General features: G+C 44.1%; 2 protein-coding genes across 3 annotated transcripts; one reads left to right on the top strand and one right to left on the bottom strand.

Moving 5' to 3' along the window:
* Positions 1-9,800: 9,800 nt before the first annotated feature.
* On the bottom strand, positions 9,801-34,327 carry LOC134376914 (phospholipase A and acyltransferase 5-like). Of its 2 annotated transcripts, none has more exons than XM_063095492.1 (6): positions 34,177-34,327; positions 33,087-33,177; positions 31,549-31,657; positions 13,666-13,774; positions 11,432-11,694; positions 9,801-9,893 (listed from the first exon to the last, which is right to left on the bottom strand). In XM_063095492.1, the coding sequence occupies exons 1-6, from the start codon at positions 34,325-34,327 to the stop codon at positions 9,801-9,803; spliced, it is 816 nt and encodes a 271-aa protein (XP_062951562.1). The 2 variants fall into 2 exon arrangements, with proteins under 2 accessions (XP_062951562.1, XP_062951561.1); XM_063095491.1 differs by having other exon boundaries at positions 33,087-33,198; positions 34,162-34,327.
* A 12,357-nt stretch (positions 34,328-46,684) lies between these two features.
* On the top strand, positions 46,685-55,849 carry LGALS12 (galectin 12). Its single transcript, XM_063095495.1, is given in 9 exon segments — positions 46,685-46,821; positions 48,554-48,642; positions 48,791-49,004; positions 49,846-49,965; positions 50,510-50,548; positions 51,145-51,171; positions 51,766-51,854; positions 55,032-55,182; positions 55,703-55,849. Coding segments are annotated over 9 exon segments (945 nt in total). The 5' UTR covers positions 46,685-46,752.
* The last annotated feature ends 16,240 nt before the right edge of the window (positions 55,850-72,089 follow it).

Raw genomic sequence — 72,089 nt, forward strand, 5'->3', positions numbered from 1 at the left:
CTCATCAGCACATGGATCATTCTCCAGGATAGATCACATGTTAGGTCACAAATCCAGTCTCAATAAATTCAAAAAAGGTGGAATTAACCCATGTATTTTCTCAGACCACAATGGATTAAAACTAGAAATTAATAACAAACGAAACTCTGGAAACTATACAAACACATGGAAATTAAACAGCATTCTACTTAATGACATATGGGTCCAAGAAGAAATCAAGCAGGAAATCAAAAAATTTATTGGAACTAATGAAAATAATGATACATCATACCAAAACCTGTGGGATACTGCAAAAGCAGTATTAAGGGGGAAATTTATTGCATTAAATGCTCACCTCAGAAGAATGGAAAGATGGCAAGTGAACAACCTAACACTTCACCTTAAAGAACTAGAAAAACAAGAACAATCCAAACCTAAAGTTGGCAGACGGAAAGAACTCATTAAGATCAGAGCAGAACTGAATGAAATTGAAACCAAAAAAACAATTCAAAAGATCAATGAATCAAAAAGTTTGTTGTTTGAAAAGATAAATAAAATTGATAAATCATTAGCATGACTAACTAAAAAAAGAAGAGAAAAGACTCAAATAACAAAAATTAGAAATGAAAAAGGCGATATTACAACTGATTCATCTGAAATACAAGGAATCATTCGAGACTACTATAAACAACTAAACGCCAACAAATTTGAAAATCTGGAGGAAATGGATAAATTTCTGGACACACACAAGCTCCCAAAATTAAACCATGAAGACGTAGAAAATTTGAACAGACCAATAACAATAAAGGAGATTGAAGCTGTTATCAGAAGGCTCCCAACAAAGAAAAGCCCAGGACCAGATGGATTCACAGCAGAATTTTACCAAACATTCAAAGAGGAATTGACACCGATTCTTTACAAACTATTCCAAAAGATCGAAACAGACGCAAATCTCCCAAACTCATTCTATGGAGCAAACGTCATCCTGATACCAAAACCAGGTAAAGATATAACCAAAAAAGAAAACTACAGGCTGATATCCTTGATGAATATAGATGCAAAAATCCTCACTAAAATACTAGCAAACAGAATACAGCAACACATACGTAAAATTATTCACCACGATCAAGTGGGATTCATCCCAGGGATGCAAGGTTGGTTCAACATACGCAAATCAATAAATGTTATACACCATATCAATAAACTCAAACACAAGGACCATATGATCATCTCTATAGTTGCTGAAAAAGCATTTGATAAAGTTCAGCACTCATTCATGACAAAGACCCTCTATAAGTTAGGTATAGAGGGAAAGTATCTCAACATAATTAAAGACATATATGACAAACCCACTGCCAATATCATCCTGAATGGGGAAAAGCTCAAAGCTTTTCTTTAAGAACAGGAACAAGACAAGGATGCCCACTCTCACCACTCCTATTCAACATAGTGTTGGAAGTACTAGCCAGAGCAATCAGAGAAGAGAAGGAAATAAAGGGCATCCAGATTGGAAAAGATGAAGTCAAACTGTCCCTGTTTGCAGATGACATGATCCTATATATCGAACAGCCTAACACCTCTACAAAAAAACTCTTGGAATTGATAAATGACTTCAGCACAGTAGCAGGATACAAAATCAACACGCAAAAACCAGTAGCATTTCTTTTCTCCAATAGTGAACATGCAGAACGAGAAATCAAGACAGCGTGCCCATTTACAATAGCCACCAAAAAAATAAAATACTTAGGAATTGAGTTAACCAAGGAGGTGAAAAATCTCTATAATGAGAACTACAAACCACTGCTGAGAGAAATTAGAGAGGATCCAAGAAGATGAAAAGATATCCCATGCTCTTGGATTGGAAGAATCAACGTAGTGATAATGTCCATACTACCCAAAGTGATATACAAATTCAATGCAATCCCCATCAAAATTCCAAAGACACTTTTCTCAGAAATGGAAAAAACTATCCAGTCATTTATATGGAACAATAAAAGACCACACATAGCCAAAGCAATGCTGAGCAAAAAAAATACAGCTGGAGGCATAACACTACCTGACTTTAAGCTATACTACAAAGCTATAATAACCAAAACAGTATGGTACTGGAATAAAAACAGACACACTGACCAATGGAATAGAATAGAGAATCCAGAAATCAACCCACACACTTATTGCCATCTGATCTTTGACAAAGGCACCAAGCCTATTCACTGAGGAAGGGACTGCCTCTTCAGCAAATTGTGCTGGGATAACTGGATATCCATATGCAGGAGAATGAAACTAGATCCATACTTCTCACCGTATACTAAAACCAACTCAAAATGGATTAAGGATTTAAATATACACCCTGAAACAATAAAACTTCTTAAACAAAACATAGGAGAAACACTTCAGGAAATAGGACTGGACACAGACTTCATGAATACCACCCCAAAAGCACGGGCAACCAAAGGAAAAATAAACAAATGGGATTATATCAAACTAAAGAGCTTCTGCACAGCAAAAGAAACAATTAACAGAGTTAAAAGACAACCAACAGAGTGGGAGAAAATATTTGCAAAATATACATCTGACACAGGATTAATATCCAGAATATATAAGGAACTCAAACAACTTTACAAGAAAAAAACAAGCAACCCAATTAAAAAATGGGCAAAAGAGCTAAGTAGGCATTTTTCTAAGGAAGATATACAAATGGCTAACAGTCGTATGAAAAAATGCTCAACATCACTCAGCATCCGGGAAATGCAAATCAAAACCACACTGAGATACCATCTAACCCCAGTTAGGATGGCTAAAATCCAAAAGACTATGAACGATAAATGCTGGAGAGGTTGCAGAGAAAAAGGAACTCTCATACATTGTTGGTGGGACTGCAAAATGGTGCAGCCTCTACGGAAAATGTTATGGAGGTTCCTCAAACAATTGCAGATAGATCTACCATATGACCCAGCTATCCCACTGTTGGGAATATACCCAGAGAATGGAAATCATCAAATCGAAGGTATACCTGTTCCCCAATGTTCATCGCAGCACTCTTTACAATAGCCAAGAGTTGGAACCGGCCCAAATGTCCAACATCAGATGAGTGGATACGGAAAATGTGGTACATCTACACAATGGAATACTACTCAGCTATAAAAACGAATGAAATACTGCCATTTGCAACAACATGGATGGACCTTGAGAGAATTATATTAAGTGAAACAAGTCAGGCACAGAAAGAGAAATACCACATGTTCTCACTTATTGGTGGGAGCTAAAGATTAATATATAATTCACACACACACACACACTAAAAAAAAAAAAAAAAAAAAAACTGGGCTGGGGAAGAAGATATAACAACCACAATTACTTGAAGTTGATACGACAAGCAAACAGAAAGGACAATGTTGGGGGGGAGGGAGGGTGGTTTTGGTGATGGGGAACAATAATCATCCACAATGTATATCGAAAAAATCAAATTTGAAAAAACAAAAAAAACAAAGTATGTTCTGTACACTGGTGATGGTCTGAAAACTGTTATCAGTCCGTATGTAATAAGCTAAGTGCAGAAACTGAGAGTAAACATTTAGAAAATTGTATAACACTTTGACAAGTAATTTTATGTTGGCTGAACCTAATTTAAAAATTAGGACTTGAAAAAAAAAAGAAAAAGAAAACAGATGGCTTGAAGGGGTTTCAAAGTCTCCGGGAGGGTGCAGCCTAGTGAACCATACATAGTCTGAACTGCATCTTTGGGAAAACACCAAAAGATAGCTGGATAGCCACGGACCATGAAAGGATGAATTATATTGCATCAGATGCAAGCATATGACAGAAGGTAGTGGTAGGCCAGATTCCACCTTCCTCCTGTGTCACTTAGGTACTATTCTTGGGAAAAAGAAAGAGAAGAAAATATTCCGAAACGGCTAAATTTTAACCTGAAACAAGTAAGTTTGCCAATGCTGTCTGCCATTAGGCAGAATTGGGACTCTAAATAGAGGCAAAGTTGTATTTTTTAAGTTACTTTTTTGCACAGCCTAGTTACTTGGCTTTAAAGAAAGTCCTGTCAGCTACATTTACATTGGTGAGTAAAATCCAAACACCCCAAATTAAAATTGTTTTTATATTTGCCTACAAAATTGCATTGATAATATAAGCAGAGGATAGCAATAGTGTGGTTTTTCTCTCATGTGGGTGTCTCCTCCAGAGCCTGAATTTCTCAAGGAGTGCTTTTCTTATCGTGTAATCACCAGAAACATACACAGTGCCCAAAAGTGGTAGGTGTAGTGGATACTGTTGTGTGCTGCCTACATATGTGGTGTGCTGTCCACTGCCTACAGCCTTCAGGACTGAAGGACAAATTCTTCCAGCTGCCAGGAGGGTTGATGGCTGGAAACTCTCAGCTGAGTCTCTCTCTGGGAGGGTCACCTCCTCTTCCTTGGCAGCCTGCATCCACAGACTAATAAATGAAGGGGTGTGAAAGATTGGCCCTCTCACTTCAATTCAGGACGACTCTGCAAGGCCATCTCAGCTCCAGAGTTCCCCACAGTTTGGCTAAAACCTTTTCTGTGACTGCATCACAGTTCAACTTCTCCCTCTGCCTAATCCTGCTTCCTTCACTTCCCCCAGTAAACTTTATGCACACAAACCTCAGCCTCAGAGTCTGTTGCACAGGGAGCCTGACCTGCAACCATAGATCCTCTGTAATGCTGGACTGAACTGAAACCACAAAAACTGTAAACCACAAAATGAATATTTCCTATGAAATAACCTAAGGGCAAAAAATCTGTTAACAAGCGTTACCCATGTGTCTCACTACCTATGAAGCTTCTCCAAGGAATCCCAGCCACGAGTCTAGCCAGAAGGATCAGCTTTTTTGCATCAGAGAAAAGTCTAGGTCCCACCGAAGGAAAAAGAGCAAAGCGTAAAATCGTGAGGTGTAGTGTAATCATGTGCTGTTTCCATCTACCTGACTCTTTCACTTCTTTCTCCACGATAATCACGAGTCCAGAGAACCAACCCATCATGTTATTGTGAAGCTGATGTCATGAAGCCCTCTTCATGGTGTACTGTTTTCTACTACAGGATTTGATAGTCACTTAAATCTGTAAATTCCTCATTTTGCACAAGCTATTTTGTTGAGTTTTCTCTCCTTTGCAACTAAGGGAATTCTAGACAGGTCTACTTGTGGCTCTTGGAATGCCTAAAGAGATGAGACTAGTGAAGTCTCTAACAGGTTTTTCTCCCATTTTCAGAGACTGACAGGTCAATAGTGCCATATATGCCTTTTTTTCCCCACACTTGTCTTATGACCATATATCTGCCAGGCTTCTCATGTTTGGAGTCTGGGTGTATATTCTTGATGAACAAACCTTGACGAGCTTCTCCCACCCCACCCTGAGCTCAGCCTTGCAGAGTAATAGTCTTGAGTGTGAGGCCCCAAAATGTTGTTTTATCAGTGACCTATAGACAGTTATTGGAACACTGATTTCCTATTGCCCTCTGAAGCCCTAGGACTTTGGAGGAGGTGCTGCAGGGCTGCCCTGGACACCCACCCACAGAACATAGCAGGATGGAAGAACAGAACCCTCAGCATCCGCATTTGAGCGAGACTTACAGAAGCTTGCTATATGCCCCCTGAGGTGGTGGCAAAACTTACTCCTGTTATGGTTGTGTCAGACTGGTCTCCCTGAGACACCAAAGCTGCCCTCTTGATGGGTTTCACCATCCAGGCAAGCTCTGCTATAGCCACAAGGTTGGTGGTCTCTGTGCTGCATTAATCCCAAAAAGCTGATCAGTATTGAAGAGGTTTGATGCTCCATAGATCCCTAGTCCCTCCCTGGACTGAGTTCACACCCCACCCCCCATAAAGAGGGCACACCTTGTTGCTTCGGCTCTTGTGAGCAGATACTGCATGTGGGTAATCACAGCTCATTGTCTATACTCTGCAGAGACCTTCCATCCCAGAGGTGCCATAGATGGGTTTAAAAAGTTTATCCTACTCATTAATAATATATTACTACTCGCCTACTAGCAAAGGCCTTATATTAAGATTACATACAATTGATTCTCCCCTGCTAGTGAACCCCATGGATGGCACAGCCCTTTGCCCTGCCCAAATTGTCCCTATAGTGGGACATCTTTGGGCTTTAGCTACCCTCTTCGCCTATTCATCTCTGAGTTCATTATAAATAAGCTCTTTATTTCAATTTCCCTATTCCACCAAGTGGAGACATTACTGCTATAAACATCTATCCAGTTGAAGCACTGGACAGAGCTGGGTGAGTGGGGAAGTCTGTTTAGAGAGCCACGAAGCCTGGAGTAGAAACCATGGAGATGAACTCATAGCCATAGGGTGACAGAAGGTCCTCACAGAGATGTTTCTGAAGCATGTAAAATGGCACCTGGAACAGCACAAACACTCGACAAATGCAACTATTGTCATTACTTTTTCCCAACAACTGCCAGCAGAGCATATCTGCAAGGGCATCCAGTCGAGCAGATGCCCCTCTGGCTGCCTGCGGGAAGCTTTGGGCCCCATTTCACCCAGAGCTGCTCCATTTTTTCCCTCTTTTACACTGGGCAGCTCAATGGTATTATGCCTGAAGAGAGGGCTCTGTAGCTAACGAAAAGTTTGGAAGCCACTGCTCGGGAAAATTGATGGAGAACACAGGTTCCTTTTATTTCTGCCTTAGAACCCACAGCCAACCCTGACCATTTCTCGTGGGTTCAAGTAAAGGTGGGGGTCGCCACTTTTCATCAAGACAAAAAGACAGGAAACCTGTGGCCTCCACTGTTTTTTTCAAAAGCCCTTCTACCGAAGCAGAACTGGAAGTTCCCAAAATTAATCATTTATAACGCATCCTCATCTTGCTGTAAACTCAGTGATGTTTTAACTCTGAAGTTGAACTTTAAGCAATCTTTTTTAAAACAAATGTAAAAATTCATCTTTTCATATTTCACCTAGAGAAATGAATAATCTGAGTCACACAAAAAAATTTTTAAACTAAATGAACAACTACTATAGCCAAGCAAGGAAAAAACAAAAACACTTGCTCTGTACCAAGCAGCAGTGTGGGGTTCGTAAACAGTTGGCTTCTCATTAACAATCCTGCCCAGCTGAAAGTTGGCCTCAAAAGCACTGAGAATATAAACTTTGCTCAAACAGCCTTCTTAGAGTTTGTACAACCATTCATTATTCTGCTAAAGTGACAAAAGAAGTTTCAACAGGAACTCTGTGGGGATCAAAATGGTCTATGATCACCAGAAGGCTGTGTCCAACCCTGACTCCCCTTGTGCTGTGCTTGTCTAGGTGTGATATAAACATCAAGTCCTACAGATTTACTCTCCTCTTTAAAATCTTACTTTTTTGGCCAAGCTCCCATGAAGCTTCTTTCATGACTGCAGAAAGTCCAGTTCTCTCTCAACATGTTCCAGAGGACACCAAAGGATGCTTGTGTGTTAAATCAACACGAAACCTCCCAGGTCTACTTGTTCCCTATGGACACCTCTGGTGGCCCCTGAGCCTCCTTTCTCCACAGCTGCAACCTTCTTGGATAGTACAAACCATGGGCACTGGTTCCTCCCTTTGTTCCCCAAGCAAAGCTAACAACAAACCTTAAAGATTAAAAAAAAAAATAGGCGATTATAAGACAAAAACTTAAAATTGGTAACTGGAGAGCAGCTTACCTCTACACCTGGTGTCTCAAAGGGCTCTCCTCTGGCCCGTTCTCCTGCAGCGTCTGGCCTGTTGCCCCAGTGGTGGGGACTCTTCTCCTTTTTTTGGTTGACATCCCTGACTGACGTGTTCTCCAGTCCCTATCTCCCACTCCTGGCAGGCAAAATCAGACTGCTTTATGGCCGTAATAATCTCTGCAGAAGTGTTTCCTGAAGTCAGTCTTTCTGTCATTAAGCAAATATCTGGATTGCATGTGACACTGCTGGCTCCTGTGCCACTCATACTGGGCCTCCCTACCATTAAGGAACACGGCATGTTCAAGTGGTCTGACTCTCCATGTAACATGCCACTGCCCCACTCACCAGCCTCCCCAAAAGTGAAAAATAAGCACACAAACAAAAGACCAGCATTTAACTAATCTCAGAAACATTTGCATTCGGATTACTTTCCTTTAGGATTTTCTCCTCCTCCCCATCAACACTGGGCATGTGCCTTACATCTGCAAGACTAAAAATGTTAACCCAAGTGGTCCCACTCAAAGCAGAGACTTCAGTTTCTATCCTAGAATGCAGGAGCTGCTATAGATTTTTCGAAAAAAAAAAAAAAACACTTTAAGAAACCTTCCCGTCTTCGTCTCCAAAGTGTGGGCTGTGCATTTAGAGCTCACGGCTTTATGGACAGTCTGGAAGTGGGAAGAACTGCTGTCCAGCAGGTGGTCTTTGCCCCATGCACAATTGTGCCTTGTGTCCTATCAACAGATTCAGAACTTCTCACGGTCAGCCCTGACCACTAGGCTCAGGCAAAGGTGGGGGCTTGGCACTTGTAGACACTCAAAAATGTTGGTTGAGAGAGAACATAAGCTCTAATTGCTCTGGAGAGTCTCTACCCTACTGCGTTCAAACCAGAAAGAAGCCAGAGAAGTGTCTTTTCCAGACATAAGCAAGAAATGGAGGAGTCCTTTGTCTAGAAGTTACTAAACATTCCTTGGTGTCAGGAAGTTATTTGTTACGAATCATCCAGCTTGTTGGATTAAAGATTAATATGGCCCATGATTTCGAAGTCAGGTTAAGATGAACAGATTCACTAAAACATGACTGAGTAGTTGAAAGCTAAAAAGAATATACTTTATAAAATATAAATTCCTGGCACTCAGGTTTTGCTGCAAAAGAAATCTCAATCTAGACCATATAATGAATAAAGAGAGTGAAGCAAGAGCTGTTAGGAACTCAACTGATGTTTTTGGTTTGCGGGGAGAGATGTTCTAGGCATTTCCAGAGCCACAAGACACAAGAGAATCCTTCTCTAGCCTACTTGGGTGATTTCAACTGTCAACTAACACGACAATCTCCAGTCATAACTTCAGATCTTCCAACATGTCAACATTCTTCAAAACACAAAAACCACTTCTTCCTCTCCCTCATTCACACAGTAGAGATCAATTGATTAAACTATTTTAAATATTTTTCTGAAATCAGTGAGAATAGAAACTCCATATTTTCTCATAATTAAAGGTAGAAAGGGAAGATAAATGTTCTTATCAATTAAAGTTTAAATCAAGGATTTTTAAACAATAAAGAGTAAAGTTGCTGTGTAATTTTTAAAAGAAAACACATTTCTTGGGAATTGTGTTCCTAGATTAAGGCACAGTTGGTCCTGAATAGCAAGTCACAGTTTTCCTTACAGTTCTCCCTGAGCTACACTGTGGGTAGGAAAGGGCAGGACTAATATGAATGGGAAGAAGTCAGAGACATTGTCGTTCAATAAAAAGAACTTCTGGAAAAGTTCTTTGTTACTGGAAATTATCAAGCAGAGGCTTGAGGGATGTTTCTGATGGTATCGGAGCATGATAGCCCAGGGTCAGCCTAAGAAATTCCTACAAAGACAGTAAAATTAGACAAGCATGTGAAATGCCTAGCACAGTGCCTGGCGCATAATACACAATACATATTAGTTCTTTCTGACCTGAGATTCCATGGGTCTATGATCACATATATTGGATGTATTTCTGGGGAGGTAATTGAATACATTCTAGATTCTTCCCGAAGTTCACAATTTTCTTAAATGGGGCCATCGAAAGAGAAAGTCGGGGGGAAAGAAAGCATGTTCTTTTTGCTGGTGTCAGTGGCTCTTCCTCTACTTGGAGTCTTCAACACCTTCAGGCAGTCACTGGTTTGGGTTTTATGCTATCAACTACAGCTGAAATAATGGCTCCTGCAGCCTTTGCTCCTTCCCTCAGGGCGTGCTCTACCTGCAAGGCACATCAGTTCAAAGGGCAGTTAGTAACAATCCGACGCTTACACCCTCCTCTATATTTACCCACTTCAGGAACTAGTCTGCTTGGAGGAGGAAGCAGCCTGTGTTATCCCATATTGCCAAAAATCCTAGAGCCGCAAGAGACCTAGAGCAGCTGTCATTGCTGGAGACAGCCCTCCAAGGCAGACGGACTCCCTTTCACCTGGGTGACATCCAGGGCTCCTGGTCCCTTTCCTTCATCAGAGCCATTCAGCCCAGGGTCTGCCTCCAGTGTGGGGCTCAGAGGCAAAGGATCTCAAAATGCCACAGCCACTGAGGCCCTCATTCTGCAAATGGAGAATCTGAGGCCCAGGGAGGGGAACTCACTTGGACAGATCCACACAGTGAATTAGTGTCCAAGCTAAGCTCTGGGCTTGTGTCTCATGATTTCTGGGCCTGCCTTCTTCAGAGGCCTCCTACAGTGTTCTCAGTCCTTGGGGTCTTCTATTCATGCACAAATGCTCATGGGATGGGAGATTCCTCATACCAGACACCACCAAGCCCCCGGCCCTGGAGCAAGGCCTCACGAGAATGGAGTACGGGCTAGTAGAGGAGGCAGAAAGTAAAGGAAGAGGGAGTGGGTGGGGGGCCTATCAGAGCTCACTGAGAGATGGGATAGCAATGGTAGAGATCAACATTGAGATTTGAGCCCTGTCTGTTCAGAAAACACAAGAAACAGAAAAAAAAATAGAAAAATTATGTTCCGTCTTTAACTCTTCATCTCATGTGGTTTTAACAAGAACAGCATTAACTATTAACAAGTGCAAGAGCAGCTGAAACTGTTACAGATATTTAGGCTGTCAAAGCTCTTTCACACATCTTGTACCACATTTAATTTATCACCACCCTACATGGCTGGGGGGCAGGGGGCGGGGGGGGTCACAGAGCCAAATGCAATACAGGCCAGGCTGGTAATGTGAGTGAAGCTTAGGTGAAACACCTACACCCACACACCCCACAGAGCCACAACCAGGCCACATAGGTTCGGCAATCAGGAACACTGGCCAGATGGCCTTGTCAATTGGTTGTTCAAGAGAGGCTGGAAATCCAGATTCCTTTTATATATAATGTCTATATTTTTAAATGTTGGCCAGTAATTCAAATTTTAAAAATACTATACATCCAAGATGTGGCCTGCAGGCTGCTAGCTTGCAACTTTGGTGATAAATTATCTACCTTTGTCTATCTCCATTTTGTATAGAAAGAAATGGTCTCAGAAAAAAAGTGACTTGACCAAGGAGATCACCCAAGTTAATAGCCATGCTGGGATTCCAATCAGGTGGCCTTATTATTATCCCAGAGCCTTTTTCACTCCTCCGTGGGTTTACAGAGCTGGAAATACCTTCTGAACCATAAAGTCCTGTAGAAACAGAAGGCCCTACTAGAACAACAAATAATATGAGAAAACCCTGATCACCACTCTGATCACTAATTAGATGAGAAACCTCAAGAAAGCTCAGCCAGAAGCCCTCATGAGAGCAAATGGGGCCACACCTGCTGGCTCCTGGCCACACCGTATCTGAGGTTGTTGACAAAGTGCTCACAGTTCCCTTTGATCAGGCTGTATTGCACTATCTTGTTGACCATATTTTTCGTACGCTGGATGATCTTGTCCACGGGCAGGGGCAGGTACGTCCCATCGAGATTGTTGTTGACCTTCCAGGAGCAGCCATGCAACACATCCTCCAGGCGACTGTATTTTACAACAGCCCGGTTGCTAAAGATGGAATTGATGCTGCCAACCTCAAGTTCCTCACCTAGAGAGACCGGAGACAAAAGTTAGACAGATGCAAGGGGCAGCAGGGGCAGGGCACTGGCCCCATCTAAGACTTTGGGTGGCGAGCTACTTCACTTGGACCGTCATTTGCACCATCAATAAAAGACACAGCGGGGGGGGGGGGAGTTGGAATAAATGAACCGCAAAGGACCAACTTCCCCTAGAAGCCTATTGCCCAGCAGTGTACTTCCCTCTCTCAACACCACAGCTATCTCCTTCCTATTAAACTCTACAAGGGCCTTGTGTTGCATCCCCAGACTGTGTTGTACTGGCCTGACCAAGTTCCAGGATTTGGGTTTTGTTTCCTAATTAGACTTCAGTAATCCTCACTGATGTTTGATGAGCACCCTTTATGTAAGTGCCAGTTCTTGAGTAAGGGACTATTATGCATACGGTCATGGCGGTTCCACTGTAGGGAGCATGAGGCTAAGCAGACAGGGCTCTGAATGGTGCCTGCTCCCACCAGCTTCCACCAAGAGCCACATGGCCCTTATCTCTACTCAAATATGGGGATTCTCGTTAAGGGTTTCTTTGAAAATAGGATTCCACAGCTTTGAAAAAGGAAACATTTGAAAACTACATTATCATATTCAGTCCTTAAAGGAGACAGAGACCCAGAGAGGCCAGGAACCTGTCCAAGGCCAGGTGGGTGGTCATTTAAAGCCAGGACTGTTTTTCTGCTACAATCATATGGATATGTAAATGTGTGTGCCCTCTCACTTTGTACGTCGTCCAAATGTGAGAAATGTTCTTTTTTTTTTTTTATGTATTTGAAGACAATCTGCTTATTTCACAAAAGCTGGTGGTAGGCAATTCAGGAGTAGATGGCAGAATTCATTTGTAGAGAAAAACGTGATGGAGGAGGAGGCATAATTGTTAACAATCTCTCTGGCCATACGAGAGGGAAGCTCTTGTGCTTATTCTGGAAAGGGGAGGGGGAGGTGAATTTCTACATACTTCGAGTGGGCTCCAGACCAAGAAGTGGAGAAGGGTGTGCGTGGTTGGGACAAAGAAGGGAAGAGATGAGAAAGGGACTCTGCTCTGTGGGGAGGTCCCAGCAGGGTGAAGACTGGGCCAAAGGAGGAAGACAGGACAAAAGGAAGAGGACAGGACACAGGGTTGAGAGCTGTGAACATGTTGTGGCCAAAGGTCTTTGGTACAGTGCCCTTCTGTAATTTAATTGTGAATGGCAACACTTGTGCAAAATTCAAAAGGCATCAAAGAGTATGCAATGGGTCCCCCTCCCTCCCCATCTCCCAGCCCTCCATCCCACCAGGTCCCAAATGCTGAGGCAACCCCTGTGACCAGTGCTTCTAAATATTCAATTTTAAGTCGTTTCTCATTCTGTTGTCATCTTCCTGTGTCATCACCACTGCTTTCCCATCAAATCTCCACTAAACTTTAACCACAAATTTAATCTCAGCCTTGCATTAACGCTGTCTTGAGAATTGAAAAGAGGATTGTGTCTACATTTAGGGTGAAGCAGCCTGGAGCACGTGGGAACAGCAAGGAGACAGAGGGAATGAAGGTGCCAAGGTGATCAGGAAGCCAGAAGCAGCGTTTGGGGACAATAAGAAACAAGTGGTGATCAGAACAGATAAGCATCTGCACCCTTCCCTGGGGATCTTTGGAAATATGAAGAAGGATGCCGAACAGTTGTCAATGCAAAATGGAGGCTCAGGTTAGATTGTATTTTGAAAGAAAGAGTGCTCTAGGATCTCAGGTGGGGTGGGGGACACTCTTTACACTTGTATCACTCTTAGGGCAGGACACTAGTTAGTTACTGGTAAACAGAGATAAATCTCCATCACAAAGTAAATAAATGTACAGAAAAGCTTCAGGTGTTTTATTACTAAAGAAGGGCAGCCGCTGAGGAGCACAGTAACTAACTGCATTTCTGTTTGCTTTGCTGACTTCGGTATCAACATTTCAATAGAGTGCCCACTCTTACTCGGAGGAGCCAGGTGGACCACACAGTCATCTTCCACGTAGATGGCCCAGTGCTCATAGCCAAGGCGAAAAATCTCAATCAGGTCTCCAGGTCTGGGTCTTGATTTGCCCTATAATAGAAAAAAAAAAAAAGATAAACTGCACATGCCCGAGGCCCTGTTTGTTTGGAGATCAGCTACAGCTCATCTCAAGCCTAAATAAAGATCCCCACACTGCGGTTCATCACTCTACAGAAACCCAAGCTGGGGAAAGCTCTCTCCACACAGAGGACCAAAGGACTCCCCCTCTCCTTCTACCACTCACATTATTAAAGCTATCGGGGATGTCTGCCAGTTTTTCAGTGCATTACCTCTCAGCTCCAAATGCACCCTCCAACATATGCCCTGTGATAAGTGACATCTCCTTTAAGCATTTCTCCTTAAAAGTGAGCATGACGTTAAGTTTTTTCAGTAGGGGGCGCTAGAGGGGCACTGCAAGAGCAAGGGGCTCTCCTACGGTTCTGGCTCGGAGCGGGCAGGATAATGGTCAGTAGTGTGGGTGTGAGGACACCTGGTGGAGGTCTGCCCTCAGCCCCATCAAACTCGTGGCATTGGCCTGTCCCACGAGACAGAAACCAGTGCCCAAAGGCCTCCTGCCCCTGCTGGCCCCCTGATTCTCTCTGCGGGTCCTCCATCTGGTCCACTTACAGCCGGGAGCATCCCTCATCCTCTACACACCCACACCCCTGCTACTGATGGCCACTCCGTCCTGCTTGCCAGCCATTGTAGACTGGCCCCAGCGTGGCCAAACCAGTGAACTTCTCCATTATCCAAAGGGTTGAACCACACCTCTCCAATGAGATAAACCCCTTCCAAGCTTGTCCTTCCTTGAGAACTCTCTCCCAGCTCTGGGAGACCCTACAGAGTTCTCTCATATCTCATAGTTCCTGTTTTCTCATAGCTTACTAATTCTTTAAACTCCCCTATGGTGTTTAACCTACTGTGTGGTTTCTAACTCCTGACTGGACTGAGACGCCGATACACTCTCTCTCAAAGAGGGAGATTCATCTAAGAGACTGTGTGTGTGTGTGTGTGTGTGTGTGTGTGTGTGTGTGTGTGTGTGTGTGTGTGTGTGTGTGTGTGTGTGTGTGTGTGTGTGTGTGTGTGTGCGCGCGCGCGCACTTCAGAGAGGTAAAAAGAGAATGAGAATATATTTGAAGGGGTAGGCATGGAGTTGTGAATATGCTGAGCATCCAATTTTTAAAAACATTTACTGAGCACGTATGCTGTACCAGATATTATGGTCCTGGGCACTAGGAATACACCAGAAAAGAATGACGTATTCTTTTCATTGATGCTGTGGAGCCTTCATTCTAGTGGAAGTAGAGAGATATTAAGATATTTCAACTGGCGTGTACATGGGAATGTACACATGCAGATATGTGTGCAGTTAAGTGGATGTGTTGGTGAATATGAGAATGACGTGAACTTACACGAATATCTGTGGGTACATGAGCGTGAGAATGACTGAATGTGCTCATATTGCACACACATGTAGCAAAGCCCTTAAGCTCTCCTGATAATTTGTTACTTGCAAGAACCAGAACTTTCCCACTCTAGTAATGTGCTCAATAACAAAATTTCAATCTAACTTTTGATTTCCAGATTCCTCACCCTCTCACACTATCCCTAAGTTTGTCCAAGAGCGGTACCAGGAAGAGACTCTGCTCATGGATGCCTCCCTGCAAAGGCACGCTAGGAAGTCAGAGCCACATGGCGAGATATGAACCAGCCCACGCACCCACCAGCTTTCCAATAGCATCGCTCCTTATCCCAAGCATGCCACGATTTTCCCAGTGAGTGGAATTTCTTCAGAGCTGTGTCTCTCCTCCCAGTTCCCAGCCCTATTTCCCTGACTGAGGACAGTCATTTGCCAGAGCAAGAATTCATAGAAGTAAAGAGGTGTTTTTTACTTGTTTCTTTTAAGACTTTTCTGAAATATAACTTACATCCCATAAAATTCATGCTTTTTAAGTACACAATTCAATGACTTTTAGCAAATGTACAGTTTGTGCAACCATCACCACAATCCCATTTTAGAATGTATCCATTATCTCCCCAAAATTCCTCATGCCCATTTGCAGTAATTCCCATTTCCCACCCCACCCCCAAGCAACCCTGTACCCACGAGTAGTCACTCCCCTTTTTTCCTCTACCTTCCCCTCCAGCCCCAGGCAACCACTAATCTACTTTCAGGCAACCACTAATCTAATTTTTGTCTCTGTAGAGTTGCCTTTTCTGGACATCTCACACAAATGGGATCAAAAAAATAAGTAAAAATTAAAACTAAAAAATTGAAAATTAAGATTAAAATAAGTGAATAAATAAATGGGATCACACAACATGTGTTCTTTTGTGTCTGGCTTCTTTCACTGGGCATAATGTTTTTGAGATTAATCTGTGTTGTAGCATATGTCAGTACTCCCTCAGATGGATACATCACGTTTTACTTAACCAATTTTGTTCTCCTTTTTCAATATTATTTTGACCATTCTTGGTCCTTTGTCTTTCCATATAAGTTTTAGGACTACCTCATCAATTTATATCAAAAAAATAAAAATAAAAGCCTACTGGTATTTCAAGAGGGATTGCATTAAATTTATAGATCAATTTGATGAAGATTGCCACCATTATAGAGTTTTCCAACCCACAAATGTGCACTGTCTTTTTATTTATTTAAATCTTTATCCCCTTAGGAGTATTTTGTAGTCTTCCTTATTTTGTTAAATCTATTCCTAAGAATTTTTATGCTGTTATGAATGGAATTATTTTCTTGATTTCATTTTCACATGGTTCATAGCTAATACATAAAAAATACATTGATTTTTGTATGTTAATCTGTGTCCTGCAACCTTGCTGAAAATATTTGCTAATTCTAATAGTTTTGTAAGTGTGTGTTTGTAGATTCCTTAGGATTTTCTACATGTATTGAATAGACGTGATGACAGCGACATCCTTGCCTTGCTCCTTGTCTTTCACCATTAAATACATTAGTCACAGGGCTTTCGTAGGTGCCCTTTTTCAGGTTGAGAAAGTTCCCTACAATTGACAGTTCTTTTAGCAGAATGGCAGTTAGATTTTATCAAATTCTTTTTCTGAGGATATTGAGATGATCATATGATTTTTGTCCTTTACTCATTAACATAGTTTATTACATTAATAGATTTGGGAGATGTTACACCAAACGTGTATTCCTGGGATAAATCTCACTTATTCATTGTGTGTAATATTTTTTGTTATGTTGCTAGATTCAGTCTGCTTGTATTTTTCTGAGGATTTTTTACATCTATATCCATAAGAGATATTAGTCTGTACTTTTCTTGAGATACCGTTGTCTGGCTTTGGTATCAGCGTAATACTGGCCTCATAGAATGAGTTGGGAAGCAGTCCTTCCTCTGTTTCTCTGTTTTCAGAAAGAGCTTGTGAAGGATTGTTAACTTTTCTAAATGCACGATAGAGTTCCCAACTGAAACCCCTTGGGTCTAAGCTTTTTTTTTTTTTTTTTTTTTTTTGTAGAAAGACTTCTATTTCCTAATTAAATTTAGGTTGTCTAATTTTTCTTGAGCCAGTTTTGTAATCTGTGTCTTTCTAGGAACTTGCCATTTCATCTAAGTTGTCTAATTTGTTAGCATAAAGTTTTTCCTTTTAATGTCTATAAGATTGATAGTGAGTCCCCTCTTTCATTCCTGATTTTGGCTATCTGAGTTCTCTCTCTTTGGTCATTGTGGCTAACGGTTTGTCAATTTTGTTTATCTTTTCAAAGAACCAATTTTGTACTTCATTGATTTTCTCTATTGATTTCTACTCCAATAATTAATTAATATTTTCTTCTTTCTGCTTGCTTTGGGTTTAGTTGGCTTTTTTCCTAGTTTTTTAAGGTGGGATCTTAGATCACTAATTTGAGAGCTTTCTTCTTTTCTAATATAGGCACTTGCAGCTATAAATTTTCTTCTAAGCACTGCTGTAGCTACATCTCAAAAAATTTGATATGTTCTGTTTTCATTTTCATTCAGCTCAAAATATTTTCTAATTTTACTGCTTCTTTTTGATTCATTGGTTATTTAGAAGTGTGTTGCTTTATTTCCAAATTCTTGCAGAGTTTCAAAACTATCATCGCGTTATAGGTGTTTAATTAACTTCATGTGATCAAAGGAAATATTTTGTATGATTTCAGTCCCTTTAAATTTACTGAGACTTACTTCATGGCCTAGAATATGATCTATGTTGGAGAACATTTACATATGCTTGAGATGAATACACATAGATGCTCCTCAAATTATAATAAGGTTATGTCCTGATAAGCTCATCATTAAGTTGAAGATACCATGAGTTGAAACTGCATTTACTTAATTGCTTACACCTAACTTACCAAACATCATAGCTTAGCCTGCCTACCTTAAACATGCTCAGCACATTTTCATTAGCCTACACTTCAGCAAAATCATCTAGCAACACAGTACACTGTAAAGTATAGGTTGTTTATCCTCATGATCATGTGACTTACTGGGAGCCATAGCTCATTGCCACTGCCCAGCATCATGAGAGAGTACTGTACCATATATGGCTAGCCCAGGAAAGATCAAAATTCAAACTTCAAAGTACAATTTCTACTGATGTATATCACTTTTGCACCATCAAAAGTTGAAAAAAACATAAGTTAAACCATTAAGTCAGGAACTATCTGTATTCTGCTGCTGTTATGTGGTATCTCCTATAAACATCAATTAGGTCAAGTTGGTTAATACTGTCATTCAAATTTCATATGCTCACTGATTTTTTGTCTACTTGTTCTATCCATTATTGAGAATGGAGTATTGAAGTCCCCCAACTATTATTTCTGAATTGCCTATTTCTCCCTTCAATTCTATCCATTTTTCCTTCATGAATTTTAGGGTTATGTTGTTGGGTGTGTATATGTTTACAGTTGTTGTATCTTCCTGTTATTCCTTCCTTTTTAAATTTTCATTTTAAATGTTTTTATCATCTTAAATGTTCCTCTTTTTTTTCTAATAATATTTCTTCTCTTAAAGTCTATTTTGTCTGATTTGAGCTGATTACTCCAGCTATGGTTAGTGATGACATCTTTTTAAATCTTTTTACTTTCAACCTATTTGTGACTTTGGATCTAAAGTGTGTCTCTTGTGGATAGCATATAACTGGATCTTGTATTATCAAGTCAGATACTCTCTGCCTTTTCTGGAGTGTTTAATTCATTCACATTTAATGTTACTATTAATAAGGTTGGATTTATATCTGTCACTTTGCTGCTTATGACTGTCACTTCCTTCTCTATATTGTATATCTTTTTTGTCCCTCTACTCCTCTTTCACCACCTTCTTTTGTATAAAATACATATTTTCTAATGTATCATTTCCATTCCTTTGTTGACTTTATCATATATTTAAATTATCTTCTTACAGATTGCTCTAGGGATTATAATATGCATCTTAATGTATCACTATCTACTTCAGATTAATACTAACTTAATTCCAGTAAAAGTTAATACTAACTTAATTCCAGTAAAATCTAGAAACTTCCCTCCAATTTAGCTCCATTCCCTCTCCCCTCATTTATGCTATTATTGTCAGATATATTACATATATGTATGCTATTAATTCAATACAGTATCACAATATTGCTTTATCAAACTTATGTCTTCTAAATTAGTCAAGAGAGAAAGAAAAATATATATTTATAAAATCCTGTATATTAACTATGTATTTGCCATTTCTGGTTCTCTCCATTTCTCCTTGATTCAAGGTACCAACTGGTGTTATACTCTTCATCCAATATATCTTCGTTTCAGCCACCCTCCTATGTGCTATTATTACCATATTGATTACATCTTTGCATGTTAGAAGACCAAGAATAAAATTTATAATTATTGTTTCATTCAATTGTCTTTTAAATTAGTTAGAATAAAAGATAAAATATATAATAACCTATGCAATTACCTTTACTGGGACTTTGCATTGCTTCTTGTGGATTAGAATTATTATCTTGTGTGACTTCCTTTCAGCCTAAAAAACTTTCTTTGCTAGCAACAAATTCTATCAGTCTTCATTTAGCTGGGACTATCTATATTTCACCTTCAGTTTCGAAAGATAGTTTACTGGATATAGGATTCTTGGTTGACAGTTTGTTTTTTGTTTTCTTTCAGCACTTTTAATACATCATTCCACTTTCTTCTGGCCTCCACTGTTCCTGATGAAAAGTTGGCTTAATTTTATTGTGGTTGCCTTGTGTATGATGAGTCTTCTTCATCTTGCTGCTTTCAAGATTTTCCCTCTGTGTTTGGCTTTCAGTGGTTTGACTATGTTATGTGTAGATGTTCAGTGAGCTTCCTGGCTACATAGGAAAATGAATTTTAGCAAATTTGGGAAGTATTCAGTCATTATTTTTTGTTCTATGTTTTCTGCCTCTTTACCTTCTCTCTTTATGGGACTTACGTTATGCATTTGTTGGTTTGCTTGATGGTGTCTCATGGGCCTCTGAGGCTCTGTTTATTGTTCTTCATTCTTTTTCCTCATGCTTTTTAGGTTGGATAATCTCTACTGATCCATCCTGAAGTTGGCTGATTTTTTTTTCTGTTTGGCAGCTCAATTTTGCTGTTGAGCCCCTCTAGTGAACTCTTTATTTCAGCCATTGTACTTTTCAGCCCCAGGATTTCCATTTGATGCTTTTTTATAATTTCTACCTTCTTATCAATATTTTGTTTGATCAAACATCATCATTCCACTTTGCTTTAATTCTTTCAACTTGATTTCCCTTATTTCTTTAAACATATTCATGATAGCTGGTTAAAAGTATTTGTTTGCTAAACCTAACATCTGGGTCCACAAGGAAACAGTCTCTATTTACTGCTTTTTTTCTTGTGTATGAGTCACTCTTTCCTATTTCTTTGCATCTCTCAAAATTTGTTGTTGAAAACTGGACATTTTACATAATATATTGTAGCAACTCTGGATTCCAATCACACCACACTCACAATCAGGGCTGATGGTTCTTGCTGTTTGTTCGTTTAGTGACCTGCCTGAACTAATTCTGTAATGTCAGCATGCAACCACCGATGTATCTACCTAGTCTTTTTTTGGCTTTTTTTTTTTTTTCTTGTTTTCATTTTCAAGCCTGGCTTCCTGGATCTGCATAGCTTACTGGTCAGCCAGTGATTGGCCAGAGGTTGAGCCACACCCTGAGCCAACCTTTTGCCAGTGGATCTCTGTGTGGGCTGGAGTACTCATTCAAAGTTCCAGATGTTTACAAGTCTGTCCCAGCTTTAACTTTCTGCGTTCACAAGGCAAGAGTGAGAGACTCACTAGGGCCCCTTCAGTCTCTCCTGAATGTGTGCGCCAGCCTTGATTACAACTTCCAGACCACCAAATAATATGTGGCAGCTTTTCAAGACCCTCTTTGGCTGTCTTGTTACCTGGATTTCCATGTTAAATTTCTGGCTGGTCCGCTGGTCTGTTGCTTGTCCTGATCAGTATTGTAGCCTCAGGCTAGATGCAGTTTTGGCTTTCCATGATTGTTTGCAGCTGCGATAACTATTATTTTCAACAGCACTTCTGGGCATAGGATTTTCCACACTCTTCTCCAAATAAAGTCAGTTCCCTCCATTGCCTGTCAGTCCACCCGCATGCGCCACCCATCCAGGAAGACCTTGTCTACCACAGAGCCACAGAGCTGGGGGAAAAGGGTGCTAAAATACTATAGACTTCCATTGTTCTTTCTGAGATTCTGCAATAGATCTTCTTGCATTAATACTTCTCAATTTGCTGTATGCCGTTGGTCAAATTTTGTCTCTAAATGGCTGTCTTTGGCAATTTTGTCCAGCTTTATCTTCACTTTTGGGGGAAAGGATTTGCTGAGATCCACACTTAGCCATTGCAGAAGTCCCACCCACTTGCAGAAATGAGTTTTTATGGGCGCAAAACAGACAAACTACACTACAATATTTTATGGAAGGAATTGAGGCCAAAGGAAATGCAGTGCTTTTTCCAAGGTCTCACACCAAATCTGTGGTAGAGCTAGGACCAGGATTAGGGCTCCGCCCTGCCTGACCAGACCAACTCTTTCTTCTTCTGCCTTAAAGTGGAAATGCTTTGTCCTCTCCTGAAAGTTCAATGTATTATTGTGGTCTTTTCTTTCTTTCTTATGTATGTATGTATGTATGTATGTATGTATGATGTATATATTTATTTCTCTCTATTTCTTCCTTTCTTATGTGTCAATAGAAAAAGGTAAATAAAATTAAAATAAGTGAAAAAATTTTTAAAGGGGGGGAATGCAATGGCAGCTGAGCACCCACTAGAGGGCCCCCCAAACCAGGCTTCTCACCCAGAAAGCAGAATTATATTGTGAGACATAAAACTGGACTTCATTTCCTTTTGCCATAAGCCCAGGGAAAGAGATGTGGATATACCTCTCCCTAAGTCCTGGGACGTGGTAGCACACTGAAGAAGGTGATGTTTTAAATAAAACTGTTTAAAAATTAAAAGTCCATAAGGAAGTCCGAATTTCACATATTTTGAAACTCATCTTAAAAATTAAAGGTTCAATATTTGCATGTACTGATGCAGGTTAAATTATGTTTAACTTACAATTTAGGTATGTACAGATCTTTGATTCATAGATTTTTTTCTAATTATTTTTCCCTTTTGGACATAGGTAAATAAGAGAGGAATATAATTTATTAAATCTAATGTCTTAAAATAGACATATGCACTGAGCTGGGACCATCTCTGCTATCACATACACAGGACACAGCAAAGCCCATAGGCCCACCCTCACTGATATGGTAACCTAAGGACCATTAATATCTAAGTCCTGACACTAAGACAGAAAAAAAAGACCCGCAGACCGAGGATGAGCAATAACTGCAGATGCAGGTGCAGGAGTTAAATCAATCAAACTCAGCTACTTGTGGCATTGATCAGGATGGAGGGGGTGGTGGCGATGGTGACGATATAGGGCAGGTATTGCTGAGTCAGTTCAGAGAGACACCCAGATGAGATGTTATGTTACCTTTGAACCCACTCCTGTCTCCATCTCACTCTATCTGAGCACAAACCCCAATACCTGACAGTCCTAACCAATGACATTCACTCTCCATGCAGAGTATCTAGTGGAGGGCAGGGCTCTCAAAGTCTGCCAAGCCAGCTGGACAGTCACATCTGTTCTTCCCAGGAATATGCAGGACCCCCATAGGCCCACGTCCCCACCAACCAAATAACCAATTACTTCTCACCTAACTGTCATTCTCACCGACAACACAACTATCAAGCAATCAATCAATTATCCTTGGTGTTATTTCCAGGAATAACAGGAAGATAGCACAATTCATTGTGATGCTGTTTATAAGCAACAGAAAATCTAATGAAATTCAAGTTCTGGTCATCAAGTATGTTTAACAAGATTTGTGGTACAAAAAACAGAAGGTAGAGGGATTGGGGAAGGAGCGAGGAGAGAATTCTAGAATTTTAAGGAGTTTTCTTTTGTTCTTTAATACTCTCTCACCTGCAATATTGCCCCTGGATTGGGTACTAGGGCAGATAATTGAATGAGATTCGCAGACTTGACAGTCATCTAGAGTTACCCACTCTCTTGCTAAATTTTCCCCCACTGTAAATTGATTACATTGAGCATCGGTTCTCATCCTTGGTTACACACTGAAATCATCTGCAGAGCTTTAGAAAGTTCGGATTGGTGTTGAGTATGTCTCAGGAGCCAAAGTTTTAATAGCTCCCCAGGTGATTCTAATGTGCAGCCAAGGTTGCAGCTATACTGGAGGCTTTTCCAAGGTCCTTTTTTCTTTCCTTTACTGTCTTCCCAGCATTCCATGAACCACAAGGAACCTATCTATATCGTCGGGAGTAGCCTCCAATCCCAACTGATGCTCCAATATTCAGTTGCAAGTTAAGATTTTTCTGCCCCTTTTCTCCCTTTGGAATAAGCTGTTATTTCAAAACCCTCCATCCCTCTGCTATTTATTCCCTTTGCACCACCTGGCAACCCAGCTCTGGCCCTTCTCACACAAACACGCATCCACTTAGAAAAACTGGTCTTTTGTAAGGCCCCCTGGTTAATAACAATTTCTGAAAGTATTATAAATCTGACGGGTGCAGTGCAGGAAACTAGGTTGAGGGTTTGTTCCTGCCTGTAGCATGTGGCAGAGAAGCAGGAGCCAGATTCCAAAGAAAAGGCATTACTTTGAACTCCTGGAAGAAAAAATGTGAAGCCCCTATACTGTGAAGCCACTGACTCTTGCACCAGTCCCTGACCGGGCATTAGAGCAGATGTGGAAAGCTAGAAGCAGAAGAAAATTGACAAGACACAGCTATTAGGAACTTTGTTTTCAACTTTGACCCTTGAAAAAAATGGAGAAGAGGTATAAAGTGGCAAATGAAGGGAACCATGGGGTCTGGGGTGGGCATTTTCAAGACAGGAAAGACAACAACATGTATAAATTCTGGTGGTGAGACTCCAGCAGAGAGGGAGATGCTAAAGACAGCAGAGAAAGTAGATTAGTCAGCAGCAAAGCATTCTGGGAAAGGGAATGGGAAGGGGCAGAGGTCAAGGGCACTGCTATGGATCAAATGTGCCCCCCAAAAGTTCATGTGTTGGAAACTTGATCCCCACTGTAACAGTGTTAAGAGGGTGAGAAATCGGATCACTAAATTTGAAAGGTGGGGCTTTTTAAAGGTGATTGGATCTTGAAGACAGTGCCCTTGTGAATGGATTTATCAATTTCATGGAGTAACAGGTTATCATGGGTGTGGACTGATGGCTTTACAAGGAGCACATGAGAGAACTCTTCCCACTCTCATCATCTGATACCCTGTGTCACCACAGGACTCTAGAAAGTCCCCACCCAGAGAAAGACCCTCTCCAGATGTGCCCTCTGGACCATGGACTTCCCAGTCTCCAAAACTGTAAGAAATAAATTTCACTTCTTTATCAATTACCCAGTTTCAGATATTCTGTTATAAGCAACAGAAACTAGACTAATACAGGCATGATGAGGAGGAGTTGATCTTCAGACAGACAGGTCAGGGAGGGCCTCTCTCAAGAGAACACATGTGTGTTCCTTGGCCCGGGCTGCCATAGCAAAATACCACAGACTGTGCAGCTTAAACAACACACATTTATTTTCTCACAGTTCTGGAGGCTAGGAAGTCCAAGATCAAGATGCCAGCAAGGTAGGTTTCATCCTGAAGCTTTTTCTCTTGGCTTGTAGGTATCTGCCATCTTGCTGTGTGCTCATGTGACCTCTTCTTTGTGTGCACTTGCAGGAGGGATGGGGTGGGGGAAAGAAAGAGAGAGAGCAAGCTGTTTGGTGTCTCGTCTCATAAGGACACTAATCCTATCAGCTCAGGGCCTCACGCTCATGACCTCATCTAACCTGAACTAGTTCCTTACAAACACAGCCACACTGAGGGGCTGGAAAAACCAGGGAAGAGCAGTCCTGGCAATCCAGAAAGTGCAAAGGCACTGAGGAAGAAAAGACTTTCATTCATCATTTCAGGTAGACAAACAGAAAGGCTAGGATGGCCGGTGCAAGTGAGCATGGGGATGAATTTGTAGATGGCATATGGATACAGGGAATAGAAAGGAAGAAGGAGAGAATGTGGGCTGGGTTGGGGGGGGCCTATGTTGTGGCCAGCAGTCTACAAGGCCTCAGTTTAGGAAAAGAGCTGGCATTGCTCAGGTGCTAGGACCTCAAGACACATTTATTTCATCTGCTCTGTCTTAATTCATCCCCATTATATAAAGCAGTAAGTAATTCTTGGTGTCCTAAAGGGTGAAAGCAGCAGAAATGTGATTGGAGGGATGCATCAAGAGCCTTACAATGGCCGGGGAGAACTGGGGACACAAGAGAAGGGTGAAAACAAAACATGCCTATCAAAGATGTATGCACAGACCTCAATCAGGTTAGGATGAAGGCAGAACCGCTTGAAGAGATATGTCTTGGCAGATTTTTGTCATAACTCTCTCAAACAAGGAAAGGTGAATGAAACCTCATATAGCATTACACAAAGTTTCATATGGGGAGATGCTGATGGTGCTTATCACACTGGAATATAAATTCTCATCTTCTTTTTTCCCCAAATAGTCTGTGAGGACATCAAGGGCAAAGACAAGAATATCCTCCCAGATCTCTGCTGGACAAAAAAAAAAAAAAAAAAAAAAACCTGCAAAGTGATGCTATAAACATCCTTATTTCACTGTTATTAAGTAAAATCCTATTCGTCTCTTATTCCATTTTTGCCAGTAACACTGACTTCTACAGGCCTGCTTTTTGTTTGTAATGGTACCAAATGAAGTTCCAGAGCCTAACCTTACAAATGCAAGTCTTCATAAATTTTTTTAAAGGAGTCATACAATAAAGTGTTGAAGACAATAGCCACCCTGCAGTTACAGAGGCAGCAGTAACTTTCTGCATCATAAAACTTGCTAAAGAATCTGACTTGATAAGGTGTTAAATTGCAAACATTCACAAGAATATTGACCTTGTTATATGGTGCAATATGAAGGCCTTATGAATATTCATAACCGTTACCAACTTATTCTATTCTCTGTTAATATAAATCAGTCCTTGGAAGTATAATTTGAACAAATGGTCTTGAAACATTCTAGAAATTGTTATAATGTATTGAAAATATGCTTCAGGAAGAACCTGAAATTCTTATTGGTGGTTGGGCCTGATAATTCATTGGTCTGATAATAATGTTGTAATAATTCACATCTCTATATTCCTGAAAAATACAGTTGATCTGTAGAATCAATTGGCATTTTCCTCTTCTATCATATAATGAGAAATAAAAATCTTTGACCGTTAGATCAAGAGTCTGGCCTCATTTACATGAACACAATGCAAAAAGTCATCATGAACCCAGCCATAACTCAGATAGTCAAGTTCCCCAGCAGACTCTGAGCACCTAGAATCATAGGTGCTCACCAGAATCTTCTACTAGTGCTAGAAGACACCTTAGAAAATACTGGCGCAATCACTTCATGTTTTCTTATAATTTAAAATCTTTTAAAAGATAACTGACTATATGTACACACCCAAGGGAACTCAAAACATAACACCACACAAAAACTTGTACGTGAATGTTCACAGCAACATTATTCATAATAGTCAAAATGTGGAAACAACCCAAATGTCCATCAGCTGATGAATGGATAAATGAAATGTGGCATATACATATAATGGAATATTATTCACCAGTAAAAAATAAATGAAGTACTAATACATCATATATACTTGCACAACATGGATGAACCTATAAATATTATGCTAAGTAAAAGAAGCCAGTCACAAAAGACCACATACGGTATGATTCCATGTACATGAAATGTCCAGAATAAGTAGACTAGTGGTTGCCAGCAACTGGTGATAGGAAAAAGTGGGGAGTGACAGCTAATTGATACAAAGTTTCTTTTTAGGGTGGTGAAAATGTTCCAAAATTAGTTAGTGATGATGGTTGCACATCTCTGTGAATATACTAAAAATGCTGCATTATATATTTTAAGAGGGTGAATTTTATGTATGTGAATTATATGTCAATAAGTATTTTTTAAAAGATAAGTGTTTAAGCAAAAATAACAATTAATAGTGAGATTTATAACATGTATAAGCAAAATATATAACAACACAATGAGTATGAAGAAATGAAAGTAAACTATTATACTTATACTATATATAAAGTGGTATAATATCACTTGAAGGTGGACTGTGATAAGTTTAAAATGTACAATGTAAAAACTAAAACAAGAATTAAAATTATAAAATAGAGTTATAGCCAGTAAGCCACAAATAAAACTGAATCATAAGAAATACTCAATTATTCTAAAAGAAGTCAGAAGAAAAAGAGGAGACAGTGAATGAAGAACAGATGGGGTAAATAGAAAAAAATGGTGAAAAGACAGACAAATCTAATCATATCAATAGTGGCCACAATTAAAAGAGATTGTTAGACTGGGGGGGGGAGGGAAGCAAAAGCAAACTCTACGCTACCTATGAGAAACACGTTTTAAATGCAAATGCATAAGTAGGTTAAAAGTAAAAGAAAGAAAAATAATATACCATACTAACTAATTGGAAGAAAGATGGAGTGGCTACGTCAACATCAAAGTAGATTTAAAAACAATGAATATTACTAGGGATAAAGAAGGTAATTTATAATGATAAAGGACTCAATTTATCAAAAATAAATAACAATCTTAAATGTTTACATACTTAATAATAGGGCTTCGCAATTCAATAAGAATAAACGATTATAGTCAGAAATTTCAATACTCCTCTCTATAATTGATAGAAAAATATAAACAGAAGACCTGAATAATGCTACGAACTAACTTGCTACCCAATAATAGCAGAACACCTATTCTCAAGAGCTAACAGAACATTTACCATATTTGGGACCATAAAATAAATCTCAATAAATATAAATGGATTCAAGTCACACAAAGTATATTCTCTGACCAAACAGAATGGACATAAATTAATAGCAAAAAGATATCTCAAAAATATTTAAGCATTTGGAAATTAAATAATTCTTTATTCTTAACCCACGGGTCAAAGAAGAAATCAAAAGGGAAAAAAGTAAGTACTCTGAATTGGTTGAAAATGAAAACAAATGTATTAAAATTTGTGGGACGCCACTAAAGCAGTGCTCAGGGGGAAGTTTATAGCAATAGATACCTGCACTAGAAAAAGTAGAAAGGTCTGAGATCAATGACCTTCACCTTCCACCTTAAGACATTAGGAAAAAAAGTAAAAATTAAACCCAAACTAAGCAGAAGAATAGACATAATAAAGATCACAGCAGAAGTCAGAGACACAGAAAACAGAAAAACAACAGAGAAAATCAATGAAATAAAAAGCTGGTTATCTAAGAAAATCAATAAAATTGATAAAACTCTAACCAAATGATAAGGAGAAAAAAAAGAGAAATCATAAATTACCAATATCAGGAATAAGAGAGGTGACTTCACTACAGATTCTACAGATATTAAAGGCATAGTAAGGAAATATTATAAACAACTTTATGCCAATATAGTTGACAAGTTATATTAAATGGGGAAAATTCCTTGAAAGCCCAAACTATCAAACTCACTCGAAAAGAAATAGATAACTTGAGTATTTCTATATGTATCAAGGAAATTGATTTTGTAGTTAATATCCTTCCCACAAAGAAAACATCAGGCCCAGATGGCTTCACTGCTAAATTCTACCAAACATTAAAGGAAGAAATAAAACAATTCTACACAAGAAAATGATAGAGTAGGAATACTTCCAAACACATTCTATGAGGCTAGAATTACCCTAATACCAAAACCAATTACAAGAAAATTAAATTAAATTAAATTTTAAAATTTAAGAAAATTAAATTAAAAGACCAATATCCTCTATAAACATAAATGCAAAAATTCTAAACAAAATTTTGTAAATCAAATTAACAATATTTTGAAAGGAGAATATATCATGGCTACTTGGATTTTTTCCCCAGAATTTCAAGGTTATCATAACAGCCAAACACCAATCAATGCAATTAAAACTAAAAAAGAAAAACCCGATAATCATCTCAATAGATGCAGAAAAAGTATTTGTTAAAATCAAACATCCATTCCTGATTGAAAAAGAAAAATCTCTCAAAGTAGCAAAGGAAAGGAATTTTTTTAATCTGATAAATGGCATCTATAAAAAAAAAAAAAAGCCACAGCTTATATCATACTAAATGGTAACGGTGGAAAGTTTTTCTTTTTAAGGACTTAGACAAAGATGTCTACTCCCTCTACTTCTATTAAGCATTGTAGTAAAAGTTCTAGCTAGTTTAATTTAAGAAAAATAAATAAAAGGCATCCAGATTGGAAAAGAAGAAGTACAACTGTCTTTTTTTGCAGACGACATTATCATCTATGTAAAAAGTCTGATGGAATCTACCAAAAAAGGTTACTTAAGCAAATAAGTTAGTCCAGCAAGATTGAAGGTTTCAAGATAAATATACAAAAATCAATTGGATTTCCATTTACTAGCAACAAATAATCAAAAATTGAAGTGTTTTACATTTTTAAAATTTTAAATATTTTTAAATACCATTTCAACAGTATCCAAAAATATGAAATACTGGCCAAAAGATGTGCAATATCTTTACAATAAAAATTACAAAACATTGCTGAGAAAAATTAAAGATCTAAATAAATACAACACCTTGTTCGTGGGTCAGAAAACAGTAGTTATTGCCAGTTATCTAAAGATACAATGCCATTCCAACCAAAATCCCAGCAGATTTTTTGTAGAACCTAGAATAGCCAAAAACAACTTTGAAAAAGAGGAACAAAGTTGAAGGGCTAAAATTGCTTGACTCTGAGTTGTTATAAAGCTACAGTGTGGTATTGGCCTCACAATAGTTAAATATGATCAACAGAACAAAACAGAGTTCACAAGGAGACCCACAAGTACATTGACAACTGGTTTTCTTTATAAAGGTGGGAAGGCAACTCAGTGGAGAAAGGATAGTCTTTTCAGTAAATGATGCTAGATCAACTGTTGTATCCATATGGAAAAAATAGACTTTGATCCATACACAAAAATTAATTCAAGATGTATCAAAGATGTAAATGTAAAAACTAAAACCATAAAATATATAGAAGAAACAGGAGAAAATTTTTGTAACCTTGGATTAGGCAAAGATCTCTTAGACACAAAGGTAAAATTCATAAAAGAAAAAGCTGATAAATTGGACTTCATCAAAATGTTAGAACCTGTTTTGACAAGACACATACTGAAAGAAAATATTGCTAAGCATATATCTGATAAAGTGTTTGTACAGAGAATTTCTGAAGAACTCTCAAAATATACTTGTACAAAACAGTAGGAAAAAATGGGCAAAACATTCAAACACTTCACCAAAGATATGTATGGATGCCAAATAAACACATGAAAAGATGTTCAACATCATTGGTCATTAGGGAAATGCAAGTTAAAACCACGATGAGATACCTACACACCTATTAGAATAGCTGAAATTTAAAAGACTGACCATATCATTGCTGATGAGGATGTGGAGGAACTGGAACTCTCATACACTGCTGGTGGGAACGTAAAATGATATCACCATTTTAAAAAACAGCAAGAGAAACAGACAACCTACCATATCACCTAGCCATTTCATTCCTAGGCATTTACTCAACAGAAAACATATGTCTGTACAAAGGCTCTTACACAAATGTTCATAGCAGCTTTATTTGTAATAGTCAAAACCTGGAAACAACACAAATGACTATCAACACGTGAATGAGTAAACAAATAGTGGTATATCCATACAATGTAATACTGCTCGGTAATAACAAGGATTCAACTATTGATTACAAACAACAACATGGACGTATCTCAAAATAATTACATGAAACGAGACAGAAAAGAGCACATATGATATGATTTCATTTATGTAAATCTCTAGAAAAGGCAAACTAATCTGTAGTGACAGAGAGCAGGTCAGTTGTTGCCTTGGGACGGGGACAGGATGGGAAGAGGGAGGGATGACAAGGAGACACAAAGAAACTTGCGCATGATAATGTTCACTATCTTGATTGTGGTAATGGTTACACAAGTGTATACAAATGCTAAAACATATCAAATTGTATATTTTAAATTTGTAGAACTTACTATATGTCAATTATACCTCCATAAAGCTGGGTTATTTTTAAAAAAGCATAACTAACATCCCAAACCAATGTGGATGTTTATTAGACATGGTCTAAATAAAGTAAAATACAATATGTAGAGAAGTTGCCAGGAGGTTAACCATATTCACTCTAAGAATTCTTGTTCCACCTACCTCAGCGGCTCGCGTTGTTAACTTGCCTTCACGCTCAGGCTTGGGTGTTGAGTCCATCTCCGCTCTCTTCTGCCTGGGTGTGGTCTCCAAGTTAACTACAGGCTTCTCCCTAAATCATTGTACAATTACATGGTTAACAAATAAAACTATTTCACAATTATTGGAAAATCTGTATTGCAGATCACTTCAGATCTGTGACTTTTCAGATACTTTTCACTTTTGAGGTTGTAGGTGCCACTTCTCCCTAAACCAGTTTCTGTGAAGTCATTCGCTTTCATACCACAAAATTGCAGTTTACTGGTTTCTGACAACTGTTTAAAATGCTAATGAAAGCACTGAATAACTTTCCCAGTTTTTAAAGTTTGCTAATAATCTTTTAAAAATATTTATCAAAGAGACACTTGCACATAGATTTTTTTCAAAACAAGTACATAAGAGCTTACAGTGAAATGCAAGGGGACCTCACCCCTCCCCTTCTCATCCTGGTCCCACTGCTCAGAAGCAAGCCCCTTGAACTCTTGAGCTATTTATTCCAATAATTCCATATTTCTGAGAAATCTTGTTAAGCCACAACACTGTAATTGCAAGTAATGTGAAAGAAATCAGTGTACTGTGTCCTTTGAAACAAAATGCTGCAGCAGAGGACTGAAATGAAAGGCAACAGTGTGCTTTTGAGGTGGTATAGTAAAGGGAAATATTTTGGAGCCAAAAAGACCTGAGTTTGAAACTTACCTTTGACACTTGCTGTCCAACCTTGAGCTAGTTAATTAATCTGTCTGAACCTGTTTGATTATCTATAAAATAGAGATGATCATATTTGTCTCATAGAGTTGTCAAGAAGGTTAAATGAGAGAGCATATACACATCTGTTACACCAATAATGGCTTTTTCTTTACCTTTTCCCATGTTTTAATTCTTTTGCAATAGTGTATGGGGAAGGAGAACCCCTCATTTTAAGTACAGCTCTTCTCCAAAATTTCAGCCCCTCAGAATTTTAAAAAGAGGTAACCATCATGTTATTAATGAAAGTGAATTGAGGGGATCTGCAAAATGTTGCATCATTCATCGGTTAGAGACCAAGCAGCAATATTGTAAGCCTTCTACTAAAGTGATTCAGTTCCCAGGGGTCTGGAGAATGATCCTGTGGCTAGGAACTGCTGCAAGGCCTGCCTACGGCCAGCGCCAGCGGAGGTCCCACGCCCAGTGCACAACAGCCTCCCACTTACTGGTTAGTGGTAAGCTGGTTCACACAGAAACCACCTCCAGATTTCTTCTACAGAACTCCCATTCAACTCAATGTTTCAAAAGGCTTCTCCGGCCGGCCCGTGGCTCACTCGGGAGAGTGTGGTGCTGATAACACCAAGGCCACGGGTTCGGATCCCTGTATAGGGATGGCTGGTTCGCTCACTGGGTGAGCGTGGTGCTGACAACACCAAGTCAGGGGTTAGTATCCCCTTACCGGTCATCTTTATATTTAAAAAAAAAAAAAAAAAAAAGGCTTCTCCCACCCAAAGACCAGTCCTTTCGAAGAATCTTACCCCTGCTGGACACTTCGGCCCTTTTCTATAGTGCTCTGCCGGGGCTCCTTGGGCGGGAGCTGGACCAACGCTTGGGATCCCACCGATTCTTCTAATTCAAGGGGAAAAAATGCTGTTCAAACCACAGTTGCTTTCTGTTGGGGAAGGGGGGTGGGGTGAATCCTGTCAAAGGGGAGTTGGAGCGAGCATCTTGATGGCTAGCAAAGGTGGACGTGGAGCTCTAGTCTGGAACCGTGCCCGACTCCTGGTTCTCTCTCCATGCATTTTGGAGTGGATGACAGAGATTTAAGGACTAGGTGCTGGAGAGGGCTCAGTTCCTCTGCGAAAAAGAAACCGGGATTTCCGGAGACAGCAACGGGAAGAGGATGAAGAAGTGCCCCTGTCCCCGATCCTAAGCGATCTTGTGGAGAAGTGAGGGTTGCCGGTGTCCCCGATCCTAAGCGATCTTGTGGAGAAGTGAGGGTTGCCGGTGTCCCCGATCCTAAGCGATCTTGTGGAGAAGTGAGGGTGGCCCGTGTCCCAGATCCTAAGCGATCTTGTGGAGAAGTGAGGGTTGCCCGTGTCCCCGATCCTAAGCGATCTTGTGGAGAAGTGAGGGTTGCCGGTGTCCCCGATCCTAAGCGATCTTGTGGAGAAGTGAGGCTGCCCGTGTCCCAGATCCTAAGCGATCTTGTGGAGAAGTGAGGGTTGCCGGTGTCCCCGATCCTAAGCGATCTTGTGGAGAAGTGAGGGTTGCCCGTGTCCCCGATCCTAAGCGATCTTGTGGAGAAGTGAGGGTTGCCCGTGTCCCAGATCCTAAGCGATCTCGGGGCTAGGCCGGAGCTGGAGCCAAGTCCTCCGCCGCGGAGCTGCCCCCGCCGCCCACTTCCACCTAAAGTCCAGCAGCGGGGAGTCCCTGGATGCCCATCTCGCTTTCGCTAAACTGACAATAAACGGTCGCTCTGACACTCACGCATCACGGTTAACGTCTAGAGAAGAAGACTTGAAGGTAACTGTCTGCCTTTTCTGGAGGCCCAGCGACCCGCTGGGACCTGGACAACCACCCAGGGGAGCTTCGGGGCCCGGGCGCGGCGGCCTCGCGGGGAGGGGCCCCCCTGCTGTGCAGCAGAACGTCCGGGAGCAGGGTGTCGGTCGTCCTTTGACCCCGAGCTGGCGGCTCTCGAGGCGGGTTTGGGGCGGTACCGGGGCGACCTAGGGAGGCGGAGCTTCCCGCCGGCTGCCGGGATCCGGCTCAGGCCCATCCCGCCGCCACGACCAAGCCGGCCCCCGGGCCTCGCAACGGACAACGCGCCCGGCCAGTCCCCAGAGGGCGCGGCCCCAGGTCCGCGGAGCCGCGGGCGGCGAAGCTACGAACTGCGGGGGGCGGGGCGAGGGCGCGCGGGGCAAACGGCGGGGGCGCGCGGGGCGGGGGCGCGCGGGGGCGAGGGCGCGCGGGGCGGGGGCGCGCGGGGCAAACGGCGGGGGCGCGCGGGGCGGAGGCGCGCGGGGCAAACGGCGGGGGCGCGCGGGGCGCCCAGGAACAGAGGGTGGCGCGAAAGCGCGCGCTTGCAGGCTCTGGAATCTGGGGGGTTTTGAGAGGAAAGGCAGGACAAAGGGGCGTAGGAGCTTATTCGGGGGTGGAAGGTAACGCAAAACAATATGAGCAAAGGCTCAGAGGTGGCATCTGTGTGACTGGGGAGACTGAATGTTTTGGCGCAGGGGAGCGACATGTGGAGGGGGAGGTTGAGACCAGATTAGGAAGCCTTGCGAGGCACACTCAGGAGACAAAATCCTGAGGGATTCAGTTTTTCATTTTAAAATACATATATGTTATATATGTAAGTGTAATATGTACATCTAGAATCGATGCAAAAGAATACGTGGAATACATGAAGCTACGGAACGTGATGAAATGGCTCCCCAGGAACACCCCATCGCACTTAAGGACTGGAACGCGCCTGGTGCAGCTGCTCTGGCCTGTGTGTTCTGCCTTATCCCACCTTTCTGCCCCCGCCCCACCCACGTAACCTCTTTCCTGAGTCTTCGACCTTGCCCTTGCTTTTAAGAAGTTTTTTCAATCGCTTCTTTTCATCTCTGATACATTGTTTTGTTTTGATTATTTTAAACTTTATAAAAATGGTGCTATAGTCTGGATGTTTGCATCCAAAATGTTTGGTTGCCAAAATTCATATGCTGAAATCCTAACCCCACAGAAAGAGAAATACCACATGTTCTCACTTATTGGTGGGAGCTAAAAATAAATAAATAAATTCACACACACCCACACACACACACCCACACACACACACACACACACACACACACACAAAAACAGGGGGGGGGGGAGAAGACATAACAACTACAGTTCCTTGAAGTTGATAGACAAGCAAACAGAAAGGACATTGTTGGGGGGGAGGGGGGAGAGGGAGGAGGGAGGGAGACTTTAGTAAGGGGCAACAATAATCAATCACATTGTATATCGACAAAATAAAAAAAAATTTTTTTTAAAAGAGCTCAATATATTCTACCGTAAAAAAAAAAAAAAAAACAAAGTGATGGCATTAGGAGGCAGAGCCTTTGGGAGGTGATTAGGTCATGGGGTGAAGGCCTCATGAGTGGCATTACTGTCCATATACAGGAGGCCAGGGAGAATCAGCCAGCACCTTCCCCCACGTGAGGATACAACCATTGCCATCTACAAACCAGAAAGTGGGCCCTCACCAGACGCAATTGCAGGTGCTTTGATCTTGGACTTCCCAGACTCCAGAACTATGAGAAATAAATTTCTTTTATTTATAAGCTACCTAGTTTATGATATTTTATTATAGCAGCCTGAACAATCTAAGACAACTGGTATCATGCTGTATGTTCTCTTCTGCAACTTTTTTCTTTCAAAGTTGTTTCTATAATACATACACATTGCTGTGTAGACCTGTAATTCATTTTCACTGTTGTGAAATAGTTCATATGTGAATATACTACAATTTACTGATCCGGTGATAAAACCACTTGGTTGTTTTTTGTTTTGTTGTGTTTTGTTTTCCCGTTTGGGGTAGGACACAACCAAAAAGAACCCAAATTGTGACCTGGTGTATGTATGCAAGAGATTCCATGGGATTTAATACCTAGGGGGGGTATGCAAATGTTCAACTTTACAATGAAACTCTAGAACATTTTCCCAATTGGTGATACAAATTTCACTTCTACCAGCAATGCATAAGAATTCTTACTGACTTGCATTTTCACCAACACTTAGTACTGTCACATTCTTAACTGCTTCAGGTAGGTGAATATGAAATAGTATTTCACTGAAGTTTGAATTGCATTTCCCTGATCACTAATAAAGTTGAGACCTTTGCATATATTTATCAGCCATTTAGATTTTCTCTTTTAAAAAGTGCCTGTTCATGTCTTTTGCCCATTTTTCTCTGGAATTCTTTTCTTATTGATTTGTAGCAGTTCTTTGTACATCCTTGATACTCATCTTTAGTCAATTATACTTGTTTACAAAATTTTCTTCCAGATCATAACTTGTCTTTTCAAGTAATTTTCTTCATGATGTCTTCTGATGAAAAGAAGGTATTAACTTTATTGAAGCAGAATTAATAAATCATTTCTTAATGGCCAGCTGTCTTTTCATGATGTCCTCCCTTGCCCTGAAATTAAAGAATATATATATATTTTACCTTTTTAAATGTTTTTAAAATTTGCCTTTTTCATTTAATCTATTTGGAACTGATTTTTGTGTATGTGGGAGGCAGGAATCCAATTTCATTTTTTCATATGCATAGTTATTTATCTCAGCATCACTTATTGATAGTTTCTCCTTTTCCAGTGATAAACAAGGTCACCTCTGTCCTGTATCAGGCTTTCATGAATGAGCAGTAATATCGTCAACTCTATTCTGTTCCACTGGTAAATGTGTCTGTCTTTGTACTATTATCATGTGATCTAATTACTACATCTTTATGATAAATCTTGATGTATGGATATCTGGAGATTCCTCCCTCCTTATTATTCCTCAGGAGCTTCCTAACTATCTTGGGCTTTTGCTCTTCAATATAAATTTCAGAATTTGCTCATCAAGTTGCTTAAAATACTCTGTTGGCATTTTGATTGGAATTACATTGAATCAATAAATTAGCTTGCAATTTTGACATCTGTCTTAGTCCATTTTCTGCCATACCTGAAACTGGGTAATTGATAAAGAAATGAAATTTATTTCTTACAGTTCTGGAGTCTGGGAAGCCCAAGGCCAAGAGGCCACATCTGGTGAGGGCCTTCTTGCTGGTGGAGACTCTTCTGCAGAGTCCTGAGGTGGCACAGGGTATCACATGGTGAAGGGGGCTGAATGTGCTAAGGTGCTAGCTCAGGTCTCTTTTCCTCTTCTTATAAAGCCACCAATTCTGCTCCCATGATAACCCATTAATCCATCAATCCATTAATCTACAAATGGAATAATTTACGAGGGCAGAGCCATCATGATCCATTCATGACAGCACCACCTCGTAAAGGCACCACCTTTCAATATTGGCACACAGGAGAATAAGTTTCAACATGAGTTTTGGGGGGGACATTTAAACAATAGCATTCTGTCCTTGACCCCCCAAAACTCATGTCCTTTTCACATACAAATACTCATTCTATCTCCATAGCCCCAAAGTCTTAACTCATTCTAGCACCACCTCAATAGCCCAAAGTCTCATCTGTGAAATCAAGACAAGATATCTACTTCCAAGATACGATGGTGGGACAGGTACAAGGTACACATTCCCTTTCCAAAAGGGAGAAATAGGCCAAAAGGAGGGGGTAATAGGCCCTAAGCAGGTGTACAGCCCAGCAGGGCAGACATTAAATCTTAAAGCTGGAGAATAATCTCCCTTGATTCCATGTCTGACATCCTCTGTACACTGGTGTGAGTGCTGGACCCCCTCAGGCAGCCCCGCCTTCATGGCTTTCCTTGGCTCAGCCCACACCTCAGCTTTCCCAGGCTGGCATTTCATGCTGGAAGCTCTACAGTCCTGGGGTCTTGGTGGTGGTCCCACTCCTGCAGCTCCATAGGCATTGCCCTAGTAGGGGCTCTCTGCAGTGGCTCCACCCCTGTGACAAGTTCTGCTTGGACTGGCAAGCTGTTCAATATATACTTTGAAATATAGGTGGAATCTGCCATGCTTTTGTATCTGTTGTATTCTGTGGGCCTACAGAATTAATACCACATGGACACCTTCAAGGTTTATGTCTGTGCCCCCTGGAGCAATAGGTCAAGCTGCACGTGGGGCTGCTTCAGCCACAGCTGGGGCTGCCAAGAAATACTCCACTGGAATGCAGGGAGCAGAGACCTGAGGTGGCCCTCGGCATTGACCCCATGGAGGACACCCTGAGCCTATCGTCAAAAATCATTCTGCCCTTCTGTGCTCTGGGCCTGTGATGGGAGAAGCAGCCTCAAAGATCTTTGAAATACTTTCAGAGTCTTTCTCCATTCTCTTGATGATCCCTTTTCTGTGTATTTACGTCTTTAGCAAAAGGTCACTGGGCCATACCCTTGGCTTCTTCTTCCAAACACAGTTTTTTACTCTTTACATGGCCAGACTGAGAGTTTTACAAACCTTTCTGCTTTGTTTCCCTTTTGATTGTAAATTGTGTCTTTAAGTTATTCTTATCCTTTCACAGCTTAGCATAGGTGGTTAAAAGTAGCTGTGCAGCAGTTGGAATGCTTCGCTGCTTAGATATTTCTTCCACCAAATATTCTAATTTATTGCTCTTAAGTTCTACATTCCATAAAGCATTCAGGCATGGACACAGTACAGACCAGTTGTTTGCCAGTGTGTAACAAGGATGACCTTTATTTCAGTTTTCAATATCTTGTTCCTCAGTTCTATCTAAAACCTCATCAAAATGGCCTTTTTCTGTCCGTATTTCTATCAGCATTCTGGTCATGACCACTTATCCAAACCTTCCCTGGCCTTCTTGTCTTCTAGGCCCTCACCAGAATCTGGGCTTTTTCTAGCCTGCTCCTCCAAATTTTTCCAGCCTGTATCCATTGCCCAGTTTCAAAGCCGCTTCCATATTTTCAGATATTCATCATAAGCAACATTCCCACTTCTCTACCAATTCTCTGTTTCAGTTCATTTTCTGTTGCTCATAACAGAATACCCGAAACTGAGTAATTTATAAATTTTTAAAAAATTATTTCTTACAGTTCTGAGTCTGGGAGATCCAAGGTTGAGGAGCCACATATGGGGAGGGTCTTCTTGCTGGTGGGGAACTCGGCAAATTCCCAAGGTAGTGCAGGGTATCACATGGGGAGGGGGCTGAGTGTGCTAATGTGCTAGCTCAGGTCTCTCTTCCTCTTCTTATAAAGCCACAGTTCCACTCCTATGATAATCCATTAATCCATTAGTTCATGAATGGATTAATTCATTCCTCAGGCCAGAGTCATCATGATCCAATCACCTCTTAAAGGCACCACCTCTCAACACTGCCACACTGAAGATTAAGTTTTAACCTAAGTTTTAGAGGGGGCATTCAAACCATAGCAACATCTTTACAAAACTGAGTCTTCTAACCCACTATGTATTTTATCTCTGTTTTTGTTAAGTCTTCTTTAACATCTTTCAATGAAGTTTTATAAGATTCTTCAAAAAGATCTAATCATAGGTATGTTACATTTTTCCATCTACTCCTTTGGAAGTTTACACTCTGTTCTTTTACTTATTGCCTTTGAAATTTTAACATGTATGCTTAAAGGCTAAAATTAATATTCTAAACACTGGTCTGAAACAATGCAAGAAAACCAGAACACTTTTACTCCCATTTTCTCCTCCTGTGCTATTTTAGTTCCGCTCTTTTTCTAATCCTGAATTCACATCATTATTATAATTATTACCATGATTATATTATGCAGACATACGTTTAGATTTACCTACGTGTTTGCCACCACCATTCCTCATCATTCCTTCTTGCATCACAGACCTTCCCTCTGAAGTCACCTTTTTTCTTCCTAAGATACAGATAGCCCTTGAAGATCCTGTAGTGCAGGTCTGTTGGTGATTAGCTCCTGGCTCTCACAGCACCCAGATGAGGACCTCAGAGCTCCCTGTGGCGTGACGAGGAGGAGCTGAGGTGGAGAAGCACAAGCCACAGGGCTGGCCAGGCAGTGAGATGGGGCTGGAGGGTGGGAGGAGAAAGGAATCCTACTTCTAGAAAGGTCCAAAGGGAGACCCAGGTGCCTCTCCGAGAATGCTGAAATAAAACAACCTTGTCTGCACACTATCTCTACAGAGACCACATAAGCAAAGGCTCCAGCTCTAGGATGAAAACTGCACAGAATTAGAGGGAATCCCCAGACTGCCCTGTGGCTTGCCAGGATCTGTCAACTCTGTTCCTGCCCCCTGGCCCCAACTGCAGAGGAGGTCGTCATTAAAGAGGAGAGAGGAAGACAAGGCGTCCTTTAGGTGAACAGTCCTTCCTGCCTCCCCTCCCAGGGTACTGCAGTGGGAGGGAGGGTGCCCAAGGGAGCAAACTGTGCTCCCCCCACTTTCAGACTCAAGCCATGCATCTCACCTGACGTGAATAGGACTTGAGATCAAAAGGTTTTCATTAGTTGAGTTGTGAGTTTTGTTTTGATTTTTCACTTTTTATTATAGAAATGTTCACCACCATATAAAAGTAGAGAAAACAGAATAATGGATCCCATTTACCTTCACCCAGCTTCTGCAGTTATCAGTATGTGGTCAGTCTTGTTTTATCTACATCCTCTGTTAAAAGAAAAACTTTAGACAAATTAAATTTAACAGAGTTTAATTGAGAAAGGAATGATTTGCAAATTAGGCAGCTTGCCAGAATCAGAATATGTTCAGAGCAACTCCCAGGCTGCCACATGGTCAGCTAAGATTTACAAACATAAAGGGAAAGGGATGTTAGGAAATTGGAGTGAGTTACAGAAACAGGTGGATTGGTTACAGCTGGGTGTTTGTCTTGTTTGAACATGGTTTGAATAGTTGGCTCCTGGTAATTGTCTGAGACTCCGCTGCTTGTTACAAGAATAAGGTTATAGTCTGTTTGCACATCAGGTTAGTTTACAGTTCACTATGTCTAAAAAACTTTAACCAAATTTAATTTAGCAACCCCCTCCCCACCCCCCGCCTTTTGGTCAACATCTCAATTTTGAGAGATTGACCAAAACTTTAGGCACTGACATCACTCTCTGTTACCATTGAAAATGGATTTATTTGTTCTCAAGTCTCACTGGGAAATAGAAGAACAGTAGGTTTTAAAAGGTAGGATCAAGGAAAGAACAACAAAAAGAAAAACCAAAAACCTAATTCGCATCAGGTTACTTTTTCATAAAAATTAGAGCAGAGGGGACTTCCTTCTTATGCTGGAATCTGTTTTCAGTAGAAAAAAAAAAACTGGTCTGTTTTGAGCTATATCTGCTTTCTTAAAGTTACAGTTTGATTATGTGGCACTTAATATGAGTGACTGCATTTGGTTTGGTGTGATCTTTTGGGGACTAGCGCAGGAACTCAGTACAAAACAATGGCCTCCCATAATTTTTGTTTAACACCCCAACCACTTTCTCTACACTCAGATTACTTTGAAGCACATGCCAGATTTCATCTGCAAATATTTCAGTACATATCTCTAAAAGATAAAGAATCTTTTAAAAAGAAAGATGACAATACCATTAGCACCTTTAAAAACATTTTAGCAGTTCCATGTTATCAGATCAACTGAAATTCACATTTCTCTGATTTTTACACTTTTTTTGTTTGTTTGTTTGAACCAAAATCCAAGTAAAGTTCATAAATTGTAACTGGTTGACATGTCTCAAATTTCTTTTAGTTAAAATACAGTCTGGAAACTGCAGCCCACAAAGAATTAAATCCTGCCTAATGCCTGTTTTTGTATGACCCTCAAGCTAAGATTGGTTTTATACGGTTAAAAGGATAAAAAATAAATAAAAGAATAATTCTTTGTCATGTGAAAAGCCTATGAAATTCAACTTTCAGTGTCCATAAATAAAGTCTTATTTGAACATAGCCACACGTTTAATTTACATATCGTCTGTGACAACTTCTACAAGGGCCACGTTGAGTATTTGCCGCAGAGATGAGATGGCCTTCAAAGCCTGAAATATTTACTGTCTGGCTCTTCACACAAGAAAGTTTACCAACCTCTAACCTCTAGGTTTCTCCTCCACCTTGTTTTTCCTTGTAATTTTTTAATTGAAGAGACTGGATCATTTGTCCTGTAAAGTCTCCCATGGTCTGTATTTTGCTGCTGTTTTTCAACACTGTCATTTCCCCCCTATATTCTCTACAAACTGGTAGTTAAATCTAGAGACTCAAATTCAGGTTAGTTTTTTTGTTTTGTTTTTTCTTTTAGGATTTTACTAATGACAATGTGCTCTTCGGTCAGGAGGCCCATATGTCTGCTTCTCTTTCTTTTCATGATGTCAGCAACCTCTGATGACCAGTGCTAACCTGGATTGAGTTCCAGGAACCAGCAGTGACTGGAAGGTTATGGGATCCAACTGAGATATGATGGGGTCTGCAACCTAGCAGGGAAGAGACATTCAACAGATATGATCAAGAGTAGTGGTTAGAAAGAAAATCAAGCTGCTGCAGGCTCTGAGTTGAGATTCCCCAATAACCCTACGATCCATATTGGGGTGTGGGGGGCATTAATAGGACATATATCAAAGTAATGAGAAGTAGTACATTAGCCTAGTGGGGTCATGGGGGAGGCTTGTTCTTCTCCCTGTTTTACAGTATGTGTCAAAACAGTTCTACTGTGGGAACGCAAGGGCCTGTTTAGTACAGGGAGTGCACAAAGGGCAAAAGCCTTCCCTGCACAGAATCGAAACATCACGTGCTGAAAACAGCACACGCTGGAAACAGTGAAGACGTTCTGATTCATTAGTAGGGAACACTGGAATCATCTTCTGTCCTGTTCACACACTGCTTTCTGTACTTCTTTTGATACTGTACTCAGCTTGTTAATGGCCAAGGTCTTGATACCACAATGAAAGGTGAGACAAGCCTGAGCTCGGGGCTGCACTGACTCTCTCCTTTCCCGTGGGAGTTGGCTTGGGGTAGTTTAGTCCCTCTGGGGCTCTCACTGCTTTCAAGTACTTGGGCTTTGAGTAATCCTTGCATCTCCGTCACTGAGAGGATCGTGACATTCTATCTCTTTGGAAAAGAGGTAAGTAAAAAGCGAGGGCTTTGTCTTCTGGTTCTCCTAAGTGTACGCCTTCCCTCTCCAGTTTGACTGGAAGCTGCTCAGGAGCAGTGTTGGTTTTTGCTCCTTTGAACCACCGCTTATGAAAAATGGCTGTGGCTCCTAAAACCCCCTTGTGGGGGCACGGAAGCACCAAGATAAAGTAAAACAGTCTTCTCAAGAATGTGTTGACATGATTTCAGGCAACAGCGCCTTCATTCCTTCAACAAATGCTGATTGAACATTCCCCGTGTCCAAGCTCCAGCCGGACTGATTCCTGTACTCACCCCATCTGCCCCCAAAGTGGTCTTGACTGGAATTAGCAGCTTGTCAACCCCCTGGATCATACCCACAGCTCCCCTATTTTTTGTTAATGCCACCAGAACCTTCCCAGCCTTCGGGTTCGAGGTGTTAGAGTCACTTTTGTTTTTTCTCTTGGCTCCCTTATCCATCAAGTTCTGTCAATTCTTCTTGCCTAGTATTTTCCCTAATTATCCCACCTTCTGTTCAAGGATGATGTAAAACCAGCCTGAGGAGAGGGAGAATCCATGGGGAGTTTCCAGTGACCTAGAAGGCAATCAGATAGAAGAGAGAGGTAGAGATGTAGACCAAAGTGGGTTACTATATGCATTAGTCCCTCCAAGGCCCAGAGAGTTCCACCCATGCAGGAGAAGGGATTGTGAAAGAGGCTGCTGGACTGAAGAACGGAGGGGAGTGGGGCACTGCAAGAGCCTTGACCACGGATTATGTTTCCCTGGCCATTAACTGGTAAAAGTGCCCCGGTTATAATCTGTGGCTCAGTAGAAGAGCATGGAACTAGTCTGACTGGGCCACAGGAGAAGACAGAAGGCAAGAGCTGTAAACCTTCACTGGTTGCATACATTCCTTCTGTAAATACGGTTTGAGCTGTGTCAGGCACTTTGCTTGGTACTGAGGGTACAAGAATAAATCTGCCCTCGTAAATCTTATAGTTGGGGAGTAGGGAGAACAGGGAGACAGCATTAAACAGTTTTTCAAATAAACAATGATGAGTGACAGCAAGGGCTCTAAGAGGAAAGCACAGAGTGTAGGGAACCGGGGTGATGGTGGGGGGAGGGGTGCCAGTTTCAGGACAGGGGGCAGATGTCCCCTGCCAGTGTCAGGGTTACTCTGGGCCAAGGGGGTCATCAGCCCTTTCCTGGTCCCCTCATGCAAGTTCTCCCTCACTCTAGCTCAGGAAGAGGAATTTGCCCTCCCCCCACACACAGACTCTAAGGCCCTCTCTTATTCTGGAGCAGGGCTAAGTTCTGTGTTTTAATCACGATCCGGTCCCTCCCAGCTGTCAAAATCAGGGTCAACTGAAAAGAGAAAGGAAAAGTGCCAACCTCCCTCCTCTGCCACCTCCTCCACTGTTGGCCTCAGCAGCCCCACCCCCGACAGTGGCAATAGCTTTGGGGTTTCAGGAAGGGAGCAGTTAGAGCTGCTCCTGTGTTATGGGCTCAGCTGAGTCCCTCCAAAAAGCCTGTTGAAGTCCTAGTCCCCAGTACTTTAGAATGTGACTTTATTTGGAGACAGGGACTTTAAAGAGGTAGTCAAGGTAAAATAAGGCTATATGGATGGGCCCTAAGCCAATATGACTGGTGTCCTTATAAGAAGAGAATAGGACACAGGCACAGAGGGGGAGGGGGGCCATATGAGGACATAGCAAGAGGGTGCTGTCTGCAAGCCAAGGAGAGAGGCCTCAGAAGAAACCAAACCTGCCGACACCTTGATCTTGGACTTCTGGCCTGTAGGACAGAGAAGAAATAGATTTCTTTTGTTTAAGTCACCCAGTTCTGTGGTATTTTGTTATGGCAGCCTAAGCAAACTAATACATCCTCCCTCCTCGTTTCACAGTGGAAGAAACTGTGGCTGGATGGGGGAAGGGCACCACTGGCCTCAGGCCACAGGATCTGCTGATGGGCTGGGACCAGGACTCACATGTGATTCCAGTGCAAGGCTTCATGTCCCCCTCAACTGGTCTCTTCACCTTTGTTTCTCCTCCAAGGTATGTAGAGATTGTCTTCCTAACTACACCTCTGATCAAATTTCCTCACACAGCTCCTTCAACAACCCAGCTCCACCAACCCAGCAAGATCTGAACAAACTCCTTGGCTAGGGACCCAAAGCCCTTTCAGTTATGACCTAAGTCAGCGCTTCTCAAACACAAACGTGCATCACAGCCACCTGGCAGGCATGTTGTCATGTACATCCCTGGGCCCCCCCCCACAGTGTGTTCCTCAGTAGGTCTGGGGTGGAGCCCCCAAATTTGCAGTTCTAACAAGTTTCCAGGTAATGCTGACCTTCGAACCGCAGCTTGAGTAGCACTGAGACCTCATCCCAGGACCCTGCATGCACTCTCCCCTCCATTCAAGGAGCTGCTAACCCTTCCCTCAGCACCCAATGCACTTGACCCTTTGCCGGGCCTGGTCCTGCCGGGAATCCCTGCTGCCAAGTCTGACTCTAAGGTCAGACCCTGGGACCTCCCAACTCAGAATGAAGTTGAGAGGTTGTGCTACTTTTTAAAGGGAAAGCCTATTGGAATTTGAACCAGAACTGGAAGGACTCTAGTAAAACACGGATGTCGAGGACCACCCTCAGATGCTGAAGGACATGCTGCAAGACATGCTGCCGTGGGCGCCCTCTCAACATACAGATGAGCAGAGAGAGGCCCAGAGAGGAGAGGTGACTTGTCCAAGGGCACACAGCACGCTAGAGCAGAGAAGCTCCTTCCGTGCAGCTGTGTGCCCCCCACTGCACCACGCCACCCTCTCTCAGCCTAAGGGGGCCTCTTTTCCCTGCCCCTTGTCTCACTCCACTCTCTTGTGACCCCAGCTGGGCCCTGGCACTTCCAGCTGATGCTGAAATGAAGCCTCAAGAGGCTGTAAACTTGGAAAAGGAAGAAGAGTGGGGAAAGGGGTAAGGAAATGAGGGCAGGAGGGAGGGGGATGGGAAGCCACCCAAGGCTTCCAGGAAGCTGGAACCAGCACACGTGTACCTGCCACCCCTTCCTCTGACCCAGGGAGGGCTCACAGGAGCTCCAGAAACCACGAACTCTTGCTAGCCCCAAGGAGCCAGCCTCTGGCTTCCCTCTACAGTGGCCCTGTACTTCAGACCCAGAGGCGCTAGTTAGTTGGTGGGTTAGTGCCAGCTTCTCACCCCTGGACACAGAGTTTCTGCTGACAGCCCAGTCCAGCCAGGGCTGCCAGCTCTGCTGGGCCACTGGGGCTGGGCTGGGGCCTGGGAGGTGGACCTCTCCCTCCCAGACCTGCCTTCCTAGGCCTGCTGCAAGCGGCATTAGGACCCTGCCGTGCGCAGGCGAGACTAACAGCTGGGAAAGCTGCCCTAGACATTTAGGAACCTGGCTGCAGAAGGTGAGTCTTTCCAGTGGGGGCAGGGCTCCTGAAATCAGGATCTGCAGCCCGAGTTGGAGTTGTCTCAGCCCCCCATGTCACCTGAAGAAAAACTAGACCCGATTCCTGACAGCTTCATCCTGCAGCCCCCAGTCTTCCACCCGGTGAGCAGCCGCTCTAATCTGGAACCTTTCGGGTCTCAGGACTCCTCACTTCCACCTGGACCCAGACTCCCACGTGGTGGGTTGGAAAAGACCTCAGTCTTGGGTCCTGCCTCCCCTAGCACCTGTTCTGGGTTCTGGAAGGCCCTCCTGAGTTTAGCAAAGTGGCTGACCTGCTAATCCCCATGTGGTGTGAATGACTGCTGGGCTGCCAGGGTCCTTGCATTCTAAAAGTAAAGCCTGGAGAGGCAGAGCAGTGCCCATACTGTGATGAGAGGCTGGGAGGATGGGGGGAGTAGATAGGATCATTGAGGGAGACGCTGATCACCTGGCAAGGGCAGTCTCACTTGCAGCCTAGAAGGCAGGGTCAGGTTCGAACCTCCAACTCAGGCATGGGGTCGGGAGTTTCTCTCTTCCTCCTCCTGCTCAATGCCCAGGAGATTTTCTGAAGCCTGGCAATGTTTTGCAGAAGGCTGAACTCCCAGCAGATCCCGCCAACTAATGAGCACTAATTATCAGTTTCTCTTAATTGGCCTCCCCTCCCATGAGAGCTGCATCAACTCAGTTAATTACAGGACCAGCAGGAGCCTGGGAAGTGGAAGCAACTGAACTGCTGACCTGGATAAGCAGCTAAGCAGCTAAGCTGGGGCACTCTGGGCTCTGACACGTGGGATCCCGGGCCTCCCGTACCTGCTCAGTTTCCCGAGCAATGGGGTGAAGAAGCTGCCCAGGTTACAACGGCTCCTTGCTTTGCAGTCTGGGAACCCCACCAGGTGGGACTTGGCACTTTCTAGGTAGTTTGGGCTTCTGAAGGCTGCTGGGAGCTGGAGAGCCAATCATAGGAAGGTCAGTCTTGTGATGCTGCCCAATGTATACCTGCTGTACTGTGCAGACTTGTTACACAAACATCTATGCAGAGCCCCCGCTGTGCCAGGCCGGGCCATGAGCCAACAGAAGGGAAAGACAAGGCTTCAGCTTGGAGGGACTTGTAGCCTCCCAGGGAAAACAGTCAGCGCCTCTGAGCCAGCGGCCGGGAACCACGCTAGCCATGTGAGCGGAGTGCTCTGGGAGCTCAGGAGAGGGAAGGAATAATTCAGGCACCAAGTGGACGATGCCTGGGGAAGCCATCAGGGTGGAGGGAGAGCAGAGCAACAGCCCCAGAAAAGGTGCAGAGTTGTAAAAGTGCGTGGTGTGTTTTAGGAAGGCCGGGCAGCCTCCCTATGGGAAAAGATGAGCCTGGGAAGGGAGCCAGGCCACTGTTAGGTATCTCTCCAGGAAACCGTATCAGGGTCAGCTTTCAGTTCCCAACTTGTCCATTCTTCTTGCCTCCCAGTTCCCAGACTCTGGCCAGCAGGGTCTGGCCATTAAACAGCCCTCAGGAAATCTCAATACCATGCTTCTGGGGGCCAGGTGGCATCCAGTGAATGGCAAGAGATGTCCCCTCTGGGGACACAGCAGCCTATTGTGCCCTACCAGCTGGGGAGAGGGGCTGGCTGGCACTCCAAGGGGACAGTGGAGCTGAATGTGGCTTCCCCGGTGCAATGTGGCTTTGAAGGTCCAGGAAAGGGGAGCAGTTGGAAGAGAATATTTCAGAGAAAGCTGATTTTTGCCGCTAAGGACATCTTCTGTTTGAGAGTCGCGTTTTCTTGTTGTTCTTCTCTCCCCACTGCCCTGATTTAAGGGTCCCTGGGCTCTTTCTCCAGCCCTGCATGGATGGGTTTCTCTCCTTGTTCAGGTGGTTCCTTATGTCACGACAATTTTCGGCGGCCTGCACGCAGGCAAGATGGTCATGCTGCAGGGCATGGTCCCTCTAGCTGCACGCAGGTAAGGGGGTGGCCTGTGGGGGTGCTGAGCTCAGCCCCAGAGGCATCGAGCTGGGGGGGTCCTCTCTGCCTTTGGGGTCTCCTCTGTCTTTAGGGTCTCTGTGGGTCCCTGACCAGAATCGCACTCCGAGAGGCTCACCTCCCACCAGGTTTCAGGTGGACTTCCAGTGCGGCTGCAGCCTGCGTCCCCAGCCAGATATCGCCATCCACTTCAACCCTCGCTTCCACACCACCCAGCCCCACGTCATCTGCAACACCCTGCACGATGAACACTGGCAAAAGGAGGCCCGGTGGCCTGGCCTGGCCCTGCAGAGAGGGGCCAGCTTCCTCATCCTCTTTCTCTTTGGGGGTGAGGAGGTGAAGGTGAGTGGAAGAGATGGGCATCAGCGGTCTACAACTTGTGTCCTTTCACCCTTCCTTCCCTCGGCCTAATTTCCCATGACAGTGTGTTGAGTGGCATTGAGGGAGGGGGAGGGTCCTGAGAGGACCGAGGAGCTGCTACGCCCAGTTCCATGCTGCCCTGGGACCACATGGTGGCAGCTCTTTGGCCCCTGGCTCCGGAGATGCTGCCACTGCCATAGTCACAGTTGGCACTTAGAGAGCACCTGCTGTATGCCGGGCACTGTTCTAAGCCCCTTAAATATCTAAGCCCTTTGGATCAGCTCATTGAATCTCACAACAATGCCATGAGGCGGGTACTTCTGGCATCCCCATCTTGTAGATGAGCGGGCAGGGGACAGGGAGAGAGAACTTGACCTCAAGTCTTTGATCTCTGATGGGAACTCCCACCAGAAAGATGGTGGGATCTTCTGACTTCTCCAGGGGACAAGGCAGCTGGTGGGAGGGAGGGACTTGCAGGGTATGGGTTATCACACAGCCTCAGTTTCCTCACCTGTAGACAGGGACGATGATGGTGCTCCAGGTCTGCTGAGAGGGCAAAGTAGGGGTCATGGGGAAGTGCTTTGTCAAGGGCAGAGAGGGACATTGAAGGTGCCTTTGTCCCAAGATCAGCTCTGCAACGTTGAGAAGGTTACTCGAGCTCCTCATGTCCTGGGCACCTCATCTGTAAAATGTACCTGCCCCGTAGAGTTGGTGTAAAGGTAAATGAGGAAAAATCCAGTTGGAAGTGCTTACAATGCCAGGGACATTGTTATGAGCTCAGTGAACCCTGGCTGCTGTAAAGCCAGCCTCTGTCTGTCTCCAGGTGAGTGTGAATGGACAACACTTTTTCCACTACCGCTACCGGCTCCCACTGGCTCGTGTGGACACCCTCGGCATATTTGGTGACATCATGGTGAAAGCTGTCTGATTCTTGAACATCAACGTATGTGACCCCTTCCCCAGCCCAAATCAAGATACAGAGAAGGCCCTGCCCATGAGTTACAGCCAAGGGGGAGGGAATCCACAGAGCCAGCAGATGTGCATGGGGTGAGGGGAAGAGAAGGTGACAGCAGAAAGGGGGCCCAAGAGCCATGGGCAGGAGTCTGCACTGGGTGTGGGGTCTGGTTAACTGAGGAGCAGTGGCCAGGAGGTGGATGACTTGGCACATTGGAGCCACACAGGCTGCGGCTGGCTGTAGCATTCCCACCTGATGAGCTTATTAAAAATACGGATTTCTGGGACCCGCCACAGAGATTCTAGTTGAGTAAGTCTGAGGTGGGGCCTGGGAATTTTGAACATACTTCAAAATGCCAGGTTTAGGAACCACTGGTGAGCCATATGGGAAGCATGAGGGGCTATAATAAAGGCCAAAGCCAGCCTCTGCCTTCCCCCCAGCCACAGGCAGGAGAGGTGAAAGCCCAGTAAATGGCTTCCGGGGCTTGCAATGGTCCTGAGTGCTTCTGGTTCTTTTTTATCTTTCTGAACAGCCATTTGTGGAGGGCCGCCGAGAGTATCCAGTTGGACACGTGAGTCTCTTGAGGACAAGGTTGGAGCAGCCACACTAGCTGAGCCTCTGTTCCCCTCCTCCCCCAGCACGTCCTGACCTCACTGGGCTGCCCATTGCACAAGGCCCAGCTGCCCCCTCCTTCACTGCTGTGGCTGTCATGGGTGTGGCTTCAGTCCCTGGACAGTCTGGATTGGCCCCCCGAGCCCACCTCCAGGGCCAGAATGGGGAGATGGATGGGGTGGGCTGGCTGCGGGAGGGGGCAGGGGCCCCACATTCCTATTGGGAGATTCCCATCAGTTGGAGCCTTCAGTTCTCAGAGCAGCCCCAGGAGCTAGCTGGGGTTAGCCTCACAGGGCAGCAGGGGAGACGAGGCCCCTGTACTTGTCCAAGGCCACATGGTAGGTGCATGACAGATCCACCGCCCAGTTCTTCCACATTATTCCAGAGCTGGTGAACCGCTGAATTCAAGAGGACCCCACTGGGCTCTGGCCCTCACATGCTGCTGTGAGACAGACAAACCCCAAATGTCTCCAATTTGTAAGAACTGGAACAAGAGGTTCCCTTTCACTGAGCAAACACCATATGGCCTCATGTTCCCTCTTTCTTTCCTGACAGCCTTTCCTGCTAAAGAGCCCCCAGCTGGTGAGTGAACTCTGTCTCTCCTGAAGGTGGAGACCCTTGTCTGCTCCTTCAGGACTGGGAGGGCAGCCAGGGCGGGAGGCTAAGGAGCTCCACGTGGTGGGAAAGGCCCTCAGCCTCAGGTTTCCCCTTTCGTCGCAGAAAGCTGCCAGCCGTGGGTGGGCTGGGCAGCTTCAGTCTGAAGCTCCAGCTTCATTTGACTTTTTCTTCATGTATTCTGCAGTTAGTTCATACTTGCCTGTGCCAGGCTCAGTGCCTGGCTCTCAGATAGAAGGACAAGCCAGTCCCAGCCCCCCAGTTGCTCACAGGTGGGGAGACAGACCACTCAATAGCCACCACAGTTCAGGGGGCAGCAATGGGAGAAGCACACGGTGCACGGGGCACAAAGGGACACCAAGCTCAGCCAGGGGGGGCCAGAGAAAACTTGCAGCAGGAGCGGGATGCAGGTGCAGTCGATGTTTAATAAATGAGGGGAGCTGAGTCTCCTGGCTGACGGCCTTCTCCAGTTCACCACTTGCTCCTGGAGGCAGGTGGCCCTTCCTGACCCCCACCACCACCCCATGAGTCACCTTTCAGTCATCTCCCCTGTTCCTTCAGGAGGTGCCCTGTTCATGTGCTCTTCCCCAGGGTCTCTGGCCCGGGCAGGTCATCATAGTACGGGGGCTGATCTTGCAAGAGCCAAAGGAGTAAGTATCTAGCTTCCAGTTTGGGGTTGAGGGGAGGATGCAACATCTCGGGGCCAGGATACTGCTTTATAAACATCATCTCTTTGAATCTCCCAGCACCACCATTTAATCCCCATCTTACAGAAGAGGAAACAGAAGAGCAGAGTTTATGAAAGTCAGGCTGGGACTGGAACCAGCAGCCCCACTTCTGGGAGCCTCAACCTTCCAGATACATCTAGTCAGACCAACTAGCCTCTCATCATAGGTCTCAGGAAGGGCCCTTTGCAGGTGCAGGCTGAGGCCCAGAGAGAGGATGTGGCCACCACAGTGACACAATGCTTGGTTTAGGAAACAGCCAGACTGCCCCAGAGAGGAGGGCTGGTACTTGGAAGCCAGCACACAGAGGGACTTAATTACTAAGTGGACACTGTCTACCTTCTCCTATAGGGGACACTCACATCCAGACCTGTGGCTCAAATCCAGTTAGACAAGGGCTGGCCAGCCTGCCTGCCTCCCTGCCTTGAGGAAATGCATTGGATTTTATGACTTTTCTGGGCTAGTTTGCATCTGCTTAGGACACTAACTACCTGTGCAAACTTAGGGCAGTTACTCTTCCTGTGTCTCAGTTTCGTATCTTTAAAAAGAAAGCCAGCTTCAGGGGTGGTGCTTAGAATAGTACCTGGCACATAGTAAGTGCTCCACAAATGGGGGTGGTGTTAGAATGATCTTGGTGGAGGCAGGGGATGGGGGAGTAAGGGCAGCACCCTATGTTCTCCCTGCTTTGTTTTTGTTTTTATTTTTTAAGTCCTGACCTCACTAACCCCTTGCCCTGCAAGCTCCTGATCATGCCTGTGAATCAGGGCCAGCATAAAGCACAACACAGGGCAGCAGGGGCCTCCAAGGCTAGGCACAACTGCGTTGGATTCCTGGTTTTTCCTCTTGTTAACTGTGAGATCTTGAACAAGTCACTACACCCTTCTGAATCTGAGTTTCCCTATCAGAAAAAGAAGAAAGTGAATCCCAACTGGATAGGGAAAATGGAAAGATGCTTAGTGATAGAGAGAATACCTCCTTTCCCTAAAATTGGGAGGCATGAGACCAGGTTTATGTCCTAGCTCAAAGTCACAAGGTTATTAGCAACGTAGTTAGTGACACAGCAAGTAACTTGTCTTTTTCAAGGGCCATGAATGTATGTGTTCTCAGAGGCCAGAAAGTTCCCATAAATAGTAGGCACCAGGCTGGGAAAGTAGTAGAGTGAAAAGAATATTTCCATAGACCCTGCCTGTCAGATCTTCTGGTTATTTTTAAAGAGAACCTGGAAGCCATCTTTTAAATAAACTCTCTCAATTTTTGAATATTGCATAATGGGAGAATACTGTGGACTGGGCAGAACATTCCTATAGGCCAGTTCAGCTGTGCTCCACCAACAAGACTTGGGGCAGTGCCTGACACTTAGCAAACCTGCAGTGAATGCTGCTGCTGCTGCTGCTGCTGCTGTTTTCTGAAAGCAACTGATGACTTGAATAGGACAGAAGGAGTGAAAGTTGGAGAGCACGGGATTCATCTGCTGTGAAAATCTATCCCGCCTTCTCCACCTCAACTCTCTTCCGCTCTGCACTGAGTAGAGACTATGGCTCCAACCTCAAAGGGCTTCAGCAGAGCTCCACTAGGCATCTAGAGGAAGTCCATGGTCCAGTCTAGGGCTGTGCTGGATGGGGATGAGGTGGGGGGATACTGGGAAGACAAAGCCTTGTCTGGGGTGGGGGGATGGGGTAAGGGGATTGGAGCTGGGCCTGACCAGCTGCTGACCATGATAGGCTGGAGAGGCTGCATGCAGTCCACTGCAGGGTCCCCCCCTTCCAGGCTTCCACCCAGCATTGAGCCCTTGCCATCTCCTTCCCAAACATGGAAATTTATGGAGCCTCCTCCTGTAATGAACCCACCAAGGCAGGCTTGTCCCTTACTTTGCCCCGACACCTGCATCCTGTGTCTCCTCTTACTCTCAACTGCTTCCTGCTGAGGAGTCAATCAACAGCAGCCTTGGGCGTGGTGTTTCAAAGAGGGTGACAGGAAGCTCCCAAGACATGAACAGAACTGCATGTCCTATCTGAGAGGCAGGTGCCAGGCAGTAGAAAGACCCCTCATATCTGGAGTCATGAATCCTGATTCACATCCCAGCTCAAGGCCCCACAGTAACAGAGCAAGTTGTTTAATTTCTTGTCCTTGTCACTTAAATGAGCTGATAAAACTCAGAGCACAGGATTTGTGAGAGGATTAAGGAAAGGCAAACCTTTGAGTCTGTAAAACACCTACTGTGTGCCAGCATGTGCTATTGTTCACATATATTATTTCCTTTTTTTAAAAAAACACTTATTTGTACATATCTGTGGGGTACAGTGTGTTGTTTCAATACATGCATATACTGCACAGTGATTCGCTTAGAGTACATAGCACAGTTTTGTGCCCATTAGCCGACCACTCTCCCTCCTCCCCACCCCTTGCTGTTTCCTTCATTGCTATCATTTTGTGGCCCTATGAGGTAGACATTGTATTATGTAGTAATATTTTTAAAACAATAGATATTATTTGAGTGCTTATTATGTGCCAGGTGCTGTTCTAACTAAGCACCTTACATGTTTAACTCATTTAATTCCTCTGACGACCCCACAAGGCAGGTACAGTACTATTATTGACCTCACGTTGCAGATGAGGAAACTGAGGCACAGAGATTTTACATATCTTGCCCAAGTTCACAGGACTAGAAAGTAGCACAGCCAGGATTGAACCTGGGCAGCCTTGCTCTAATGACTAAGCATTTGCAAAATATTTAAGACAATGCCTGGCACGGAGTTAGTGCTTAGTAAATGTTTACTACTACTATCATCACAGTTATCCAATTTTGAAGAAGAGAAACTGAGGCTCAGACAGGTAATTTCCCCCTCCTTCACCCCCACCCCCTTGACCCTCCAGTCAGTAGATAGCAACTCAGGGATTCCATCTCAGGCCTGCCCGGGACTCGTGTTCTTGCCACCTCTCTGAGCTGATTGCAGCCAAGTGTCCAGCCCTGAGCCTGTCACAGGCCCTTAATGCTTGTTTCTGGAGGCAGAATGTGCCAAATCTTCCACCTCCATCCCTTGGAGTGAACGAAGGCCTGAGGGCTTTGGAAGCTGGTCCTCTGCTCCCACCTGCTTCCTGCAGTTTCACTCTGAGCCTGAAGGATGAGGCCGCCCGTGTTCCTGTGAGGCTCAGGGCTTCCTTCGCAGACAGAACTCTGGCCTGGATCTCCCCGTGGGGACGGAAGAAGCTAATCTCGGCCCCCTTCCTCTTTCACCCCCAGCGATTCTTTGAAGTGGGTCAGAGCCAAGTGGCCACATCCCTCAGGAGGGGGTGCGGAGCTGAATTCCCATAACGATCTGGGAGAGTATGGGACGAGTGCCAGGGTGGAAGGCAGAGTGGACATCATGAGGCAGAGCCAGACAGCAGAGAGAATGTCCACGTGGAATCCTCCATGCAGATGTCAGGGGTCTCATGCCCAGAAGCTCAGATTTTATTAATGCGGGTGGGGGCCCAAGTATCAGCTACATTAAAAAGCTCCCCTAAAGATTCCAATGTGCAGTCATAGTTAGCAGGAAGCAACCCCAGTTACAGATGGTAAAACTGAGGCCCAGGGCTAAGAAGATCCCTGTGGAAGGCCACAGTGGGCTGGTGACAAGCTAAGCCCTCGTCCAGTTCTTTTCCAGCACTGGTTGCCCTCTGGGTCCAGTCTTTGTGTCCTCTAAGGGGAGGAGGGTCTCACTAAGCACAGCATCAGGCAGGCAAGGGAGAGTCTGTCTGGAAGCACACCACCTGCTCATGCCCTCCTTTCCCAGGTGCTGCTCCTGTGCCAGGAGGGAGGGCTCAAGCTGGCACTCAATGGACAAGGGCTGGGGGCCACCAGCCTGGGCCAGGAGACACTGGAGCGACTGCGGGAGCTCCAGATCGGTGGGAGCATCCAGCTGTACTGTGTCCACTGCTGAGGGCTCACTCCAAGGGACCCCAGCCAGAGAAGAGGAAGGGCAGCCTGTACCCTGGCCCCACGGTATGGCCCTGCTCTCCTCCCCTCAGTAAACTGTCCACGTGTCACCGCTGTGCCAGGCCTGGTTCACTTCTGGGGTAGGTGAGAAGCCTGAGTCTGCAGGGGCTTTGGGCCCCATAGCAGGAGGAAAGCACGAGGGTGTGACAGTGCTTCCAGCTCTGCGCCTCCCTCTGCCAGGAGCAAGGATTCGGCTCCGTCCTCCTCCAGGGTCCAGATTGCACTCACAGAGGCAGGTTCTATAGCCTATCAAAGATACTCAAAAATACAGTGGCTTTAAGGATTTAGACATTTAGTTCATTCTCATTTATCAGTTCTGGAAGAAACGGTCCAGGGCAGCAGGGCAGCCCTGCTCCCCATGGACAGACAGGGCCCGTGCTAGTCATTGTTCCATCCTTCCCAGGGCATCATCACTGTCTGTGTGGCTGAAGCTCAGTTGCCACTTTATCTAGGTTTCAGCCACTGAGAAGGCAAACGGAGTATGTGGGCAAGACCCACCTGATTTCATGAGCCCCAGGCCTGGGATTGATACACACCAGCTGCATTCACCTTCCATCAGCAAGCACTCAGGCACAGAGTCACACTGCAAGGGAGGCTGGAAATGTTCTCCAGCGGGATGGCCATGTGCCCAGCCACAAATTCTGTTGCTATTACTAGTACTAATACTGTGAAAGAGAGGGAGAATGGATTTTGGTGGGCAGCCATAATCTGAGACAGGTAGTTGCTGTTAATATCCACATTTTATAAAGCAAGAAACTGAGGTACAGAGGGGCTAAGTAATTTGCCAAAATCTAAAATGATGGTGCCAGGTTTAGAACCCAGAAATTTTGTCTGCAGAGTGTGTGGCTCTTAACCATTACAGTATAGTTCACACACGCATAGTAGAACTTCCAGATAAAGGTGGGCATGAGAGCTGGGGGCTTGGGAGAAATCAAAGAAACTTGCAAATTTAGAAGTATGAACAAGAAAAAAGAGGGAATACCACCAAGGAAACAGGAAGGTTAAATATAAAATAATAATTTTATTAAATTAGTGAATATTACAAATTAATAATACCGTAATTAGTAAATTATTTTTTAAAACACTGATTCAGGAAATTGAAGAGGACACAAAAAAAATGAAAACACATCCCATGTTCATGAATTGGAAGAACTAATATTATTAAAATAACCATACTACCCAAAGCAATCTACAAGCTCAATGCAATCCCTATCAAAATACCAATGACATTCTTCACAGATATAGAAGAAACAATCCCAAAATCAGTATGGTACCACAAAAGATCCCAAATAGCCAAAGCAATCCTGCTGGAGGCATCACACTACATGACTTCAAAATACACTACAAAGCTATAGTAACTAAAATGGCATGATACTGGTATAAAACAGACACATAGAATTGTGTTCTGGACTAGGACACATAAGAATAGTCTACGAGATATAGATGTTCTTCAAAGCAAAGGAAAATTTATTCCAAAACACTGGTTGGTGGTTTGGCAGTTTCTTATAAACTTTATCATACACTTACCATATAATCCAAAAATCCTACTCCTAATTTACCCAAGCAAAATAAAAATTAATGTCTACACAAAGACCTGTATTTGAATGTTCATAATGACTTTATTATTATAATCAAAAACTGGAACTAACCCAAGTGTCTATCAACTAGTAAACGGATAGACAAACTATAGCACGTCCATATAATGGAACACTACCCAATGAAGAAAGTAGCAAATGACCAATGTGTGCAATAAAACAGATGAATACTAAAACAAAACAAAACAAAAATTATGTTAAGCAAAAGAATCCAGATCCAAAAGGCTACCCACAGTGGATTCTATTTGCAGGACATTCTGGAAAAGGCAAACTATATGGCATCCGAAATCAGATCAGAACTTGTTATCCAAGCAGTTGCTGACACACTTCGTGTCTTTTCCCACCACTACTTCATAGGCTGACATTTCACCACGGCCCTGAGGGCTCACCTGGGATCACAGACAGACACTCCTTAAGGTGCTGTGGTGCTCAGTGGTGAAAGGTTGGAAAAGGAAAGGGAAAAGGAAGAACAGAATCTTCCACTATTGACAATTGGGTGTGATTATCTCTTCCCACTCTTCTCTCACTCTTGTTACATGTTAAATTTAACATAGATGCAATTATTTGACACACAACATTTGTAACCTAAACACTTAAAAGTATATTGGGAGTACATATGTTCCCATAGCAACAAATGTGAAACTATTTCGTAATATGGAATGGCTACCACAGGAGTATTCCACCATATGCAGGCACCTGAATTTATTGACAAATCTCCAATTGCTACGCATTTTGGTTGTTTACTTGTTCTCTTCTATAGACAATGACATTATAAAAATACTCACCTCTTATGATCTTTGGGCATCGGTCTGACTGAGAGAAGTCTTTGAGTACCTACCAGGAAGAAGTAAGGTCGTTCAGTCCTCTTACGATCCCTTCCAGGTAAAAAAAATTCTACCTCCATTTTAGAGACCCAATCTTGAGTTAGAAAATTTAAATAACGTACCCAAGAGCCAAAAGTTGTGGAGCAAGGTTTTGAAACAACTCTAAAAAGCCTGGTAATTTCTACCCCACTGTGTAGAAACTTCGTGACTCAATGACAAAACAGAACTTTCTTATCATTTTCTTACTTCCTATCACCTGTCATAGTTCTGGACACATAAGAGAGAATCACAACAGAGCTGTCAACAGTGGAGCCCACATTCCATTCCCTAGTGAATAATATGTCCAGGACACTATAATTCAAAAGGAAACAGAAGCCAGTAAGCACAGTAATGAACTGTGCTTTTGATCACTCTTCTCAACTCACAGCTGGTGTTTAAACAAAGAATTCATTTTTACCTGAAATGGTCAGAGGAACCATAGAACCATAGCCCATATAGATGGCCCAGTGCATACAGCTAATACAAAATATCTCAGTCAGGGCTCCAGGTTCTGGGTCTTGGCAGGACTGCAACAGAAAAAACAGAGCAGGTGTAGGCACACTTCTAGAAAATGCCAGAGTACTGGCTTGCAGAGCTGTAGCTCAGCTGCAGAACTGCTCACTGCCATGTGATGTCTGGGGGTAGCCCAGAGAGGAGAGAACCTGGTGACTAGTGGGATCGCCAGCTTTGCTGTCACTCTTAGGGGACCCCTTTTAAGAGGCACCAGGGATAGGAAGTCTGGACAAAGGACTGGGTCTATTCCATGGCCTTTGTGTGTGTGTGCATTCAGATGTGCCCATGTGATTGCATTTATACACATGTATATAATGGGCATATATCCCTGCATACAATATCAGCACACCTAAAGCAAGTGGCATCACCTATGTTAGAGAACCAGGTCCAACCCAGGCAAAATTTGAATGCTGGCTGTTGAACCCTGTACCTGGACTGGCTCTCAGGGCTCTGGCACATTTGTGCTGCCCCATGGTTGTATATTAACCATGTCTCTTATTTTCTGTTCTGATGCTTTGACATCTGGGCATTGCTGACCCTGGACAGTTTGCCTTTTCCTGGGCTAGCCAATTCCTAGCAAATGGCAAGCAAGTCACCCATAAGCACACTTTTCAAATGCACACTAACCAATCCACAGCACACACCCTCAACCATCTCCTTTATTGGATTCTCACACTCCAGGCTTCTGTCTATATGCCTTAATCACCCCAGTGTTAGGCAGTTAGTTAGTTAGTCATGAGCAGGTTGAGGGAAATGGAAGATTAAACTTCTCCATGATTACACCCAGGTCCATCCGCTTTGGGTAAACTAGCGGAAACTCCACCCAGAATCCACCCCTTTTGTAGGCAACTTCATAAAGAAAAAGCCACAATTTGAGAACAAGAGCCTGCTAGGGACTTTCCAGGTGTAAGAACCTGAGCAAAAGGGACAACTTGAGACTTTAGGTGACCTTTGACCACACTAATGCTCATTAGGTGCTTATAAATATACAATCCATAAATACATATCATTATAATAAACTGAATTATGGGTGAGGACATGCGTGGTAGGGAAAGGTTATGTAACTCTGACCTGTCAATCAAAATGTCAATCAAGTTAGCTAATGCATATACAAAATTAGTGAGATAAAAACCCCTAAACTTATATGTAAGCACCATTCTCTGCTCAGGGAATTGGCCCACTTCTGCCTTGAAGTTGTGGAATATTCATAAAGCAAATGTACTTCACAGAGCCTGGTTTTCCAAAGCCTTGCAGTTTCAAATATTGACCTTGCAGAGGATTGGAAATTTTCCTCAGGCTATAAAGTCTGTGGTATAAGATAAAGATTTGTGGCACAGCAAGGTTGCTGGCTCAAGGACAGACTAGTTACTGATTAATGTGTAAAGATACTAGAAAATTGCTAGAGGGAGAAGGAATGTTTGCTAAAATCAAGCTTTTGTTAATGGATCACTTAATTGTCTACTGGAATGTCATCTGACTTGTTTCACTGAAAGTTACCAGCCCATATTGTTAAACTATAACCCCACCTATGTTCTCTTCCTGTAACTTCCTGGTCTGGAAAATAAATGCAGGAAGAGAACCCCAATTCAGGGTTAATTTGCCAAGGAAGGAATGCCTCTTGCTTGAGGGTTCCAGTGGGTGATTAACCACTTTGGGGTCTCTCACTGCTCAGATGAGATGGGCTTTGAGTAATCCTTTGTGGCTCTGTCACCCAGGGGAAGTGGAGTAACAAATCTGTGGGGGGTAAAGCAACAGAAGTGTATCTTTCTTTGTGCTCATTAAAGTTTTGCTGTTGCTCTTGACTTGGGTCTGATTCTTCACTGACTTGGGGAAAAGACCGAAGCAGAAAGGACCCTCATCCCTGGTAAAACCAGGAGCAGGTACAAGACAACTAGGGACACCCCTGAACCCCAGAGCTGCTGAAATTGTTCAAACTAGCTAATCCAAAGCCTACTTATTACCCTGCCTCACTCATTCCTTCCCACAGAAACCACAACAAAGGCTCTTGCCCACATTCCCCCGACACCCTCTGTCTCCTGACCAACCCCGGTGCATCCCATGTGACCCCAGCCCCATCTTCCTGGGAACTGTGAGCACAAACTACCTTTGCAATTGCAGGCACCTCCTGATCTGTCGGCCTAACTGAACCTCAAATTTTCTATTGATACACTGTGTCTTAAAACAGCTGTTCATAGCTTCACCGAGTAATCTCCTTATATACTCAAGCACTGGACACTCGCTTGTTGTGAAAGACACAAACTGCCATCTTCTTCAGGATATGCGGTGGCAGCAGGGCCAGGCCCCAGGCACTGTGGCAACCACACAGCTACCACCTGGAGAGACAGCAGCTGGCCATTGCGGAGCGCTCACTGCGGTGGGAAACGTTGATCACGTGTCCAATAGGACATCAGTCCTACAAGGCAGAGTGAACGCCCCATTCACTGGTGCTGGCGTCAGGACTCGGGAGCCTAAGGGACTTAGCTGAGATTCACCAGCCAGAAAGCACTGCCACTCTGCCCGCTTCCCACACAGGCCCAGCTACGGGTCACTGCTTTTCTCCACGTTGCTTCCTTGACCGGAAACTGAGGGTGATTCATCCAGATTCCACTCATTCCCGGTGCAACAAAGCATGTGTTCTGCCCCCTCTCCTCCTACTGCTTCCCCTCCTCCCAGGGTCCTGTTCTCAGTGCATGACACCCCCTCACCCAGCACTCAGTCCAGGTCACTCAACGGGATGCCTGGGGTCATCCTTCACTTTGCCTCTCCTTCACCCCGCCATCCCCCCACCAAGTCCCCTCAGTGCCGGCTCAAGAGCTTTCTCCTGGATTCATTACGTCGCCCCATCTGCCCTTCTACTGGTTGCGGTCAGAGAAGCTTGTCTCTCACCTCTGTGACTCCAGAGCCCCGGACTGCCATCCCAACCCCTCCTCATCCAGCCTCCTTGTCATCAGTGGGAACATCCAGAAGAAACACATGACAACGACCCACCTGGAATGACATCCACACCCTTTAGGCACCTCGTCCCAGTCCACCCTCACCCCTCTGCACGCCTCGCTGTGATCTGCTCTTGATGACCTGCTGCGTTTCCCTTACCTCGGGCTCTCTCTGGCCTCTGCTCCTTTGACATCATCTTCTCTTGGCCTCCAAACACCTACCCAGGACCACTTTCTATCACACACACTCTCCTCCCCAGCCAACGTCTCTGCCCCCGACCTCCTGCTGCTCCAGTCTGGCCCAGCTGCCCTCCTCCAGACTCCCAGGTGCTCGGGGACCCCCACGTCTCTAGGCACACACACTTCACTTTGTGATGCAATGTTCTGTACCTGTCTGTCCCGTGCTCCATCCCACTGGGTTTGAGATGGACGTAGGGATAGTAGGAGCAGGGACTTGAGGACCTGCCTGCCCAGCTTCTCCTCCGTTATGACAAGGGCAGATCATTGGACAGCCGGGCACAGAGACCGTTTCAATCTGGGAAGTTCATCAGGACTTACCAGTCTCTTCAGCTTCATTCTAACACTTTTAAGGAAGAAAACTACTTAAAAGTCAAATATTGACCCTAAATAAAAAGCTGAAGGGCCGGCCCCATGGCTCACTTGGGAGAGTGCGGTGCTGATAGCGCTGAGGCCATGGGTTAGGATCCTATATAGGGATGGCCGGTGCACTCACTGGCTGAGCGTGGTGCAGACCACACCGTGCCAAGGGTTGCGATCCCCTTACTGGTCAAAAAAAAAAAAAAAAGCTGAAGATCACCTATATCAAAACATGAAATCATTGGTGTTTTAAAGTCAACGTGGGAGCAGTAGGAGCCTGATCAGTAGGAAGAGAAGACCCACATTCCTCCTCCTCTTTGAGAAACCTAAGATATTTCCAGAGAGAGTGCTAGGCAGCCAATTCTGTCCCAGGGTGACTTGTAGAGGCAGAGATATGTTGTCTACCCCCTCCCACCCACATAGGACATTGTCTTCCTAAAACGACTAGAAAATATTGGGCTGAGGCAGGGGGGCAGATCAGAGGGGGCCCTGCAACCACAGAAAAGGCCCTGCAGGTGTGGGGTGCCTCACACAATATGGGGCCCAGGCATTCACCGGCACCATACGGATAATTTGGGTGCAAAAAGCAGAAGTAAACCAAGAATAGTTTCAGCAGCCTGGACATCCATGACCTAATAGCTAGACAGAGCCAGGTGACTCAGGTTTGGTTCAGCAGGTGAGCAAGGCCACCAACGACCTGGGCTCTTCCCACTACATTGGTCCTGTGTCTGCAGCACTGCTCTGCATGGCACTCTATGGCCACCACAGCCCCAAGTGGGTCATTTTCATGTGACAATGTCCAAAAGAAGGAGAGGAAGATGTGTCTCACCATCTGTCTCTCTTGTCAGGGAGTGAATCTTTCCCATGAGCCCCTGGCTGACTGGATCCTTCTGTTCAATGACCAAACTGGGTCACATTTCCATGCCCCAACCAATCATGAGCAAAGGGGAAGGGGCTGCCCTGGCAGGCTCAGAGCCCCACAGTGCATCACCTGGACCTGAGGGGGGGGCTCCTGCTGCCCATGAACGTCAGGGCTCTGTGAGCCTGGGAGGAGGTGACTGTGGCAGGCACACGCGTGTGTGTGCGTGTGTGTGTGTGTGTGAGTGTGAGTGTGTGTGCGTGTGTGTGTGTGTGCGTGTGTGTTTGTGTGAGTGTGAGTGTAGATTGTTAGGCAATAATCTTTTAGCTGACGTCTAAGATGGTGGTGGGTGGACAGGAGGAACACCCAAAATGGCTGCGGAAAGTTTCAGGTCCCTAGAATAGCACATTTTCTGAGAATCACAAAAAAAAACCTGCCCCTTCTTCCTCACCTCCACATCCCCTTCCTGCATGCACACACAATTTCTCCACCTATAGGAAAGTCCCAGCTCAGCTTAAACCCCGCTCGCTCCCTCCCCTTCCTTCTTAGCCCGTAGGAACAGTCCGGCTCAGCCTAACTGGATATAAAAGGCCACCCCCACTCTCCCTGTTGCTGCTCCCACCTCCGAGAGGGCAGCCCGCTTGCTCGTTTTGCCTGCCTAATACACTTCGGTTGAGTCCCTGTCTCCTGCTGTGTTTCTTTTGCGCTCGGGCCGGGGTTTTTTCCTTTCATAGATGGCTCTTGGCTGGACAACCCACACAGAAGACACAGTCACCTACTTCCCACCCACCACGATACACAGGTTTGCTGTGAGGCCACGAAGAGGCTGGAACCAGTTGTCACACAATCACTCTGGTTCCCCACAGGGTCTGGCAGGAAGAGTGGGGGTCAGTGACTTCCTGAGGCTGGAGGAGGAAGCAGTGGCCTGTGGAGGTGGGCAGGGCCCCAGGGGAACTTATACCTGGGGGCTCAGCAAGGGCATCTGCACCCCCTCCTCCAAGCCCCAAGCCCTGCACACGTTGCTCACAGGCCATCTCCTCTGTGCTCACACTGGCATGAGACAAGACGTTCTGCTCCCAGGTTACATTGTTCCTCCGTTTTCTTGCAAAGCTTGCCTGGAACTGGTCCGCTGATGACATTTTGTGAAATTCCTTCAGGAGGATTGGAGGTGCAGCCAGGGTAAGGACTTCTGCTTTAGGCCTTGGAGAATCTAGGGTGTGCCTGAGCCCCTTTACCTGGGTGGTTGTCCCTTTTGAAGAGAAAATAAAAACTGGTGAGCTAAAGTGTCAACACACACACACACACACACACACAGCAAGTAAGTTGAGATGAACTGGCTGTTCAGAGGCTGACATTACACCAACAAGCTTTCTAGAGCCAGGCTGCTTCCAGCAGGTCCATCATAAACCCCAACATCCATCAGCCCCTGCCTGAGGATTCCAGGTGTCATTACTTTGTGACTGTCTCATTCCAGCTGCACAGGAAGCCTGGGTGAGGCCAGGAGGCTGGGGTCCCCTTTACAGGTAAATTGGAGAATTTGGAGCTGGAGGATGTGGACATCACCAGGCCCGATCCCTTCCATTTATAAACAATAAAACTGGAGTGCCAAGGGAAGGGACTTGCCTGAGGACACAGAGTGAGTGAGCCATGCCGGACCCTGTGCCCTGCATTCCTGGGTCAGGCTTCTGTCCTGCTCTGTGGTTCCTTTCCTACTGCTTCAGAATGCCACCCTATCCTGCTGGGGCTCCCACACACTGGCTCTGGGAGGTTGAGTGATGTTTTTAGGTCACAAGCTAGTGAGGGGAAGCTGGGACTAGGCCCTGGGTATCTTCTGCACCCCGTCCTTGTCCTGCACCACCGGCCTCCATAGCCGACTTTTTCAGGGACATCTGGCCTCATGTGGTCCTTAAGAACTCAGGTCCTTTACTTTAGATATGAGGAAACCAGAGCCCAAGGATCCCTGGTGACTTCTCCAAGGCACCCAGGCTTAGGTCTAACTAGTTCTTGAGTTTGGGACCAGGCCAGGTGGACAGATCCTTCCATAGCTCGTCCTTACTGATGCTGCGAAGGGCAATGAGGCTGCCCTGCTCGGGACCAGCGCTGAGCCCCCGTGGCCCTGCCCAGGACTGAACTCACTGTTTCTGCAGGTGATATCACGTCTCCCGTGACTGACGAGGCCATCGTGAAGAAGGAACGACTGTGTGTGGTGTCCGGGAGAGACAAGCACGGGGTCAGTAACAAACACGATGGCAAGTATCCACCACTGCCTGGGGATGAAATTGTCCAGCAGGCGGAAGAGCTGGTGGGAAGAAGATGCATTATTCGCTGATCTGCAGGAACTGCGAGCACTTTGTAAATGAGCTGGGCTACGGGGTCACCCGCAGTGACCAGGTGCATCCTCAGCAGTGTCCTCTTCCCCAGGAACTGGACCATTCCCTCAGCTGACGCTGGCTGGGTACTAGGGTGGGTGGAGTGTATTGTAGGGGCTATTGTCGGAATCCTGCCAACATAGCCAATTGTATGGTTAGGGCCCACAGACCCTTCAAACCTGTTATACAGACTAGGTCATAGACCCCTCACATGCCAGGCTGGGACACTAGACCTCTCACGTGCAGGTCCACGAGCTAGGTAACTGAGAAAGATCCTGGGAGACACTGACAGATGACATGAGCTCAGTCCTCAGCTTCCTCAGCAGCAGCAGTAGTGGTGGCCTCCCTGTGGGCCCCCTGGGGGGATCCCGGGGGCAGGGGGCACTATGGATCAGAGCCACTCGTCCTTTATACTTAAGTCAGATAGCCCAGGACACCTGGGTGTGAGTCAGACGACCCAGGAACACCTGGGTGCACATGCACAATTACATTAGACAATAACCAAGGAACACCTGGGCACACGTGCATATTTATATCAAATGCTCGGCAAGACTCTGAATCCCAGAGGGACCCTGACCATTTATCGTGACTCCCTACAGTAGAGATAGAGCATGAACAAGACAAAATAGCAGAGATGGGATCCTGCCTTCGAGGACGATACAGTGGGGTGGGGGTGAGGGTGGGGAGAGAGGCAACTGTGCAGATCAGTGCAATTAGGCGGGTGATGGCCAAGGAAGCGGGTCATGGACATGACAATCACCCCCTTGCTGAGCCCTCCCTGGCTGCCTGGCCCTGAGATGACCCTCCACAGCCCTAGAGGCAGGTTTTAATATCCCCATGTTACAGGCAGAGAAACTGAGGCTACAGTGCTTAAGTAACTTGTCCAAACTCATTAAACTATTAGGTGTGGGGTGTCTAGTACCTGTCAGCCAGATGCAGAGGGGGAAGTTGAACCCGGGTGTGTTTCTGCTCCCAGGGCCCTGATCAAGGAAGCCTTCACAGAAGAGGTGACACCGGAGCTGAGCCCAATTTACTTCTTGATTAATCTGAAAATAGAAAATGAGCTGGAGATTTCCAGGGATGAGGGGCGATAAGGAGTGTAGGCAGAGGGAACAGTGTGAGCCAGGAGGAGGCAAAGCCTGTGTCGCGTTGGGCTAATGTTTTCTGTAAAGGGCTGGAGAGTAACTATTTTGTTTTGTGGGCCAGGTGGTCTCGGTCTCATTACTGTTCTCTGCCGCGGTAGCTCTGCAGCAGGAAAGACGCCGCAGTCAATATGTCAGTGAATGGGCGAGGCTGTGCTCCAATAAAAGGATTTAGGATTTTATTTTTATCTATTTCCAAAAGGAGATGGCAGGCTGGGTTTGACCCTGTTGGGAAAAATAGGAAAATGTCAGGGCCCCTCCGGTGTTCAGAGTCCTGCCGAGCATTTGCTGTGTACGAGTGTATGTGTAAGTTGTGTGTGGGCACCCAGGGGTCCAGGGTTGTGGACTTACGTATTAAAGACTAACAGCCCTGATCCACAGCGCTTCTCAGAACTCTCAGAAGCCACTAGGACAGTTGCTCCTAGATCTGAATAAAACCCATTCATTTTTCTATACCCACGGCTCCCAGAACCTTTTTCCCCCTATTACCTAGCTCACAGACCTGCGTGTGGAGGGTTTGTAACCCAATCTCTGCAACAGACTCGAGGGGTCTGTAAGCCCGAGCTTTACAGACCCATGGGCCATAGTTTGCCAACTCCTGGTGTGAAATATTCTGAAAAACACATAACGCCTCACACATTTTTGCGTGACAGCAAACATTTAAGAAATCCTAAATGTAAAAAATTTGCACAGGATGGAACTTTCGGCATATTGCATACGTGCTTTATGTGCATATTTTCTTCACGCCTTGGAATTGCACATGTAGCTCATCCAATTAGTGAAAAATGTTTCTGTGTAATTTAAACAGCCAAGCCAGGCCTCAAATCAAACCAATTAGCCAAATCAGACTCAATTTCTTTTAGGAAAAAGACAATTTTTCAATTCAAATAAGCATGTTAGTGCACATTTCCAGGACACCGTGTCACTTTAGAATTCTAGCGCTGCGGTGGCACGTGTAAGGCAGGGCACCTCCCTCCACAGGCTGCATGTTCCTTCCTGGAGCCCTCGCTGTCCCCACTGGGGGGCGTCCAGCGGTGTTTACACATTAGCCCCTGCACATAGATTCAGGATGGGGGAGGATTCAGCTCTTCTTTCATAAAGTAGGGGAAGGGGAGGGGGTAAAAAGAGGGGTGGACAGGAGAATCCACACCTTCTGGAAGGGAGCTCCCCCAGGATGGAGCCCACGCTGCTGTGGTCACCAGGACATGGTGGGAAGTGCTCCTTGGTGCCCAGCAATGACTCTGCTGATGGGGTCTCCCTCCATTGAGCTGGGGAGGGCAGACCTGTCTCTGGACGGGAGGGTGGCTTGCTGGAGGGTGGGCTGGGCCGCCTTATCGTGCATCTAGCAGCACTTCCAAAGGCTGTGCAGAATCCCAACGATCAGCCTGGCAGAGCCTGATGTTAGCGGGCGGTTGGCATCTGCAGTGCTTCTGAGCGCTCAGGACTCAAGTGAGCAGGGGCTGGGGGAGGCCGTTCTCTCATACTGAGTTCGTCCCTTGCCCTGGGGCCTCCTTTTTGAGCCTCTTCTCCTCTGCAGGTGATGCATCCACCTGCCTTTCTCTCTCCCTCTCACTCTTCGTCTCTGCCACCTCTGTCTGTCTAGAAAGACCTTCTCTGTCGGTCTCAGCTCGTCTCTCTCTCTTCAAGAAAGCGGGCTTGTGAGAACTGCAGAATTCTCTGCACATGACTCCATCCAAACTCTGCCCTAATGGACAACCAAACTCTCCCATGGCTTGTAGCAGCACAAGCCTGTGTCCCTGGGACGAGCCCAGCCCCCCATTAAAGTGCCTGCTGGAGAAAGCTCTGTGCTGCCAAAAGAATTACCATTTGTTGTAGCCACACCTGACCATAGACCCTGACCTTCTCAAGTACTTCCTAAAAAGGTCTTACATTTGTGAATCCTTCCTCTGTCCCTTGGAGATGCATATATATCTCTTACAGCTCAGAAGTGTCTTTCTCAAGGACCTGAAAGTCATTCCTTTGACATATCATCATGGGAAGGACAGGCCTCTGTGTCCTAATCTCTGTGTGAGGACAGAATCCTAAGTCTCATCACTGCCAGCCCCAGGCACAACTGGCCTCACTGAGATCCCCCTGACCAGGTTTGGTCCTTTTTCACCTCCCTGCCTCTGCTGAGCCCCTGCCACATCCACTCTCCGCCCCCTCATCTCCCTTTAAAACGCCCAGTCACCTCCACACAAATCAGAGTGGCACTCAGCTCTTTCCCCTACTGTCAGTAGTGATGACTGAATAAAATCTGTTATTGTAAGTAATGTCCACCTTTGTTTATCTTTGACACCTGGAAACAATTCTGAATGTCTTTGTTTTTGTTTTGATTTGTTTTTTAATTGTATTTGTTTATTTATTTTTTATTGAAACATGATTGATTGTACATATCTGTGGGGTGCAGCACTGAATAGCATACCTGTGTGCAATATGTGATGCTCAAATCAGGATAATTAGTATATGCAGCATTATACCCTGTAATCATTTTCTGTGGCCCTTTACCAATTTCTCGCTAATCCTCCCCCTCCCCCTTTCCCACCTCTGGTTTTCTTCCCTCCTTTTGAAAGTTCAGCGTGTTATTGTGATTGCTGTATCTTTCCTTCTCTTATTTATTGTTTATTTGTTTATTCTTTAGGCTCCCATTTATGAGTGAGGACATGCAATATTTCTCTATCTGTGCCTAGCTTATTTCACTTAACATAATTTTCTCTAAGTTCATCCATGTTGCTGCAAATGACAGAATTTCATTTTTTCTTATGGCAGAGTAGTATTCCATTGTGGATATATACCACATTTTCCTTATCCAGTTATCCATCAATGGAATTTAGCTTGGTTCCAACTCTTGGCTATTGTAAATAGAGCTGTGATAAACATAGGAGTTCAGGTATCCCTTCCACATGATGATTTCCATTCATTTGGGTACATACTGACTAGTGAGATTGCTGGCTCATATGGTGGTTCTATCTGAAGTTGTTTGAAGAACCTACATACTGTTTTCCATAATGGCTGCACTAATTTACAGTCCCATCGACAATGTAGGAGGGTCCCCCTTTCTCAACATCCTCGCCAGCATTTGTTACTCTCTTTTTGATAATAGCTAGTCTAACTGGGGTAAGATGATATGTCAGTGTGATTTTGGTATGTCAGTGTGATTTTGATTTGCATTTCCCTGATGCTTAGCGATGTTGAGCATTTTTTCATGTGTCTGGTAGCCATTGATGTGTCTTCCTTTGAGAAATGCCTATTCAGCTCCTTTGCCCATGATTTAATCAGGTTACTTGTTTTTTTGCTGTTAAGTTGTTTGAGTTCCATGTATATTCTGGATATTAATCTCTTGTTGAATGCATAGCTTGCAGATATTTTCTCCCATTGTCTTTTCACTCTGTTAATTGTTTCTTTTGTTGTGCAGAAGCTTTTTAGTTTGATGTAATCCCATTTGTTTACTTTTCTTTTGTTGCCTGTGCTTTTGGTGTCTTATTCATAAAGTCTTTACCCAGACCTACTTCCTGAACTATTTCCCCTAAGTTTTCTTCTAGAAGTTTTATAGTTCAGGTCATATATTAAGTTTTTAATCCATTTTGAGTTGATTTTAGTATATGGCAAGAGGTCCAGGTCTAGTTTCATTCTTCTACATACGGATGTCCAGTTTTCCCAGTGCCATTTATTAAAGAGGCAATCCTTTCCCCTATGTATGTTCTTGGTGCCTTTGTTGAAGATCAGTTGGCTGTAAGTATGTGGGTTGATTTCTGGATTCTCTATTCTATTCCATTAGTCTGAGCATCTGTTTTTATGCCAGAACTATACTTCTTTGGTTACTGCAGCTTTGTAGTATAATTTGAAGTCAGGTAATTTCATGCCACTCTCATGTAATGGCTTTATTTTATTTTGCTCAGGATTGCTTTGGCCATTTGGGGTCTTTTGTTGTTCCATATGAATGTTAGGATTCTTTTTCCTATTTCTGTGAAGAATGTGATTGACATTTTGATGGGGACTGCACTGAACCTGTAGATCACTTTGGGTAGTATGGACATTTTCACAATGTTGATTCTTCCAATCCATGAGCATGGAATACCTTTCCATCCTTTTGTGTCCTCTTTAATTTCTTTCAGCAGTGATTCACAGATCTCATTGTAGTGATCTTTCACTTGTTTGGTTAAATTGATTCCCAGGTATTTTATTTTTTGATGACTATTGTAAATGGGCTTCCTTTCTTGATTCTTTTTCTGCTAGTTCATTACTGGAGTATAGAAACGCTACTGATTTTTTCATGTTGCTTTTGTATCCTGCAACTTTACTGAAATTATTTATCAGCTCTAAGAGTTTTTTTTTATAGTCTTTAGATTTTTCTATATATAGCATCTTGTCTTCCACAAATGGAGACAGTGTGACTTCATTTTTTCTAATCTGGATGCCCTTTATTTCTTTCTCTTGCCTGATTGCTCTGGCTAGTACTTCAACACTATGTTAAATAGGAGTGGTGAGAGTGGGCATCCTTGTTTCTGCTCCCATTCAGGATGATGTTGGCAGTGGGTTTGTTATATATGGCTTTTATGTTGTTGAGATATTTTCCTTCTATACCTAATTCTCTGAGAGTCTTTATCATAAAGGGATGTTGAATTTTGTTGAATACTTTTTCTACAACTGCTGAGATAATCATATGATTTTTGTCCTTGACTCTGTTGATGTGGTGTATCACATTTATTGACTTGCATATGTTGAAACATCCTTGCATCCCTAGGATGAATCCCACTTGATCATGAGGTATAATTTTTTTAATCTGTTACTGTATTCTATTTGCTAACATTTTGTTGAGGATTTTTGAGTCTATGTTCATCAGAGATATTGGCCTGTAGTTTTCTTTTTTTGTTGTGTCTTCATCTGGTTTTGGTATCATGGTGATGCTGGCATCAGAATGAGTTTGGGAGAATGGCCTCTCTTTCAATTTTTTGGAATAGTATGAAGAGAATTGGTATTAATTCCTCTTTAAAGGTTTGATAGAATTTGGCAGTAAAGCCATTCAGTCCTGGGCTTTCTTTGTTGGGAGACTGCTGATTACTTCAATCTCATTGCTTGTTATTGGTCTCTTCATTTTTCTATTTCTTCTTTGTTCAGTCTTGATAGTTTCTATGTTTCCAGAAATTTATCCATTTCCTCCAGGTTTTCAAATTTATTGGCATATGGTTATTTATAATAGTCTCTAATGATTCTTTGCATTTCTGTGGTATCAGTTGTAATGTCTCCTTTTTCATTTCTGATCTTTATTATTTCAGTCTTCTGTCTTCTTTTTATAGTCAGTCTCGCTAATGG

Source organism: Cynocephalus volans, chromosome 4 (genome assembly GCF_027409185.1).
Source record: "Cynocephalus volans isolate mCynVol1 chromosome 4, mCynVol1.pri, whole genome shotgun sequence".
NCBI lineage: Eukaryota > Metazoa > Chordata > Mammalia > Dermoptera > Cynocephalidae > Cynocephalus > Cynocephalus volans.

Coding starts and splice junctions, on each gene's coding strand:
- LOC134376914 (XM_063095491.1), bottom strand. CDS start 34,327: ATGGGCCTGAGCCGGATCCCGGCAGCCGGCGGGAAGCTCCGCCTCCCT. Junction 13,775..31,548: donor TAACAACGCGAGCCGCTGAG/GTAGGTGGAACA, acceptor TTTCTATTATAG/GGCAAATCAAGACCCAGACC. Junction 11,695..13,665: donor GGTCCACCTGGCTCCTCCGA/GTAAGAGTGGGC, acceptor CGGTCTCTCTAG/GTGAGGAACTTGAGGTTGGC.